The sequence below is a fragment of the Salvia splendens genome, chromosome 12, assembly GCF_004379255.2.
Source record: "Salvia splendens isolate huo1 chromosome 12, SspV2, whole genome shotgun sequence".
In the NCBI taxonomy this organism is placed as follows: Eukaryota; Viridiplantae; Streptophyta; class Magnoliopsida; order Lamiales; family Lamiaceae; genus Salvia; species Salvia splendens.
In genome coordinates this window covers 20,357,593-20,429,681 of record NC_056043.1, presented here as the reverse complement: position 1 = coordinate 20,429,681, position 72,089 = coordinate 20,357,593, and the positions used below count along the sequence as shown (strand labels likewise).

Below are 72,089 nucleotides of genomic sequence, written 5' to 3'. Positions count from 1 at the left end.
CATATTTTTAGAATGGAAATGTTAAGTGAAGAAAAAAAATTTTATTACTCTTTGCATATTTTAAGAATGGAAATGTTAAGGAAGTGATAAATAAATAATTTATTAGTAAGGGTTTCGAATTAGATAGATAAAGAGAATGATAACTTCATTAGATGACATTGGCCCCTAATATTATGAAATTTTTCGCGGGTGGGAAATAAAAAATTCAGGTAAAGTTCGTGATATTATTTGTCAAGTTGAAAGTTCGGGGGAAAAAATCCAATTTTTGAAAGTTCCATGATATTAGGGGCCAATATCCCTTTATAAATTAAGATAGGTTTGGCAACTATTGTGAAGTGATAAACTAATTTTGATGGACGGAGAAAAATGAAAAAATTAGATTATTTTTCGTGAATAGATGGAGTATTAATTTTATAAAAAAATATGAGTGTAATATGAATGTGAGACGGGCCGAAATGACAAAATGTGACTTTTATTGTGGGATGGATGAAGTATATAATAAGTTATTTAAATGAGTTTTAACATAAAAAACAACAACTTTATTTCAACTTTGTATCAGAGTTATACTTTTATCAAAAAATCAATTTAACATAATATTTTGAAATTTATGTTAAATTAATTTTAACGACAAATAATAAAGATCGTTGTGACAATAATTGTTCGACGCTAACCAACGACAACTATCGATGTGGCTTTAACGACAAATAATAAATACAACTGTCAACTAACGACAATGACCGATGTTACATATAATATTGTTCTAAGGGCCAATAGACGACAAAGAATGATATAAGTCACATAATTATTCTATCACAAAATAATAAATTCACATTTAATTTCAAAAGCTACTCGTATTTATTTGAATATTTGACAAATGTCAACTAATAACAAAGATCGTAGTTATAATTATTGTGCGACGACAGAATGACAATAAATATATTTGTAAATTACGAAAATAAAAGTTTTACCATAAAAATACAAGCCAGCTTCAACTAGTAGTGGTAAATATTACAAAAATACATGGTGTTGTAAGTGATTTTTTAACATTGTCACTATGATTGCCAACACATGTGCAACATCTTGTCAAAGAAGGGTCAAAACTAAGACAATTTGAGCACGAAAATATTGTCAAATGTCTAAAAAGTGGAGAAATTAAAAGTGGAAGAGGTTTAAATCCAGAGATAAGTTTAAAGCGACCGAGTGATACTCGATGGGGTTCACACTTCGCTACTTTGCTTCGTTTAAAAAGTATGTGGCCGTCGATAATTTAAGGTTTGAACATATGTGTATGAAGATGGTTCTAATCCGCAGAACAGAGGTATATCAAAAAAATTGAGTATGAGGATTCATAGTTATGACTTTGTTTTTATTTTACACCTGATGATAAAGTTATTTGGGTCGACAAATGATTTGTTAACAATTCTACAGCTAAGGGATCTAAATATCATTCAAGCTATATCTTTGATTGATACAACAAAAAATACTTTTCAGGACTTGAGAGAGAATGGATGGAATCAATTCTTGGGACAGGTCAAAGAGTTTTGTGTGGCTAATTTCATTGACATCATTAATATGAATGATACTTTCAAGTCTCATGTGCGTATGAAGCGGGACACACGTGTACTAATTACCATCATTACAAAGTAGAACTGAGATTAGTATAGCATGAAGACAATAAAAATACACAAAAGTGTTGTTCAAGTAATGAATATACATCTCAAGGTAACATCTATCTCACTTAATGAATAAAAGACAATAGTTGGGCTGCAGATTTAAATGCTTCTTTATCACTATTGAGTTATGACGATGGAAGTAGAATTGATATTAGTATAGCATGAATATTTATTGTTCACTATTTTTGCTGGAAAGGATCGATCATATTTGAATCAAATTTGGCGTCCCAATTTCCTTTGGCGTGTTTGATGCCATGGATTTGGAAATAGAGCCTCTACCAACATCGCTTTAGCCCGAATAAGAAAAGTAAAAAGGAAAAAAATGAAAGAAAAAAAATCTACTTAAATTTAATTTAATGAAACACCATCATCATTTTGTCCATCACCAAGAGATGTCCTTTGTACACCTGACCAAAATTTAACCAAATTTAATGATTTATGAGTATTATCTCTTAAAATATAAGTTTCTATACTAACTAATTAGTATAAGTTTCATGAGTTAATAATAATGCGGGATACCATGTCATAGTTCCTACATACACAATTTTATGAAAATAAACATAATAACTATGCTAAGAATGAGGGATCTCATATCATAGTTCCTACACAAATAATTTTATGAAAATAAACATAATAACTATGCTAAGAATGAGGAATTAAACTACAAAGTATGCCTTTCATTTAGAAGGACATCGTTGATGGCAATCAAGAACACATTGCATCTTCAAACTTCATTCAACCATGGCGGAAATTCCTCCATTTCTTCATCAAAGGGAGAGCTCACAATCTCCTCTTGCTTCTCATGCTCAAACCCTCCCCCTCCTTTGCCGCCTCCTAAAGGTGTCTCCTCGCAGAAGCTTTCTTCTGCGGCGGAGGCAGCCAACAAGAGATACAGTAAGGCGAGCAGGGATTCATGATCTGCATTTAAGGATTGAGAGCTTAGATTCTTGGAAAATTGAGGCGCCTCGGCTGGATTTGAGGCGGTTTCATGGCAGCGCGGTGGAGATTGAGGGCCGCGGGCCTCGGCCATGTTGAGGTGCTTCTGTTGGTAAGTCCTTCTTGAGAAAAATGTTGATGCAGGCCCTTGATATATAAGGGCTTCACATAATCATTTCTCACATTTTCTGAGTTCGCTCTCTTCATGATCGCTTTCTTCATTATGGATGGCTATAATCATTGTTGAGAATGTAATTAATTATATTGAGCGAGTGTAATTTTTTTACATTAATATCGCATACTATCAGTTGGTTTTAAATGATATCTTTACCTTCTCCATCTTATGCGATTCATTACGCTCGGGAAGCTGGACTAGCCACATGCCTTGTGATCGTTGTGCGATTATGAAGTTGCTTTGATTGTCGATGTTCGAGTACACTTCCACCTTTGTGTCTCTCTTGAGATTCCTTGTCCTTCTTACAACATCTTCCTGTAACAAAAAAATATAAGTACCAAAAATGTGACAAAAAAATCTTATATATGCAACTGTGTTTATGTAGAAGCTAACCATTGCCATAAAAATGAAAATTAATTGAATATCATGTGAAAATTATTAAATAACTAGATCTAAATTTGCTATTTCAAATATAAACATTATTACTATAAAGATAGGTACGTGACCTGAAATTTATAATGGCGCATGGATCAAGTTTACAAACTACTATAATGGTCTTAATCACCATTCTATACAAATTTATTAAAAATAATACTTGTATAATAAGAATATATACATTAACTCGAGATTAATCATTCATATCAATTGATTAATAACTCAAAAGGCAAAGTAAATTAAAAATTATAGTAAAACCCTAAACACAAGAAATTAAAATTGACGGAAAACAATAGAATTAAAGAATTAAGAGTTGGGAATGAAAATGAGACACAAAAAGTGGAACACATCAAATTCCATGTTTTCTTTTTGATAGGAAAGAAGCTCGATTTTTAGATCTCTCTGCTTACATAAAGAGACTATGCCGATTCGATGTTCTTAAGGGGACTTAGGATCTCATATCATAACAAACATCAAAATAAGGATCCCAAAATATACAACATGAGAGAGAGAGAGAGAGAGATATGCATACGTATTTAGATGTCAATTGCTTGAATAAAGTGAACTGTTTGAGAGAGATTGAGATGAGTGAAATGTGTGTAGTTTCAGACTGTAATTTATAGAGACTTTAGCAACCCTAAGAATCTTTTTTGCAATTAATGCTCAAAATCTGGTATAAAATATTTATTTTTTCTTATTGTTTTACTTGTGACTCAAAACCATGAATTTGATATTCATATAATAAAAAGTTAAAAGCCATTCTCTCTCATAAGCAAAGTCAAATGATTTCATCCCAGAATTTGGAATTTAATGTTAAATTTATTATTTAGTGAAAGTGAAATTAATTATGATTTGGGTTTTTATTAAACTTATGTTTTTAATGGTGAAACTCTTATTATGTATCATACAACATTCTTTTGTTGTATGTCAGTTTTCATAGCGTAGTTATCACGACGATCTTTGTTGTTAGTTTATCGTTAAAAACAAACTTTTAACTTATCTTATATTCGTTATTTGGTAAAATAATAGTACTGATTTAAATTAAAATAAGCTTGTATTTTTATGGTAAAACTTTTATTTATGTAATCGACAACTATATTTGTCGTTTGGCGGTCGTTGCAGAATAATTATCTCATTGTCGTTTGGTGGTCGTTGCACAATAACTATCACATGTTTCCTTCAAATTTTCAACTCGCACAGGTATCATTAATTTGTTGTGTTATATTGGATAGTACTTTTTTTTATTGTATTCTCATTATTTTCACTCAATTTCATCTCGCGCACTATAATCATTAATTTCAAAAGTTGTAACTAAAATTTATTTTTTCAAGTCATTTTTATTTTTAGATTTTGCCTCTTTTCTTCCTCATCATTAATTGCAAAAAATTGTAATTGTAATTGTAATTGTAATTTAATTTTTTTTGCCATTTTTATTTTGGGATTTTGATTCTTTTCTCCCACATATCATTAATTGCAAAAGGTTGTACCTGTAATTTAATTTTTCATACCATTTTAATTTTGAGATTTTGGCTCTTTTTTTCCGCATATCATTAATTGTTAAAATTTATAAATGTAATTTAATTTTTTATATCATTTTTATTTTGGGATTTTGGCTCTTTATATGAGTATATCTACACATGAGATAAGAACTAATTCGTTCTACATAGAGAAATTAATGTATGATGATTCATCTATAGTAAAATATTATGGAGTAGTAATTTTTTTTAATGAAAATATGAAATTGCTAAGTGAAGAAAAAAAAATTATGACTCTTTGCATATTTTAAGAATGGAAATGTTAAGTGGAGAAAAACAATTTATGACTCTTTGCATATTTTAAGAATGGAAATGTTAAGTGAAGAAAGAAAAATTTATGACTCTTTGCATATTTTAAGAATGGAAATGTTAAGTGAAGATAAAAAAATTTATGACTCTTTGCATATTTTAAGAATGGAAATGATAAACAAGTGATAAATAAATAATTTATTAGTAAGAGTTTCGAATTAGATAGATAAAAAGAAATTAAATAAATTAGATATAATTGATCATTTTCACAATTTATAAAAAGAAAAGAAATTAAAATACTATCAATTGAGTTTAACTTATTTTGGTTTTCATTTGTTTTGCCAATTCAATTTATATTCTGTTTAATTTCAGACACTTATAAACTATTTAGTTTTTATATTCATTTAAAATTACAAGTCTAGAATCTCTTAGACGACATTGCCCCTAGTATCATGAAATTTTCAAAAAGTTTGGTTTTTCCCACGAACTTTTAACTAGACAAATAATATCACAAACTTTACCCGAGTTTGTTATTTTCCGGCAGCGAAAAAATTCCTAAAAATTAATATCATGATACATATTTTTTTCATAATTTTCTTGACAACAACTTTGAGAGCTTCAAGTTCTTCAATCTTTTGAAGATAGTTTTTTTTAAGCATACCCTCCAAAATTGTTATTCAATCCATTAATATAGTCGGAATTTTTTTGCGGGGGGAAATAAAAAAACTCAAGTTAAGATCGTGATATTATTTGTCAAGTTGAAAGTTCGTGAGAAAAAACCCAACTTTTTGAAAGTTCCATGATATTAGGGGCCACTATCCCTTTATTAATTAAGATAGGTTTGGCAACTATTGTGAGTGATAAACTAATTTTGATGGACGGAGCAAAATGAAAAAATTAGATTATTTTTCGTACATAGATGGAGTATTAATTTTATAAAGAAATATGAGTGTAATATGAATGTGGGACGGACCGAAATGGTAAAATGTGACTCTTTTTGTGGACGGATGAAGTATACAATAAGTTATTTAAATGAATTTTAACATTAAAAAAACAAGGTTATTTCAACTTTATACCGTAGTAATACTTTTATCAAAAAAATCAATTTAACATATTTTTTTGAAATTTATGTTAAATTAATTTTAGACAATAATTGTTCGACGCCAACCAACGACAAATATTGTTGTGACTTTAACGACAAATTATAAATACAACTGTCAACTAACGACAATGATCGATGTTACATATAATATTGTTCTAACGGCCAATAGACGACAAAGAACGATGTAAGTCACAAAATTATTCTATCACCAAATAATAAATTCACATATAATTTCAAAAGCTACTGGTATTTATTAAATATTTGACAAATGCCAACTAACGACAAAGATTGTAGTGATAACTATTGTGCAACAACAAAACAAAAAGACAACAAATATAATTGTAAATTACGAAAATAAAAGTTTTACCATAAAAACATTAGATTAATGGATAGTTCTTAATTTAAATTGGTATTATTATTTTAGCTAATAATGAATATAACATTATATTAATGGATAGTTTTTAATGATAAACTAACGATAAGATCATCGTGACAATTACATTGCAACAACCGCCATACGACAAAGATCGTTACAAGCTAGTACATAATAGAAGTTTCACCATTAAAAAAATCAAGCTTAGTTTATATCTGGTCATAATTAATTACACTCTCACCAAGTAATAATTTAACATTAAGTTTCAAAATTTAGGATAAAAAGTAAGATCTCTATTTCTATTTGCATATCTAATCAATTGACTTGCTTCGGAGAGAGGATGGCTTTTTTCATCCGAACTTGCAATACATGGTTTTGAGTCACAAGTATTTCCCATCATAAAAAGAACCAGCTGACACAATATACTCCCTCTGATTCCTAATAAAAGTTCCATTTTTTACCGGCACGGATTTTAAGAAAATATGGTACTCCCTCCGTCCCTCTGTAGCTGAGTCGTATTCTTTTTTGCGTTATCCAACTGTAGCTGAGTCAGTTCCTTTTTTGGCAAAAAGTACTTTACTCTCTCTTCATCTCTCTACCTTTTTCCTTTCTACTTTATTCTCCTTTTACTTAACTCATTTAAAACAATTTTTCTTAAATCTCGTGCCGAAAAGAAATACCTCTGCTACTGAGGGACAGAGGGAGTAATTTTTTGTGGCACGGATAAAGTAATTGGAATTATGAAATTTTGTCATAGCCAATATCATCTTGGCTAGAGATGTCAGACGGAGTTTGCATATCTATTTCTATTTGCATATCTAATCAATTGACTTGCTTCGAAGAGAGGATGGCTTTTTCATCCGAACATGCAATACATGGTTTTGAGTCACAAGTATTTTCCATCATATAAAGAACCAGCTGAAACAATACACTCCCTCTGATTCCTAGTAAAAGTCCCATTTTTACCAGCACGGATTTTAAGAAATATAGTATTTTTTTATGGGACGGATGGTGTAATTGGAATTATGAAATTTTATCAAAGCCAATATCATACTGGCTAGAGATGTCAAATGGGTCTGGCCGATCCAGCCCGGCCCACAAATGATGGTGCGGGCTTAGACTAGGCTCAGTAGATTAATCGGGCTCCAATTGGACCTTTTTACAAACTCAGCCCAGGCTCACTCAATGCCCTACCCATGCCCGGCAGAATATAACTTATGCACTTAATTTTGTACTATTAGTTCGTTCAATAGAGTTATCTATGCATATACTTATATGAAGCTTACGTGTGTATATATATTACGTGTATATATTGACTAAAGTCCCAAAATGGTCCTTAACATATGACGTTTTTTTTATTTTGGTCTAAAACATTATCTTTTGAATTATTCGGTCCCTCACATTTGAAATCGGACCACATCTGGTCCATTTTGGATGGAACCGTCAAAAATTTAATTACCGGGTCACAAATCCGTCACTAATTGGTCACTAATTGGGAGAAACTGATCCGTCACAAATCCGTCACAAATCCGTCACTGATCCGTCACAAATCCATCAGTAATCCGTCACTAATCCGAGCCTTGAGTTTAAACTATATTACACTAATCGCGTGTTTGGTTAAATGCTTTTAAACTATATTTCGGTAATCGACTACTCCGACGCTCCGAGCTTCGACGCTACGGCACTGAGGCTATCGGAGGGTTGAAAAACGTAGGTGATTAAGTAATTGACGCCGCTCCGCCGCTGCGATGAGGTAGGGCATCAGCAGAAAATGGGGAAAACGACGACGTCGCCGACATCGAGCTGCGTGGGGATTGAATTAGGGTTTACGACCTCCACGGATTGGTAAGTGGTGAGATTCTGATAGCTGATTGTGGAGACTAAGTAGAAAGTGCCGCCGCTTCTGATGGTGAAGTTTTGGGGGGAATAGGAGATGGTGATGGAGGTGTTGACGGTGTTGCAGGAGCATTTGATGGGGACGAAGAGTGTCTGGTCAGGGAGGAGGCGCGAGGCGGGGGAGAAGATGTTGCTAGGGCTCGCTATCGGGGCTGCTGAGGGAGAAGACGAAGGTGTCGCACGGGGCGGCGAATTGGTTGGCGGTGCAGTTTTAGCCGATGGTGCTGGGAAGCTGGGCTTGTACCTTGTGTTGGTGGGTATTGTACCATAGGAGGAGGAGCAATGGAGGAGATGGTGAAATTTGATTTTCGTTGTTAATGAAAATGGGAAGTGATTAGGATTTGTTTTTCTGTTATATGTAAAAAGATGCTTAATTGGTTATTTTTGAGTGACAGATTTGTGACGGATCAGTTTCTCCCAATTAGTGACAGATTAGTGACGAATTTGTGACCCGGTAATTAAACCGTCAAAAATTTGACGGTTTCGTCCAAAATAGACCAAATGTGGTCCGATTTCAAATGTGAGGGACCGAATAATTCAAAAGATAATGTTTTAGACTAAAATAAAAAAAAACGCTATATGTTAAGGACCATTTTGGGACTTTAGTCGTATACATTTATCATGTACATAAGTGAAGATATTATTCATACATAATAGACTAAAGGCCCATTTTGGTCTTTAACATATTGCTATTTTTTTATTTTGGTCCAAAACATTATCTTTTGAATTATTCGGTCCCTCATAAATAAAAACGGATCACATCTGGTCCATTTTGGACGGTTCCGTCAAAAATTTGAGGGTCAACGAATTTAACCTATTTTGAATGAATTAACAAGTTATAATTAATTTATTTAATTTACCAGAAAATAAAATATACTATTATTCAACAACAAAAAAATATTATTCTCGTTGTTTTTCTTCATCTCAAACTGAAATTAGTGAAGCATCCCTCCTCCCTCAAGTCAGCGCTCCTCATCTACCCTTTTCTGTCAATTTTGCCGATCGTCGTTCTCTGCCCTCATACCGACTCTAACGGGGCACTAACCGTGGCCGGCGTGTGAGCCAAAACTCTCTCTGTTTCACCACAACCGCTACTTCGCCTCTCTTCTCGTCTGGTCCATCGCCGGCGTGCGGCGGTGAGGCGCCTCCCTCCCCTTTTCCCAGTTGCCCTCACTCTATCCCTCTCTCTCAACCTCACCGCAACGCCTCTCAGACAACCTAGTCGAAACCACCCCCGTCTTCGGTGAGCGGCGGCACGCAATGTTGGTCTCATTCCTCATCGCGAATCGGAGATGAAGCTTGACTGTGGCAATTCAGCCAACACCGTCGTGTCCTTCGTGCTTCAGCCGTGGGGTGCTGTCTACCGTCAGTCCCTAACTCCTCGCTGGTTCTCTCGCCATAGCCGCTGCTATTCGAACAGCCGGCTCGCATCTTGGTACGACAACCCCCAAACTTCGATTAAAGGTTCGTTCTTAGCGACGGGGGGATCCCCAAACTTGCGTGCTGACTTGAGGGAGGATGAATTTTTGGAATACCCTATTTTCAATTTGAGTGAGAGAGCAGTGATGGGAATGAGAATTTTTTGGTAAATAATATATTTAAATTTTTGGTAAATTAATTCATTTTAATTAATCCAGTCAAACATGCATAATAAAATATATTTATTAACTTAATCCGGTCAAAATAGGTTTAAAATTCGTTGACCGTCAAATTTTTGACGTAACCGTCCAAAATGGACCAAATGTGACCCGTTTTTATTTGTGAGAGACCGAATAATTCAAAAGATAATGTTTTGGACAAAAATAAAAAAATTGCAATATGTTAAGGACCAAAATTGGTCTTTAGTCTACATAATAACATATCCAATAACCAGAGAATTGATCTGGTGAGCAACAAATTTGAGCGACTCTTGTGAGAGCGCCTGCTCCACGTCAGACTCTTCCTTATTTTCTCTTTCATCATCTCCTTCCTTCTCCACCAACTCTTTCTCAATTAACAGTTTCGATGTTACTTACTCCCACCCTTTTTTCTTCAATTGACAAATCCTGCACCACAGTTCCGATTCTCCTTCATATATTTTCCTTCTTTCTCCGTTGATTCTCCTTCAGATAGTTTCCTTGAACTGTTTATCCTTTTTCTGTTTCCCACCGATTCAACGATTTTCTCACAATAGCTCCGTGTTTGTGCACTGCAATTTTTCTCACTATCTGATTTTTTGGTTCTTGCTTTCTAATATCTGGAATTAAACTTCCCCAGCATCGCTAATTCTTGTGGTATATTTGGGGCATAATTATCAATCACTTATTCAAGTTTTCCATTATTTGTGGACATATTCAAAATAATAATCTCTATATGCCGATTCTAGTTTCTCAGCAACCATGACAAGAAAAATATTCAAAATTAGGGATTCGAGAAATTTGGGCGATGAGCATACCAATATATAGAAAAAAATTAGGATATTCAATGTGCGAGGAATTATAATAATTCGATGGGAAGAAGAAAAAGAAGAAGTTGATGCCGAAAAAATCAAATCTATATTCTCGTTGAGATTATACTTTTGAGAAGAGGAACTGATAGTAAATTTTTGAAGAGATAAAAGAAATGGGTGAGAACGACTGAGATTTACAACGGAACTGTGGTGCAGGATTTGTCAATTGAAGAAAAAAATGGTGAGAGTAACGTCGGAAGAGTCAAAACTGTTAATTGAAAAAGAATAAGTGAAGAAGGAAGGAGATGGTGAAAGAGAAAATAAGGAAAAGTCTGACGTGGAGCCGGCGCTCACAAGAGTCGCTCAAATTTGTTGCTCAGCAGATCAAATCATCAATTCTTCCAATAACTATATCCCCTAATTAATTTATTATTAGATGCATCATTATGGAGTATTATATTTGTATATTTATTTTCTATAATTACATAGATTAGTTATTGACTTTTTTTAAAAAATAGGGCATCCTAGAATTGATTGTATTATAATAATTTTGATTTGCATAATTATAGAGATTAGTTATCAATGATTTATCTCTATCAAATATAGTTCTATAAATATAATGATTGATTAGTTATTTATATGTATATAATATATGTATATGAGTATGAATTGATTGGATATATATATATAGGTACATTATAATGATAACCCTAATTTCCGTAATAACCCTATAACTAAATCTGGACCACACATTTTTAAAATCACGTGGTCTAGATTCAAACTTAGATTTACTTCATAAAAAAAAGCGCGGGGGTAAATATGTCATTTCGCTCATAATAAAATTTACGTATCCAAATTTTGCTCATTTAATTTCTGAATTTCGCTCATTTTATCAACTCAGAGTATCATTCTATCCGGCAAAACTATCATTCTATGCAATAAACCTAACATATATCATTTTATCATTTTATCAACTCAGAGTATCATTCTATCCGGCAAAACTATCATTCTATGCAATAAACCTAACATATATCATTTTATCATTTTATCAGTTAGTCAAAAGTATCATTTTATCAACTCAGAGTATCATTCTATCCGGTAAAACTATCATTCTATGCAATAAACCTAACATATATAATTTTATCAGTCAGTCAAAAGTATCATTTTATCAACTCAGAGTATCATTCTATCCGGCAAAACTATAATTCTATGCAATAAACCTATCATTTTATCATTTTATCAGTCAGTCAAAGGTATCATTTTATCAACTCAGAGTATCATTCTATCCGGCAAAACTATCATTCTATGCAATAAACTAACATATATCATTTTATCGTTTTATCAGTCCGTCAAAAGTATCATTTTATCAACTCAGAGTATCATTCTATCCGGCAAAGCTATCATTCTATGCAATAAACCTAATATAATCGGCACAATACATAATATACAAACCTACAAAGCAGTAAACGTATCATTTTATCAACTCAGAGTATCATTTTTATAAGGTTACTGTCATTTTATCCGCTTAGATTATCATTTTATCAGGTAAAAGTATCATTTTATTAAACAAAAATGTCATATTATACACCAAAAATACCTATCATTCTATCGGCTGAAAGTATCATTCTACCCGGCAAAACTATCATTCTATCGGCTGAAAGTATCATTCTATCCGGCAAAACTATCATTTTATGCAGTAAACCTAACATTTATAAGCAAAAAGTATCATTTTATCAACTCAGAGTATCATTCTATCCGGAAAAACTATCATTCTATGCAATAAACCTAACATATATCATTTTATCATTTTATCAGTCAGTCAAAAGTATCATTTTATCAACTCAGAGTATCATTCTATCCGACAAAACTATCATTCTATGCAATAAACCTATCATTTTATCAGTCAGTCAAAAGTATCATTTTATCAACTCAGTGTATCATTCTATCCGGCAAAACTATCATTCTATGCAATAAACCTATCATTTTATCAGTCAGTCAAAAGTCTCATTTTTTCAGCTCAGAGTATCATTCTATCCGCCAAAACTATCATTCTATGCAATAAACATATCATTTTATCATTTTACGTGATATTTGGTGAAATTCAGAAATTAAATGAGGGAAATGACAGTTTTACTCCCGCGTTTTTTTTATGAAGTAAATCTAAGTTTGAATCTCAAAACTATCATTCTATGCAATAAACCTATCATTTTATCATTTTACGTGATATTTGGCGAAATTCAGAAATTAAATGAGGGAAATGACAGTTTTACCCCCACGCTTTTTTTTATGAAGTAAATATAAGTTTGAATCTCAACCGCATGATTAGAAATATGTGTGGTCCAGATTTGGTTATAGGGTTATTACGATATTTAGGGGTTATCATATGATCACGACTCTATATATATATATATATATATTATATATATATATATGGTTGTGATCAATTGAGATTTTTTAGCTTAATTGAGAATTGAGATGCATTATAAGCCACTCATTTTTATTAAATGAGTGGTCCAGAATTTGCCACATGGAAAATATTTTTACATTAATTAATTGTGAAAGGGCATATTTGTAATTTCATCATATATTTTATTTAATAAATATTTTTTTTATTTTTTTTAAAAAAATTATTTTTTTTTTCGATTTTTTATTTTTTTTATTTTTTTTATTTTTTTTATTTTTTATTTTTGTCAACTACATATACAATTCATGTCAACTACACACATGTAATGTCAACTACATATACAATTCATGTCAACTACACACATGTAATGTCAACTACATATACAATTCATGTCAACTACACACATATAATGTCAACTACATATACAATTCATGTCAACTACACATATATAATGTCAATTATAAGCTGTTGACATTTGATGTGCAGAGCTATTGACATTTGATGTGCAGACTACACATCGTAGTTGACATAATGTCTCAGTAGTTGACATCGCGCGAAAATTTAAAAAAAATTTAAAAAAAATTAAAAAAAATTAAAAAAAATTAAAAAAATTTAAAAAATTAAAAAAATTAAATTTTTTTTAGTTGTTGACATTTTAATACGAGTTGTTGACATTTGATATTCTGGCTATTGAAATGAAATGACGATAATACCCCTTAGTTGACATAATCTACTTGCAGTTGACATTTCAAAATGAGTGGCTGAAAATGCATCTCAATTCTCAATTAAGCTAAAAAATCTCAACCTAACAAGACCCTATATATATATATATATATATATATATATATGTATATTTTCATGATAATCATAGATTTTATTAATGAAATTATGTAAAATAATCAACTAATTCAATTACTCAACCTAAATCAAAACTTATAACAAATTTATTTCCATTTTGATTTGCATGATAATAAATATTAATTGTTAATTGATTTGGATAATTATAGATATTAGTTTTTTTTTATAGATTTATCTCCATTAAAAATAGTTTCATAATTATAGTATTATGATTCCTAAATTTGTGGGATTATATATTTATGCTTGTGTAATCTATAAATATAATACACAAAATTTGTGGGAATATATAAAACTTCATGTATTCAAAATCTTGATTCCTTATTTTGTGGGAATATGTATTTATACATCATTAGTATTATACTCCCTCCGTCCCAGAAAATTTATCACATTTAATTTTCTACACTCATTTTGAAAAAAATGATAATAAATAATTAAAGTGGGAAGAGGGTAAAATAAGAGAGAGAATAATGTAGATAAGAATCTTCTCTATATTATTCTCTCTCTTACTTTACTTTCTCTGAACTTTAACTATTTATTCATTTTTCTAAAATAAGTGCAGAAAATGAAATGTGACAAATTTTCAGGGACGAATGGAGTACTATTCAAGTAGAGATTAATATTGTTTGATTAGTACAATAAAAATTTTGAACTTGGCCCAGCCCAGCCCAGTCGGCTCGGCCCACTTATCAACTAGGTCCGGACATGGGCCTGAGTCGGGCTGCCTTCGTTTTTATTATTTTATTCACTATTCACTTAAAACATTATTCTTAATCTCCGTGAAATAAAGAAATGTCTCAATTAATCAACGCTATTTTGAGTATCTATTGATTTTACACAAATATGATAATTAAAATAAATAAATAAACTACAATTTAATATTTTATTTTCAAGTCTTAGGGCATCAGCAGTGAGGCGGCGCGCCCTATGGCGCGCCACGTCATCAGTTTTATCCTCATTCCCCCTCACCTGCAGTGGGGCGCCCTAAGGCGCGCCCTATGGCGCGCCACATCATCATTTTATTGTTTTGTTTAATTAATTTAAATGTTTTCAAATAACAAGTAACGAGTAAATAAAAAACGTCTAAATAACAAATGGCAACGCATTAATAAAAAAAAGTTGCACCATTCAACTTACAAAAAAAACAACTAAGTCGGTGCAATTCCCAACTTCCGACGCAACTCATCGATTAACGCCCGGAGATATTCGGCTTCGTCGGGGTCGGTACACTTCTTGAGGGCCTTGTGCGTCTGCAATAACGTCCTCGCCATCGACGTTGTTGCCAACGACTCAAACGCGGTGGCCGTCTGGGTCGGGAGCGTTTTCGGGAACGGAGATGGGTTTGCAGCGATCGAGGATGAGGTCGCGGCCGCCTTCCTCTTGGCCTTCGCAGCCTTGACGCCTGGAGGACGCCGGGAGGACACCGGTGTGCCGAAACTCCCTTCATCCACGTACGTCCGGTTGAGGTCAACCGGGTGATTGCCGCTGCCGCTGCTCGTGTAATCACCAGCTTCGGTGGTCTTCGTCCTCTTCGGCGCACCAGTGTGCAGAATTCCACCTTGGAACTTCTGCTTGTCCCTCAAGAGCGCCCAGATGGCCTCGTGCTTGAAGTCGTCGTACATCGACCGGTACGACAACAGCGCTTTAGCGCGCACGTCGCTTAAGCTCTCGCCGCTCCCCTGTGCCCGCGTGGACTTCTCGAACTCCGCCGCGTACAAGTTCACTTGCTTATTCACTTGATCCCAGTGCTTGCGGAGTTGCTCACGTTTGCGCTTGTACGCGGTCGGCGGCTTGGCCTCATTGTAGAGGTCGGCGATGCGCTCCCAGTACGCGCCCTGCCTCTGGTTGTTCGCGAAAATCGGGTCTTCCGATATATCTACCCAACACCGGGCCAAAATGAGGGTTTCGTCGTCGGTGTAGTTCGTACGACCGGGGGCGTACTCATCGCAATTTCCGGGAGGCGGCAACTTTTGTGCCCGCTGCCGGTTCTGCTTCTTTTTGGCTGGGGCGGAAGCGGTCGCGGCGGGTTCGGGATCGGAAGACGGCTCCATGTCAGACAACCCGTACGATTCCGTACTGAAATCGAGATCGTACTGGGTGTCGGCGTCGAACGAACGATATTCGCCGGGTTCTGTACCCGGCCAACGCGCCTCTCCGCTAAACATAGGACTATTGGGACTTGAATCCATTTCGCAGTAATTATGTAAATGTAATAATAAGTTTCGAAACTGAAATCGTGAAATGAAATTACAAATGAACTATATTTATAAAAAAACGAAACCGCATGCCATCGTCCGCGTCGATCGTCCGCGTAGCCCACAGTGGGCTGGACGATGGTGCGGACGATGGCCTATCGTCCGCGCAGGCTGCAATGGGGCGGACGATGGCGCGGACGATGAGAATCGTCCGCCCTATACTCCGCGCCCTTAGTATAGGGCGTGACGATCGTCCGCGGCCTATGTCACGCACCTGCAATGGGGCGGACGATGCGTGCCATCGGGCGTGCCATCGTCCGCCCCATTGCGGATGAACTTATAAAACTGATAAAAAATCGAAATGAATTAATCATCCCAAGTAAGTTGGATCAATGGTGTCCCAATATATGAAAATTTAATATTCGGCCCAATTTTTGGCAAAAGGGGAAAGGGGGGTTTTTATCGAAGCAGCTATGCTATTAATATGACCGTTGCAAAACTCACAATTGCAACTCCATTTCAAAACTCAATTGTGATTTGAAATGGTGGCTCTCACAAATCCGGCGCCGGAAAACCTAGACATTCCCCAACAGGAACAGATGCAGCAGGAGGAACATGATCGGCGTGGCTCCGAGATTTCCGATTATGAACTCTGCAGAGAGGAACGAATCAGAGAGAATCGGGAGAGAATGCAGAAGCTCGGAATCTTCTCCCTCTCTCAGCAGCTCCACCCTCTCCCGTCAGATCCTACCGCAAAGCTCATCGCCTTCACAATCCGTTGCCTCCCTCCCCTGCCGGCCCCACCCGCCGCTCTTCCAGGTACTTTCTCAACAGCATCTCCAGCCATTTACACTATCCTCAAATTTAAAATTTGGTTTTGTCTTATGTAAACCTAAAAATAGGTATTTTAACTCAAAAAGTAAAAATTGAATTGGTTTTGGAGTACGACTGCAGCTAATTGCTTAATCTATTTACTTGTATAACTGAATGCTGAAATGTGGAATATATAAATTTTTGTGATCTGATTTTTTTTACATAGGCTGCAAAGCTCTACGCCAGTTACTTACTGCGAAATAGACATGGGGAAAAAGAAGAAATCAGTGAAGGAATGGAGAGAGGAGGGGTCGAGGCCTGAAGTTTACAGTGAGGAGCATGACAAATTGCTGGGAAGCACTGAAATGAGCTGGACTCTTTTTGTTGATGGATATGGAAAAGATGGAAAGAGAATTTATGATCCCATCAATGGCAAAACTTGCCATCAATGCAGGTCGCCAACACTTTCCACTGCTGCCTCTTTATTCATTACTTTCTTTAAGTATGATTTGTTGCTGTACTAGTTACTATGGTTCTATTGTTTTTATTTGAGAAATTGTGGCGTCTTGCAACAAGATTGACTTGATGTGATGCGTATTTCTTATTTGGTGATGTGTTTGATTGTTTTTCGGTGTTTGTCAATGCTGAAAGAGCCCCTAATGTGCAGGCAAAAGACTCTTGGTCAGCGTACGCATTGCAGCAGCTGCAACATGGTCCAGGGACAGTTCTGTGGAGATTGCTTGTACATGAGGTGTATATCTTTTATATCTTTTGTATTCCATGGGGTTTAAACGGGTTAATCTTCTTCTTCCTATGTCATTAACCGGTAAAAAACAAATCAGTCGTTGTATGTCACAAAGCTCTTTATTAGTTTTTACGTACAAATGCTTTCTACGTTGCGTCTATTCTAACTTCTAAGTAAAACATATAGTTGCCATAGCGACAAACAGAGTGTTGTGGCAGTGAAACCAGTCATATATCATTACAAGTATAGATTATTTTATCAAGGGCAACCGTTCTATTGCAGGTATGGGGAAAATGTGATCGAAGCAAAAGCAAATCCTGATTGGATCTGCCCAGTTTGTCGTGGAATTTGTAACTGCAGTTTGTGCCGGCAAGGAAAAGGGTGGCCTCCTACCGGGATGATGTACAAGAAGGTAAATGCACAAACTCAAGTCGATTTGTTTCCTATTATACACTTTTCACAAACAGCATTGAAAGCGGCCATTAACTTTTTATCTTTTCAGATTGCAAATCTTGGCTACAAGTCAGTGGCACACTATCTTGTCCAAACACGTCGTGCAGATACAGATAACGAGAGCAATGTTGGCAGCAAGGTTCCAGTTTCTGCCAAGAGATCGCTGCCCTTTACAGACATTGAGGTAACTGGTGAAGAAGGCGATCTTTTAAAACCCGGCCACGAATGTTCAGAACCTTTGCCTGAAGTTGATGCTGCTTTGGCAAAGGATCAAGTTGAACATCAATTGAAGCCTGAAGTTGAAGAAGATTCGGCTGGATGTGACGACGGTAAAGAAACTATACCTGTGGCTGGTACAGCATGCATAAATGGTACAGAGCCATTGAATCATGAGGTAATAGCTGAAGCTCGTGAAAGAGGATGTGATAGTGCCGATGAGATTGAGAAAAAGGAGCCTATTCCGGACATCAAGTGCATCACTGGATCAGAAACGAGTATAAAATCGACCAAGAAACGAGGGCGCTATGAACCAGCACCAGATAGTATTGCTGGGAGGTTGAGAAAGAGGCGCAAAGAGCCACAGTTGGGAGGTGCGATCCGTGCGGACACAACAGCAGAGGCGGGAGGTATTGCTAGTCGATTGAGAAAGCGTCGTACAACGTAGTTACTGACATGACAACGACCTGCTTATGTTGCAGTGGTTTTGGTTTTGAGGTGTCTGTTGTGATGTAGTTTAACTGACAACTACTTTTGTCGTGAATGGTGCATGCAATCTCACCATGTTTTGCTATTTGCTTGTAATTTTGGTGCAAAACTCGCACTTAGGCTATTGCCCACCCAAAATATCGTGATAAGAGATGCTACTATATAGCAATAGCCTTCAATTTCATTTCATCCTCTCTTTTTTATTGTTTGAACGAGAATGACCAAACAAGAGTCTGAAACTCTAGTTTCTCAAATCAAATTTATTTTAAAATTCGAAAGATGTTTTCGAACTAACACGAAAGTCATGCATATAGGCAACAAAACAAATAATAAGTCTACTTTGAAACAAAAGTCATGCTGATGCCCCTTATCTGCACACTTAACAGCTCCTTTGCACATTTATCTACGTAGAACATGATGAATTTATACTTAAACCAATGCAATCGGATACCAATCCGTTTGTCTATGCCAACGTTGAGAAACGAATTTGGGTCTCATTAGAATTAGTGTACACCAGGACTGTAGGACTATATGTCATCGAGCGGGTTGGCCTGTCATGTGATCGTGAAAGATGGCCACCTTCTCAGCAAGAGAAGTTAAGATATGGTAGAGAACTAAAGAACTTAGTACCTCTGGTCTTTGAAGAACAACCCTCGTGCTTTACTATGATGGAATGACAACATTTCAAAGTACTTCCTCCGTCCCATAGAAAAGAGTCATTTAGGGTTGGCAAGAGTTTTAATGCGCAATTGGTAAAGTAATGGATGGTGGGTCCCATCAATGATAAAGTAAAAGCAAAGGAGAAAAATGTTGCCATAAACTATTTCTATGGGACGGAGGGAGCATGTATATATGTATATTTTGGCAAGTGTCCCCGGAGTATACTGAGCCCTACATATATTTACTAAATGTGCATGTATCCATAAATGTACACGTTGTTGGGCTGAGATGGAAGAGTGATGAGTAGAGCTTTGGTGATTTACCTTGTAAAAAAATGAACTCTCGCTGGTGCATGTCTTCATACATGCGACCGTGGTCATTTCCTTTGCGTACTATCCTCCTAATATAGGTTAATTTTCTTTCTAGACCCTAATCGTGGTCCTTAGAGCATTGTTATCCTTAGTAAAGTGCAGTTATGACAGTAAGAACCCGTTTGGTTTGTGTGATATGTCATGATAGTGCTTTTTATCTTAGCAAAAACAGTGTATATCTGACTATTTGGTTTGTGAGTTGGAGCTCGTTGGAAGGTCTTTGAAAGAGGTCGAAAACACGAATAGAATGCGGATCAAGTTATGTGGAATGATAACCGAACCGATTGAATCAGTTAGCAAATGTCGTTGCCACTTAATCAATGCAATCTAGCTCTCGCCCTTTCCGCCTTGCCAAAGTAATTTATAACTCCCAATTTTGCACAACTTTAACAGTAAAGCGGCAAGTTCGGGGTCGATCCCACAGAGAAGTTGGTGTGTCGAGTGTGTGAGTAGTGAACAGGGGGGTTGGCTGCTGCCACGCTTTAACTTGGGAGTTTTTAACTACTAGTTTTAATCTAGACAGAATTAAACTAGCTAGCTTAATCAATGGAAATTTAACTACTGGATCAAGTGAATTGCAGGTAATAACAGAAAAGTAAATGCGCGGATTAAAAGCGAAAATAACTTTGATTAAACTAAAAGCTGAGTACAACGTGAAATTTAAACTAAGCTAACACTTTGGAATCTAAGAAAGCGGTAAAAACTGAGAAAAATCTCAGCGGGAAACTTAAGATAACGCTAACAGAAGTGAGTATTCTGCAGCGCTCCCTTTCGGTCGCCCTTTAAACTAAGCTATCTAACTAAGCTAGAGAACTAAACTAAACTAAGTTAGAGAGCTGAACTAAACTATGCTAGAGAGCTAAACTAAGCTAAGCTAAACTAGACAGAAAGTAAAGTCTCGGATGCCTTCTTGTGGTGGCACACCCTCTATTTATAAGCTCGATTCGGCCGCCAGCTGGATAACGATCTTGACAAGGAATATTCGCTCATTCTGAGAGTGAGAGACTCATTGATTGCTACGTGTTGTTCTTCTAGAATGAAGACGCTTTTTGGTAACTGATTCGTGACTCAGCTCCGTCCTTGCGTCTCATATTCCAGCACGTGTCCCCTTCTAGAACGTCGTCCTTGATAACAGAATGGTGCGCTATATCCAGCCCATTTCCTCATGTGTTCTTCTTCTAGAAGCCAGCGGTCCCCACCTAACTGCTTGATCGCTCCCCCTTGATCAATTCCACCGATTCTTGGCCTTTTATCGCCTTTTGTACTTGCTTGATCAGTTCGGCCTTGCTGCCTTGGTTAAGTGGTATTTCTGCACATTTAACACTTGGTTTGCGCGATAAACCGATCAAGTAGCATGTATTTCACCCTTAAACTGATGCATGATACGAGCCTTATCAAACTGCTCACACTTAAAACATACTTGTCCTCAAGTATAAAGAAAAATAAAAGAAAAAGATAAGGCAGATTTCAGGCATGGTTTACTTATTTCACTAGTAAAGGAAAACGAAAAGAAAAACAAAACTTTAAGATAAAAACACGTATTCACATGTATGCATTAGACCGAATAATTTTCCAACAATCATACCCGAGGTCGAGGTCAATCCATTTGTCAGTAGCTTGTGTTCCTTCTCTTTCGCCTTTGCTTGATCAAGGTGTCAGCTTGTCAAGATTACTCAATTTAAAAACCACTGTTGGATTCACTCAGTCACTCCTTTCTCACCAGAGATGTTAGGATTGTTCACTCGGTGTTGCCACAAATTTAATACTTTGAATCGGACTACACAAGATAGTTCCTTAAGGTCTTTGTTTTGGGTTGTAACGGGGCTCAAGGGTAGTAACGTGTTAGGTTAGGGTCCTAGGGGTTCTAAGTTTAAATATAAAATCTTTAAAGAAAAATCACATGAGTCGAAAGGCCAAAGATTTGACTAAACTTGCTGGATTAGAATTGGGATATTTATTTCTTGGTGCTCCCTCTTGGTCAGATTTCGACCTTTAGCCTTATAACCTTCGGCTTATTATTATTTTTACTTTTGATTTCCTGGGTCAGGTTACAACTATTTCCTGCCCTTCCTCTCTCTTTTTTTTTCTCTTTTTTTTATGATCAACCTGATTGTCTAACTTGATTAACCCGGCTACCCTTTATTCCGACCATTCTTATTGCTATCCCCCTTTTGTTTCCCTTGACAAACTTCATTTCTTTGACCATCTTTCCTCATGTGATATGAAACTTTGAATTTGGTTTTAATGCTTCAAATAAAGGGAAAGAGTGTATGGGCTTTCCTCTGTTCTCTCATACTCCACATGAAATAGAGCTCAGCTAGAGTGAGGATCGCCAGTGTGTTTGCTTGTCCGAGGATATTGGAGGCCAGGTAAACCTGGGCTAGGCGGAGGGGCAGGATCAGCAATAAGATGTCCTCTGGATTCAGAAGTTCTGAAAGTAGGGGCGCGTCCTCCGCATATTGTCTTCCAGACGACTTGCTGATCGAATTCTGGTTTCCTCTGCGGGAGACCGATATCTCGCCCAACCCAGACCCCGCCAGGCACCTGTTGTTCCGTGTAGAGGCCCATCCAGATAGAGAAGTCGTTTAGCCTCATTAGTTGTTCCTGGCCAAAGACCCTGAAGGAAACACTCTCTTCGTTCAGGTCAGAACTTCCGGTAAAGCGGAAGGATGTGAAAAACTCCTTGGCTAGGTCCTCAGGCACAGGGGCCTCATCGACCTCTAGCAACCATTCAAAACCGATGCTGGCAATGTAGGCTAAAAACTTCTCCTTCATTTCTATCTTCTCCAGGGATGGCTGGTGCAGCATCTTTCCCGCCTTTAACTTCTTCTGGGATGTCACCCTTTGGTGCACCTCCTTTTGCATCCTAGGATCATCGAATTCCATCATCTGTTGGCGAAGAGATGGGGTCAACACCACATGCTGAGGAGAGTAGGCGATGGAAGGAGAGGTTTCAGGCTCTCCTTGTTGTCTCCTGGTCGTTCTGATCCAACGCAATTCCTCTCTAGTAAAATTGTTGCCCTCATCTCCTGGTTGCGGGCGCAGAAGCATCTGCAATGGTGACCTCTGTGTCAGTGGGGAGGCTTCTCTTGGGAGTAGGGAGAATACTCTCCTTCCCCTTCCTCTTTCTTTCTCTCTTTTCCCTCGCCCTCGGTAGCTTCTTCCTCCTCTCCAGCCTCCTAAATCTGAGGCTCTTCTGGTTCCTCTTCATCCACCAGCCTCCGTACTGTGCATGGCCTCTGCACCACCGTTCCCTCATCACCTCGTGTTTTCAGGTTTTCAGCTACCTCCAGGAGCCGATTCATTGTCATACGCCGCGTCTGACGATGTAGAGCTTCCTCTTCCTCCGTCTCCCCATAGTCGAACAATGGGCGGAATTCCTCTTCCTCTTCATTGTTGATGCCGTCGCCCTCAGTCGAATGCGGCGTATGGAGTGAAGTGGAGCCGCCACCGCCTGCTGGCGACGGAATTGCGAACGGCTGCCCATAATCCTCCCCCAACCCTTCTTCATCAGCAGTGTCTGCGCTACATTGCATTGGTTGGGTTGGGGACGAAGGTTTAGGTGATGTAGGAGAGCTAGGTGGAATCTTTGGTTTAGGGGACAAGGTAGGATTTTTAGACCGATATATCCCAAGTCTAGCTTTGAGTTCGGCGTATGCTGCTGCATCATCCAACTCGCGAGGTATACTCAGGAGGACTTTATTGAGGTGCTAGAGGGTCTCTTCATCTATTTCGGGATTTGGAGTAGCGGTGCTGGTTTGTGGTGGTGCGGTGTTTGACGTACACAATTTAGGATTTTCTTGACGAACTTGGGATGAAGTTTCCTGGTCGCCACCGTCAGCTCCGGCGTTGGGGGATGATGAAGGAGTAGAAATTTGCTTGATTAACATCTTTGTTGGTAATAGTGACGAGTGCTGGTGGAGAAAGCAAAGTTTCAAAACTTGAAGTGGTATGGGAAGAGTAAAAAGGAATGCACTGTAGTCGCTTTTGGTTGAACGTGAAATTAGGCTCTGGGATCTGCCTATTGTACTGATGCTACGACTGTTGGGATTTCTCACTGTCGAGATCCCTGCGACTGTTCACGTACGAGCGTGCCTTTTCAGAGTGCCAGCTGGCTTAGTTTCTCTGATACGCTTTTTCCTTCTCCCTGAAACGTCCATTTATTGAGACAGTTGGTGCAGCCTGACACCTCTCCAATGACTGCATATGTCCTATCACCACCTGTCCCTAATTAATTGAATCACTGTGGCCATTCGTTAGTCCTCGTTGCACTGATCAAGTGGTCAATTATATCCAGATGAAAACTCACATAATTCCACTTGATCAGTTCCTTTCCTCCACTTCCGATTTTTTTATTAACTAAGAAAAACTTGACACACTAAAAAAAACTATTTACACTAACAAGGATTTGACCGGGTCTCCTTGGAATGTCACTTGATAAGATTAAGAGATTTAGAATTTGTCGCTTGATCAAGCAAACTATCCATGAATACCCGATAACTCCTTCTACCTGTCAATGGTTGAGATTGGGGAAGGTTAGTGGAATTTCTTCCACCACTCCCACTTTGGTCTTGTCTTTGTAGGGCTCAACACGAGGACCATTCACCTCGAAAAAGAACGAACTGGGGGTGTCTCTTTGGTGCGTGCTCGCCTTGATGGTTTCAGGATTTGCCCATTCTGAATTCCGCTTCCCTGTCATTAGTTTGATTTGACTCTGGAATGGTAGCTTCCTCTGTTTACCGATGAGTTCTTCCTTTCTCGAGGAGAAGCTGGTCACTTCCATTTTTTTCGTGGATGGGTGCATGCATAAATTCGGATTTATTTCCATCGGATTTGCTGATTTCCACTTGACGCCTTCTTCACCCAGCCTCAGTTTTTTTCTTGATTGTACCTCCTATCCATGCAGACTTGGTTCAACTGGACTGTGATACGCCTGGTCGGGCATGTCCTTGAGGGCATTCGACGATTCAGGTAGTTGTCTTGTAAACGAGGATTCCTTCTTCAGCATTCCTTTTAATGGAGAGGCTTGATCAGGTGGTCTCTCGACCCTTCTTGGTTGAGTAATCTCTCTTGCCTCGGCTGGTTGTGACGGCTGGCAAAATTCCATAATTTCCCTTCTAATGGCTTGATCATCCATTGCTCCAGTCACTGTCGTATCAAACCATTCTGCTGCCTCTCTCTTCAGCTGTTTATCTTCAGTGTAACCAGAGTATGACTCTTCGAAGGATTCCTTTTTCGAATACTCCTGTTTCCGAGGGCTGATAGCGTTTACTGTTTGTATTCTCTCTCTGCCCTGTGGCTTTTTTGCCGCTTCATTAATGCCGACCGTAAGTCGCTCTCCTTTAAACTCCAGATTAATTGTCCCATGGCGGACGTCAATGACTGTGTTGGCGGTGGATAGGAAAGGTCTCCCCAAAAGGATCCCAAAAGATTCCTCTGCTCCTGGTTCCGTCATTTTTATAACAAAGAAGTCGGCGGGATACATGAATCTGTTCACCTTGACGATTTCATCTTCCAGAACTCCATCGGGGTAAATGCAAGACCCGTCTGCTAGCTGTATTTCCATATCGGTTTTGACGAGCTTAGCATTCTCCGGCCTCTTGTATATAGAATATGACATAATATTGATGGGAGCCCCAAGGTCGCAAATTGTGTGCTCCATTTGAACGATTCTGATGGAAATTGGGAGCGTAAATACCCCTGGGTCAGTTCTCTTGGAGAGAAGATCACTAGGTTGGGTCATACCGGTCACTTCCTCTGCTTCAAACTTCCTCCTCTTTTCAGCACCCTGTTCACAGATGTTTGACTCTTCTTTCGCTATGACTTGATCAAGGGCTCTGGATTCAAGGCTTTTATTAAGACTTGTCTTGGATGATGGAAAACTTGCAGTTGAGCTCTGATAAACTCCTTCTGATTTCAGAGAGACTGTGTTGACATTCTCTCGCCCTGCTGGAGGTTGCACTGTAGCTGGAATCTTTCCTTCATTACCTCTTAGCTCGCCCAGTGACATGGCAACCTGAGATAACTGCTTTGTAAGCATTTCTAATGCAGCTCTCTGTTCTCTCTGGGCTTCCTGCATTTTTCGCACAACATTATGGGACTGGTGTGGAATCATATCCCCTAGACCTTCATTTTGCTGCCTGTTATACCTCTGATTAAATCGGCCTCCTCCATGGCCTTGCTGGTAGTAGCCAGTCGATCCATACTGTTCTGGCTGATTCTGGGGAAATGATTTTGTTGGTTTCCTTGGAAGTACTGTTGGTTCCCTTGGGATTGCTGGTTTCCCCTGTGGTACTGCAGGACATAACTCACCATTTGATTACTTGGTTGCCTACCCTGGTTGCTATACTGAGGGGCTTGGTGTTGGTACCCCCATTCTCCTTCCTGTTGTCGACTTGACCAGTTAGGCTGTCCTCTACTTGACCAGTTCCCTTGAGGTCCACTTGACCAACCTTTCTGGCCTCCTTGCATTCTATTGCCTCCAGTGTTTGGTCTATCCAAGATTCGAGCTGCCCAGTTGGACTGCCCGTCAGAGGGCTGTACCTGTTGTGGTTGGCTTTGATTCTGATCAGTCCATCTGAAGTAGGGGTGGTCCCTCCACGGAGCATCTCTCTGCTTCCCCTGGATCCAGTTGCCATTTGTGATCCAGTGGACTACGGCTTTTACTTGCTCTATCTCAGGGGGAAACTCGCAGTAATAGTAATGATGCTCTTCTGGCGGTGGCGGCTGCGGCACATACTGTGCCTCCTTCGGTGCAGGCGGTGGTGGCGGTCTCGTTTTTTCTACTGCTTCCAGCAGTTTCTTCTCCATCTGCTCAAATCGAGCCTCCAGCTTTTCATCATTGCGCGCCTCAGCTGCGTGCACTGCTCATCTTTTGTTAGCCCTCGAGATGTTTTGTACGACCGCTTAGCCTCAATCAGCCTCTCCAAAATATTCTTAACTTGGCTAAAAAGGGTTTTTGAGAAATCCCCTTGTGCTGCGAGGTTGAGGTCGTTCTTGCTGTCCACCGTGAGTCCGCCATAGAAGATCGAGTAGATCTCCTTCTCTCCCAGCTTGTGGTTAGGGCATGTTTGAAGCAGCCCTTGGAACCTATCCCAGTACTGGCCGAGGGGCTCGTCATACTCCTGTCTGGCTTCTGTAATTTCCCTTTTCAGGGCACTTATTTTCAATGCTGGAAAGAAACGATCGAGGAATATCATGCGGAATTCGGCCCAAGTCCTGATGGATCCTTCTGGCAGCCTAGACAACCAGACACCCGCGTCCCCCTTCAAAACGAAGGGAATAGCCTTAAGCCTTTAATCTTCGGATGTGGATCCAGCTGGCACGGGCTGAATATCATAGTATCGGCAGAATTCCTCCAGAAAAGCATACGGGCACTCCTTCGAAAGGCCGTAGAAGTGGGACAAAACGGCCAGTACTCCTGATTTGATTGCGATGCTCCGCATCCCAGGAGTAGCGGCTATGGCATGTGTGGGCTCTCTCTCATCATGAGCGTGTAGAGAGTCGATTCCCGAGTCGTCAGCGACAACGGCCATCTCTGCTTCCGTTCGTTCTGGTGGTGGTGGTTGTGTTTTCTGCTTGGTGGCTGCTGCTGCTTCTAATGCGGCTCTGCGACGAGTGATGACAACGCCGGCTTCCTGGACTCTCCACTGAGTGTTAGTTCTTTTGTATATCAAGGGATGATTCCAGTAATCGCCTTGGTGGTACCTTCTCATCAACAGTAGGAAAAACAAACAAAAGAGAAACAAAATTATATACACCTACGCACTACGCACAAACATAAAGTAACACCATGCTTCCCCATCAACGGCGCCATTTTGGAAGGTCTTGGAAAGAGGTCGAAAACACGAATAGAATGCGGATCAAGTTATATGGAATGATAACCGAACCGATTGGATCAGTTAGCAAATGTCGTTGCCACTTAATCAATGCAATCTAGCTATCGCCCTTTCCGCCTTGCCAAAGTAATTTATAACTCCCAATTTTGCAGAACTTTAACAGTAAAGCGGCAAGTTCGGGGTCGATCCCACAGAGAAGTTGGTGTGTCGAGTGTGTGAGTAGTGAACAGGGGGGTTGGCTGCTGCCACGCTTTAACTTGGGAGTTTTTAACTACTAGTTTTAATCTAGACAGAATTAAACTAGCTAGCTTAATCAATGGAAATTTAACTACTGGATCAAGTGAATTGCAGGTAATAACAGAAAAGTAAATGCGCGGATTAAAAGCGAAAATAACTTTGATTAAACTAAAAGCTGAGTACAATGTGAAATTTAAACTAAGCGAACACTTTGAAATCTAAGAAAGTGGTAAAAACTGAGAAAAATCTCAGCGGGAAACTTAAGATAACGCTAACAGAAATGAGTATTCTGCAGCGCTCCCTTTCGGTCGCACTTTAAACTAAGCTATCTAACTAAGCTAGAGAACTGAACTAAACTAAGCTAGAGAGCTGAACTAAACTAAGCTAGAGAGCTAAACTAAGCTAAGCTAAACTAGACGGAAAGTAAAGTGTCGGATGCCTTCTTATGGTGGCACACCCTCTATTTATAAGCTCGATTCGGCCGCCAGCTGGATAACGATCTTGACAGGGAATATTCGCTCATTCTGAGAGTGAGCGACTCATTGATTGCTACGTGTTGTTCTTCTAGAATGACGACGCTTTTTGGTAACAGATTCGTGACTCAGCTCCGTCCTTGCGTCTCATATTCCAGCACATGTCCCCTTCTAGAACGTCGTCCTTGATAACAGAATGGGCCGCTATATCCAGCTCAATTCCTCACGTGTTCTTCTTCTAGAAGCCAGCGGTCCCCACCTAACTGCTTGATCGCTCCCCCTTGATCAACTCCCCCGATTCTTGGCCTTTTATCGCCTTTTGTACCTGCTTGATCAGTTCGGTCTTGCTGCCTTGGTTAAGTGGTATTTCTGCACATTTAACACTTGGTTTGCGCGATAAACCGATCAAGTAACATGTATTTCACCCTTAAACCGATGCATGAAATGAGCCTTATCACTCGTGTAACTTTTCAAGGCTCGTCTCGAACCGCGCTATTTCACTATTTTTTTGGGTTACCCATATTACAATTGGCCAAATTTCCTCCAATAAAACACTATTTGAGTAAGTTTCCAATTGATGCCCTTCTAATTTGGGTGAGAACACATAATTATGTGTTTCATTCTACACTATTTGCTCCCTTTCTCTATCCCTCTACAACTCCTATTTCAAATATGAGGGAGACTCACTCCAGATTTAAGTTCATCGATTTGAGCATCAATTTGGGTGGTGGCGTGGTCACCATGGCCGCCAATGCACCTCCCCCCTTTCACTACGTCTTTTTTCAACTCCTGTTTCAGATCTGAGGGGTACTTGCTCCAAATTCAAGGTTGTCGATTTGGGCTTCGATTTAGATGGTGGTGCGACCGCATGGCCATCGTTACCTCCTTGGCCGCCGATTGGAATCATGCCATCGGTTTGGGGCTGTGGTGGTAGAACATCAATCTGAGCCTAGATTTTATACAAAGCTCCTCTTTTGAATAATGAAATAGCGAAGTTCACTGTGTTTAATTGGGGATATTTTCTACTCCCTTCGTCCGTCCTTCCTCCATCCTCCATTAAAAGTCTCATTCTTTGGCAACACGGGTTTAAGAAATGTTAAGAAAAATGAGTGGAAAAGAGTTAGTGGAATAGAGTCTCATTTGTATATATTAGTTTTAAATGAAATGTGAATGGAATGAGTTAGTGCAAGGTGGGATCCTATTACTATTTATAGTAAAAGTGAATCGGGACTCCTATTCGCGGACGAAGGGAGTACTAGTTTATCATTTTAGGAAAAAAAGTATCGATCTTGATTGTTGGTGGAACTAGCTCCATAAGAGCATTAGCAATGGGGCGCCACGTCAGCAGTTTTATCCTCCTACCTCCCCACCTGCAGTGGGGCACCCTAAGGTGCGCCCTATGGCGCACCACATCATGATTTTATTGTTTTGTTTAATTAATTTAACTGTTTTCAAATAACATAACGAGTAAATAAAAAACGGTCTAAATAACAAACGGCGAAGTTTTAATAAAAAAAAGTTACATCATTGAACTAAAAAAAATACTAAGTCTGACCAATTCACAACTTCCGACGCAGCTCATCGAGTAACGCCCGGAGATATTCGGCTTCGTCGGGGTCAGTACACTTCTTGAGGGCCCTGTGCATCTGCAACATCGTCCTTGCCATCGACGCTGTTGCTAACGACTCAAACGCGGTGGCCGTCTGGGTCGGGAGCTCTACCGGGACCGGAGCTTGGATTGCAGCGGTCGACGATGAGGTCGCGGTCGCCTTCCCCTTGTCCTTCGCAGCCTTGACGTCGGGAGGACGCCGGAAGGACACCGCTGTGCCGGAACTCCCTTCATCCACGTACGTCCGGTTGAGGTTAACCGGGTGACTGCCGCTGCCGCTGCTCGTGTAGTCACCAACTTCGGTGACCTTCGTCCTCTTCGGCGCACCAGTATGCAGAATTCCACCTTGGAACTTCTGTTTCTCCCTCAAGAGCGCCCAGATGGCCTCGTGCTTGAAATCGCAGAACATCGACCGGTACGACAACATCGCTTTAGTGCGCACGTCGCTCGCGCTCTCGCCGCTCACCTGTGACCGCGTGAACTTCCCGAACTCCGCCGCGTACAAGTTCACTTGCTTCTTGACTTGATCCCAGTGCTTGCGGAGTTGCTCACGCTTGCGCTTGTACGCGGTCGGCGGCTTGAGCGAATTGTAGAGGTCCACGATGCGTTCCCAGTACGCGATCTGTCGCTGGTTGTTCGCGAATATCGGATCTTCCGATATATCTACCCAACACCGGGCTAAAGTGAGAGTTTCGTCGTCGTTGTAGTTCGTACGGCCGGGGGCGTACTCATCGCAATCACCGGGAGGCAGCAACTTCTGCGCCCGCTGCCGGTTCCGTTTCTTTCTGGCTGGGGCGGAAGCGGTCGCGGCGAGGTCGGGATCGGCCGCTGCGGTTGGGCGGTGCGGAGACGGCTCCATGTCAGACAACCCATACGATTCCGTACTGAAATCGGGATCGTAATGGGTGTTGGTGTCGAACGAACGATAATCGCCGGGTTCTGTACCCGGCCAATGCGCCCCTGCGCTAAACGTAGGACTATTGGGGCTTGAATCCATTTCGTAGTAATTATGTAAATGTAAGTTTCGAAAATGAAATCGCGTGAAATGAAATGTTACAAATGAACGGTATTTATAAAAAAAACGAAACCGCGTGCCATCGTCCACGGTCGATCGTCCGCGACCTCCACAATGGGGCGGACGATGGCGCGGACGATGGCCATCGTCCGCGCTATCCTCCGCGACCGAAGTATAGGGCGCGACTATCGTCCGCGCCCTATGGCGCGCACCCGCAATGGGTGCGGACGATGGATGGCGCGGACGATGCGCGCCATCGGGCGTGCCATCGTCCGCCCATTGCGGATGCTCTAATAGTTTATTTGATTTTGATTTTTAATTTGGCTGACTTTGCTGTTAATGAATGACTAAAGTAAGAGATTGAAAATTTACTATAATTCGCCTAGTAATCTACATAAATCAGAATTGATGACTAATCTTAATTAAGAAATTGAAAATTACACATAATTTGCCTTATGATTACAAATCAGGATGACTAATCTAATTTGAGAAATTGACAACTGCATGTGTTTTGCACAATAATTTGCAAATCAAGTAGTTAATTACTAAATTAAATTTTATAATAATTAATCACATTTTTATTCTTAAAAAAACATAGAAATGTAAAAATAAAGGATAATTTTGTCTTTTCAACTACTATTAAACACATGTCTCGTATGCAAACAACATCATAAAAACCTTACTTTCTATACTATCTTACATTATCATTACTTCGGCCCGAAAACTATATCTCATCATAACTATCTTGTAATATCTTATCTGTAAAACCAAAACGGGTCCTAAGAGTATCAAAAGAAGTTGAGAAAGATGCGAGGAGAAGGTTTGAACTCAGGACTCTGCCTAGACAAACCGCACAACCACTGGGCTACCGATGAACTTTAGGGAAATATGTCTATTAAAGAACAACGTTTTGGGGACTGTACCCCCTTTGTTCCCATGTGTATCCGCCGCTGCGTCCAGGGGCCAACAAACTTGGGAGAAGAGTGGGGCTTAAGCCCTTACCCAAAATGTAAATTTTACTTCTAAATTCTTCTAAATTTTTGAAAAAATATCCATAACCCTTACTAAATATGTTAGAGTTTGTATACTAGAAATCACCTTTCGAGTGATTGAATACTGTAAAAACTCTTATTTTATTTTCCAATGGATCCAACAAATTATTTTTGTCAGAATGTTATTAAGTTTTACATTTAATAGATGTTTATGACATGTTTAAATGTATAAGTAACTTAATAAAGTCCAAGTCTTTGTTTTAGTAGACCGGTTGTGGGCGTCGTCCACTTTAAGGTAACACGGTCAGTTCTGAACAAAGAAAAAAAAGGATTCACAACTCAGATAAGCCTAGACTACCTATCGTGAAAGGTTGCAATGTCAGTCCGCGTATTTCTAAGCCTTACTGAAATAAGATGACATTGGTGTGGTAGAGCACTGAATTGGATCTAACAGCGAGACAAGTCTTTATGCTATCTACTACAAGACGAGGTCTTGATAATTATTTATTTCTTAATCAATGTACGTTAGCATTGAGCATACGGTATTGATTATGCACTACTTTGACTTACCAAATGGTGCGAGTTTTTTGCAACCCAATAATCCTGGTATATTGGGTAGTGGTGATTAATATCTAGCAGTGCTAGGATTGCTATTATATTGAATCGTGCGCGAGGTGAGTCTCGTATGATAACGTCCTCAAGAGGAGCTCGAAACAAGGTTTTATTATTCGGAACCTACCTAATTAGAGTTTGATTACTCTATGAATAATAAATAAGCGTTTCTTGCTTAGTCCACTCTTGGAATTAATAAGATGTTAATTAATTAAGTTCATAGCAGACACTAATTAATTAAGTTCATAGCATACACAAATTATTCCTGAAACAAGGAAAGTTAGTACAACTTTCCAGGATTCTGAATCCTAACTTTTCTTAGTTATTCTTTTTCCCAGTTTTAGGATTCTTACATATTTAATGCAATATAGTATAGTTTCATCATCATCATCATCATCATCATCATCATCATCATCATCATCATCATCATCATCATCACCATCATCACCATCATCATCATCATCATCATTTATTACAATGTTTTAAAAATAATTTAAAAGTATAAACCATACTTAATTTCAGGATAATAAATAACTATAATTCAAATTATCATAATTATAACTATATTATTAATATTTATATTTAATTTTTATTTTTATTATCATAATAATAATAATAATTCATTAAATAATTAAATATAATTATAATTATATAATAATATAATAATTATTGCTTTATAAATTAGTAATTAACAATAAAATTGTAGTAAAATTTTAAATTATGAAATTTATTCAATTAAAAATTTAGTAAATATAATAATAATAATAATAATAATCTTATTTATTATTATATATTATGATGTATAATCCATATTTAAACTATACATCGTAATAATAAATAAAATAATATAATTATTATCATTTGTAATTAATAATTTATTAAATAATATGTATTATTATTTTTTATAAATAAAAAATGATAAGTATATTTTTAGTTTAGTGTTTAAATCAAATATAAACTTTAAAATCTTGATATTTTCCAAACACGGAAAAGTAAAGTTATTAGGAATCATATTCCCGGGATTCATTTTCCCAGGAATCATTTCCTTGCCAACTTTACTTTCCCGTCAACCAAACATGGTCTAAGAGTAAACTAGATTCTTTCCATTAGGATGATCAACCGCTTAAACTGAGTTATGTAGCATATTTATATGATTTATTTTATATAGAAAGAGTAAATTAGGGAATCAAAATCAGTCTTTAAAAATCTCAAAATAAAAAAAACCCATAAAATTAAAATTTTATATACTTTTTTATTTAACTTATTTTTCACATATCATATATTACCTTCGTCCTACAATTTTTAAGAAAATGATATTTATTGAATTAATTGAAGAGAATAAAGTATGAGAGAAGAAAAAGTAAGAGAAATGTAGAGTGGATAAAGTAAGAAATAGAAGAATAAAGTAAGAGATGGAAAATGTGTTGCTTTTGCCAAAAAGAAATCAATCACTTATAGTGGGACAACCTAAAATGAAAAGTTAATCACTTATGGTGGGACGGAGGTAGTATCAAATTAAAGGTAATTTTATGAGGATTCTAACAAAATCTTAATTGCATATGTTCCGACAAAAAAAATTACAATAAATTGTAATTTGTATATTACTAAAACGACTTACAAATTAATGCTCTACATTGCATTGCTATGATGCCCTAAAGTCAAAGTACATAATGCGGAAAAAATTGTAATATAGTTTTAAGTATATTTTCAAATTTGCAAAGTACAATGTACATAATGGAAATACCCTGAGTTCAATGTACATAAATGGTGAAAAAATTATACTACATCCGTTTCCAAATAGGAACTTTAGAAACGACACTGATTTTAATACAAAATTGGTAAAGTAAAAGAAATGAGATAAAAAAAAATGTAAAATAAGAGAGAGGATGAGAAAAAGTTGTGGAATTAATGTTAGTGGATTGTGAAAATAGAAAGTTTCTATTTTTAGGAAACGACATACGTTTTCAAATTTTCAAGCAGTTGTATAAGACACTAAAAAGATGAAATAAAAACTCAACAATAAACGAGATCTCTTACACATTTACTACTACACAAAACCCCCTCTTTATTTAATTTCCCTCTACAAAACTAAGTTATTAAACCGAAAGAAAAGTTCTTAGTTCAGGATATATATAGAGAGAGAAAATAGTTTAGTTTTCTGCGATTGTTGCACCTGATAATGAAACCGGCGACGACGTCTTGGACAGTCAAGATCAAGAAAATCAACGGTGATTTCCACATCATCGACGGCTGGTCCAAGTTCGTCAACAACAACGACATCCTCGAAATGAAGCTACTTAACATCCACATCGTCGGAAATTCCACTCTCCAAGTCACCATTTTCAGCCACAGTTCCTGCCTCGAACTCCGTAAATTTCTAACGTTTTCAGTGACTAAGACCATCTCTAACTATACACAAAAGATGAGTTCTGGTGTAGAAAACTTCTCCGACCACCACCTAGCTACTTTAATCACATGATGTTATTTTTTATCTTTAAAATAAGCATTCTTAGTAACTGAACAAACACATACAAGTAGCTTTCAGTTCTGGAATTTTACATTTATACTAACACTACCTATCAATCTCTCATGAATTCACACAAAACACCTAAAAAAATGAAAATGGAATCTGTAATCTCTATCAGGGTAGGATCAAAATCTAAATGTGAATTCTGTACAACATGCATGGGAGATATTCTCAATGAGAAAACGAGCTTGCATCCGTGCTATAAATCGAATATTCACTCAGGCAACCATTCGGCCTCTCCTCGTCCCAGTTCAATACCTCTCTTGCATATTTCAGCTCTGCGTCTACACTCACAGGCTCCAGAGCCTTCACCGCCGATGCATACAGCTTTCTGCCTGTCAGGGACGCATACAGCCTTTTGAACTTCACAGCGACATTGTGAAAACCCAACTGCCCCAGGGTTGGATGATTTGCATTGTTGCTGTTGGAGCGGGTGTACTGATCACCGGATGGAAATCATCAAACCACTCACATGTAGTCAGAGGAACTTGCTCGATCTTTTCCTCAAACGAGTCGAATTTGTTTAAGAGGAGAAGGAATTCCATCTGATCAAACGTTGGGTGAGTGACCATGTTCTCAAACAACTTTTTGCTCAACATCATCTTGTTCACTCTCTTTCCATCACCGTCAAGAGCGAACTAATCATAGTGATAAACTCGTATTTTAACTGTTTTATTGGGCGTTAAACGTGATGATAATTGGTGTTAAAATGCATATTACTTGAGTTTACGTCCATATTTCACTATAAAGGTGCTTTGATGAGTTTATCCAGTGTTTGAAGTTAAAATAGGTAAAAAAAGCTCAAAATGAGCCAAGCCATGACTGGGGTCTGCTTCAAACGTTAATCAGCCTATCAATATGGGGTCCAAATACTATTTTGAGAGTACCATTGTCTTCATCATCGAAAGAGCTTCGCGTGGGTACCTCACACGCCCCAATCGGAGTTCGGATGAGAGAGATATGACCGATCTACGAAAGCCGCACGGACTGCCGGGAGCTACCCGGCCGGGTGAATTTTATGTGCAATAATTCCACCCGGCCAGGTGGCAGTCCAGAGACTTCTGCCCGACCGGGTGGATTTTATGTGCAATAATTTCACCCGGCCGGGTCCTTCTGACTGACGATTTTTAGCCTAGACGTGATTTTTCTGAAGGGAAATAAAAAGAGAAAAGCTAGGGCAACGAAAGGGTATTCTGAACCAGCCGCAAAACACACACTCTCTCTAGGAAGCACTCTTGGAAGAAGATTGAAGATTCAAGCTTCAATTCCTCCTCCATTTGTAATCCGTATCATGAATTCCGTTGTTTGCCTTAGTTTTTATTTGTTTTCTACTTTGAACATGAGTAACTAAACACTTTATGTGGAATTCTTGGTGAAGATGCATTGATTCATAGTTTTAATCCAATTGATTTCGTTTTTATCTTGCTCTTGTAATTGTTTGAATTATTCTTGTGCTTTTTCCTATCAATTGCTTGATCACCAATTGGGAGTGTAGGATTTCTTAGAGTAATCGGGAGATGAAATATTTAATCTTGAAAGAGGAATAATTCACACCTTAATTCAATAAAACTCGGGAGAGTTGAGATTATGAGTGGGATCTTTAATCTAATCAAACATTTGGGAGTTAGGTCTAAGATTTAGAAGGGGACTTCACTTATTACACCTAATCTACAGATTTCTCACCTCGGGAAGGGGTTTAATCTACAACTGTGATTGATTCAACAATTCTGGAGACTTTAAATGGTAAATCGGTTTCAATTGGGTTAGGCTATGAGTTGTGCATCGGATCCTTGAATTCTGCATATTTTTCCATCATCTACACAACTTGCTTTATCGCTCTCTTGTTTATTTGTTCTAATTTAATCTCTGCATTTACATGTTTTCAATAGTTGTTAGTTTCAAAACCAAAATTCCTGATTGTCTGGATAGTAGTTGAAGTTTGTTCGTGGTACTTAGGTTTACACTTAATTGTCTCTGTGGGATACGATATACTCTTGCTTGCTATTTGCTACGATAACCCCGTTCACTTGCGGGTATTATTTGGGTAAAATAAAGTTGAGTCAAGTTTTTGGCGCCGTTGCCGGGGACAATTTTGTGTTATATAGCTTGATATCGTGATAATAATCAAGATTACTACTTCAGATTTTACTGCTTTATTTTTCGTTTAATTTCTACTTTTTCAAGTTTCACATCTGTGTTTCTTGTTCAGGTGTATGCACACACGTTCTAAAGGCTTGCCTCTAGAACCTTTCGATTCGGAGATCGAAGCAACAAACCGGAAGAGGAACGCCTATAGGAGACTCACACAGAAAATTCAAGCTTTTTCGCCTAACCGCATAGGAGCATCATCAGTTCAAAGGGACCTTTCACCCATCCGATCACCAGTTCAAGACCATATTCTGTTTGATCCCGTTTCTCCTAGTCTGATGGAGTACGAAGAAGGTAACAACGGTCCACCACCCCCTCCTCCCAATTATGCTGAGCTTCTACGACAGCTGGAGGAGTTGCGTCAACAGGTCAACCGTGGACCACCTGTGCCTGTGCAGAATCAATATGTATACCAAGGCCAGGAAAATCCAACTGTTCATAGCAACATCGCGGCCAATACTTTTGAGCTGAAAAGAGGACTAATTCAGATGGCGGAGAACATTGCTTTTAGGGGCAAATCCACATATGACCCTAACAAGCATATCACTAAGTTCATTCAGATTTGCAACACAACAAAGATGATTGGAGTGACAGATGAGCAGGTTCGACTAAGGTTGTTTCCTTTCTCTTTAGAGGATTCAGCAAAGGATTGGTTGGAAAGTTTGGAACCAGGATCAATTAGAACATGGGATGCTATGGTGGAAAAATTTTTGGAGAAATTCTACCCCCCTAGTGAAGCTATAAAGAGGCAACACGAGATCATTGCCTTTCAGAAACGGTGAACATGGGATGCATGGGGGAGGTTTAAATCTTTGATGAAACGGTGTCCCAACCATGGGTTAACCCCGACAGTTCAAGTCATTACATTTTTCAAGGGATGCGTGCCTGAAGCACAACGGGAGTTGAACTTGAGCTCAGGCGGTAATTTTCTCAAGAAAGGAGTGAATGAAGCCATGGAAGTGATTGAGGAGCTCGCATCTAATGACGAAGGATGGAGCAACGACAGGAGTAAGGTGCATAGGGTGGCTTCTACTACAGATCATGATCCTATGAGCGCCCTATCCGACAAGTTGGATGCGCTGACCATGAAATTCGACTGTATAGCAATGGGGCAACCATCTCGAGAACCCCAAGGAAAAATGGGGGACGTGAACTATGTGAATCAAGGGGACAACAATCAGTACTTCAATAATCACCGCCCCAACTTTCAGGGTGGAGGATATAATCAGTTCGGGAACAAATGGCATCCCAATCTCTCTTATGGAAACCCAAATAATGCTCTGCAACCACCCCCGGGGTTCACAGTTACTGATGGAGTGGTTAATGATCCGAAGAAGATGACCACGGAAGACATACTCAAGTCTTTCATGCTACAGTCCAACAAGCTCATGGAGCAGAACAATCAAAGGATGGAGAAGGTTGAGACAGATGTGCAAAGTATGGCTACTCATCTGAAGAACATCGACACACAGATCAGCCAGATTTCCCAAACTGTGAGTACTATTACTCAATCGGGAAAATTCCCTTCGAACACCATCATAAATCCCAAAGAATGCAAAGCTGTGCATCTAAGGAGTGGCACTGTTTATGAAGCTCCCTCACTGCCTGCGACCACATCTGATACCGTTCTTGAGCCCAAGGCTGCCGTGGCAGAGAAGGAAAAGGAGGCTAAAAAGGAGAATACTGGCACCACTTCTGGAGTAAAGGTGCCATTCCCGCAGGTACTGAATCAGAAGAAGAAGAAAGATGAGCAGTTCACTCGATTTCTGGACATCTTCAGAAAGGTGCATGTGAACATTCCTTTGATCGAGGCACTGCAGCAGATGCCTAAGTACGCTAAGTTTCTGAAGGAGGTGATAGCCCAGAAGACCAGTTGGGGGCAGGTTGACACTATTAATCTAACTGAAAATTGCAGTGCTCTGCTGCAAAGGAAACTGCCTGCCAAGCTGAAGGATCCTGGAAGTTTCACTGTCGACTGCCTCATTGGGGGCTATAAGGTGGAGAATGCTCTCTGCGATCTAGGCGCGAGCATTAATTTAATGCCACTATCAGTGTTCAAGCAACTGAACATCGGTACTTTGAAGCCCACCTCAGCCACACTACAGATGGCAGACAGATCTGTCGCATATCCAGAGGGCATCGTGGAAGACCTACTGATTAAGGTCGGGGAATTTATTTTTCCCGTCGACTTTATGGTCTTGGACATGGAAGAAGACAAGGGAGTCCCCCTACTGCTAGGACGTCCCTTCCTTGCCACTGCTGAGGCAAATATAAACGTGAAAAAGGGAGAGTTGACAATCTTCATGGGAGAAGAAAGTCAAACGTTTTCCCACAAACCGAGAAGCATGGATGGAAGAACTGAGGAGTGCAAGGTGGTGCGTCTGAAGCACCAAGAGACTACTGAAGAAAGAGGATCGAGTGCAGTCAGAAAAGTGAAGCAGAAGGACTTTTATGAGCTTCACATGGAGATGATGGCTTCCACTGACTCGGAGCCAATAGCATGGATCGGTGCAGACCATAGTCGCCCTTCACCGGTGCACGCGGTGATCACTACAGAACCCCCTAGGATGGGGGGTAAAATACCAACTGATGTCAAGGGAAGAAAGATAACTGCTCCAACACTGAAGGAGCCTATCCCGAGATAGCCTGAAAAGTGGTGGCTCACCAAGACGTGGAACGATCTATTTCCTCATGGAGAAGGAGCCAAGCGATCACCTGGAGGCAACTCTGGGATGAAAGGGATCTCGGTTGATATTTGAAGACGACGGGCACACGACGATAAAAAGGTGCGCTGCATGGGAGGCAACCCATGGAAGGTATCTTGTATTGTTTTATGTATTTCTTTTAGTGTGTTTGCTCAGTAGGCATCACCTCTCCACCAACGTTTAAAACTTATTTCTTTGCGTAGCTTTGAATAAGTTTGGGGGGTGATATGGTGGATGGTGAACCTATGAGCATGTTTATTGTTTTCATGTTATTTTTGGGTAGTTTTAAAATTTTTGCTTAGGATTTTAGTTTAGGTTTAATAAACTCCCTTGGATGAAATTGAATGGGGTCGGAGCAATTTGAATTGAATTCAAGCATGTTTATTGGATGAGTTGCTAATGATGCTATATGTTAAAATGTTTGTGAAAACTTGTTGATATGACCAAGCATGCTTGTATGTCCTTATTGTGATTTGCCTAAAGTGAATTGCTGGTTGTATTGTCTTTTGCCATAACCCTGTGAGACTTGAGCCTATATATTTCTAAATGTGTGATTATCGTCATTGTGTTATATGTTTCTAGAACTTGCTCGCGATCTTCCTTGAGTCTACATAGTGAGTATAGATTTAGGAAGTGACGTTAGGCCATCCGTTCTAGCCTTGTCTTTACTTTCACCCTAAAATAAAAATCATAATCCTTTGTTAGCCATATTTGAGCCTAATAGCCTATTATTTGATAACTTGGGGTTGTATATATGCTTGAAAATAAGTTTGGGGGAAAAGAACACTTTTGGATGATAAGAAGAGTTTAAAGATGAAGTATTGACTTGAATATCTTTGGGAAAGTGGATGTATGCTTTTAGTTGTGAAAAAAAATAGTTGTAAAAAAAGAGAGAATAATTTGGTGGTATAAGCTAGGCGAAGCCTAGAGGGGGTATAAGCTAGACAAAGTCTAGAAATGCGTAAGAAACCAAGTTTGGGGGAGAATTGGTAGATGAGAAGAGTCTATAAAGACTACTGAGGAGTTGAGTTGTTTTAAGAACGAAGTTATTATAGTTTCGAAAGGGATTATAAGTCACTTTGTCCAAATTTTCCTCACCTAGCCAAAAAGCCTACATTACAACCTACAAATAAGACCTTTCAGATCCTTGATTTATAGTCACAAAATAGTAGAGGAGAGGTTAGATTTCGAGCAAGCCTATGGTAAACTATGCATGATTGATTGATTTGAGAGCTTGTATTTTACCTATACACTTTGAGAGTGGGAGAATTACACTACATATCTATCTTAGGTTGCATACGTGTTAGTAATTTGAAGCAATGATCAGTTGGTTTACATGTGTGTGAAGTTATTGATGCATGCTATTGTTTATTAACTGAGACAATGATGAGATCCAACTTATGTGTACGAGTTTATATTTGATTGTTGTCTGCTTCTTGTTTGAGGACAAACAAGTGATTAAGTTTGGGGGAGTTGATAAACTTATATTTTAACTGTTTTATTGGGCGTTAAACGTGATGATAATTGGTATTTAAATGCATATTACTTGAGTTTACGTCCATATTTCACTCTAAAGGTGCTTTGATGAGTTTATCCAGTGTTTGAAGTTAAAATAGGTAAAAAAGGGTCAAAATAAGCCAAGCCGTGACTGGGGTCTGCTTCAAACGTTAATCTGCCTATCAATATGGGGTCCGAATACTATTTCACACGCCCCAATCGGAGTTCGGATGAGAGAGATATGACCGATCTACGAAAGCCGCGCGGACTGCCAGGAGCTACCCGGCCGGGTGAATTTTATGTGCAATAATTCCACCCGGCCGGGTGGCAGTCCAGAGACTTCTGCCCGACCGGCTGGATTTTATGTGCAATAATTTCACCCGGCCGGGTCCTTCTGACTGACGATTTTTAGCCTAGACGTGATTTTTCTGAAGGGAAATAAAAAGAGAAAAGCTAGGGCAACGAAAGGGTATTCTGAACCAGCCGCAAAACACACACTCTCTCTAGAAAGCACTCTTGGAAGAAGATTGAAGCTTCAATTCCTCCTCCATTTGTAATCCGTATCATGAATTCCGTTGTTTGCCTTAGTTTTTATTTGTTTTCTACTTTGAACATGAGTAACTAAACACTTTATGTGGAATTCTTGGTGAAGATGCATTGATTCATAGTTTTAATCCAATTGATTTCGTTTTTATCTTGCTCTTGTAATTGTTTGAATTATTCTTGTGCTTTTTCCTATCAATTGCTTGATCACCAATTGGGAGTGTAGGATTTCTTAGAGTAATCGGGAGATGAAATATTTAATCTTGAAAGAGGAATAATTCACACCTTAATTCAATGAAACTCGGGAGAGTTGAGATTATGAGTGAGATCTTTAATCTAATCAAACATTTGGGAGTTAGGTCTAAGATTTAGAAGGGGACTTCACTTATTACACCTAATCTACATATTTCTCACCTCGGGAGGGGGTTTAATCTACAATTGTGATTGATTCAACAATTCTGGAGACTTTAAATGGTAAATCGGTTTCAATTGGGTTAGGCTATGAGTTGTGCATCAGATCCTTGAATTCTGCATATTTCTCCATCATCTACACAACTTGCTTGATCGCTCTCTTGTTTTTTTGTTCTAATTTAATCTCTGCATTTACATATTTTCAGTAGTTGTTAGTTTCAAAACCAAAATTCCTGATTGTCTGGATAGTAGTTGAAGTTTGTTCGTGATACTTAGGTTTACACTTAATTGTCTCTGTGGGATACGATATACTCTTGCTTACTATTTGCTACGATAACCCCGTACACTTGCGGGTATTATTTGGGTTAAATAAAGTTGAGTCACATAGCCACTTAGAGAGACAAAAAATAACGATCCGAACATCTTCAAGCATCTCCAGCCACTTGCAGTTTTCTCCAAAGCCTTTCGCCTGCATCCTGATTAGCTGATATCTGTGATCAATAAATAGAAACCGAATCAATGAATGCACAAATCACAATTATTTCACCTAATCCAATCAATTAAGCCATAGAGAATGAGGCACAAAGTTGCTGGATCCTGAAGGGGCCTCAGGAAATTACACATAATTTTCTTCGTTTTGTATCCAATAAATAGAAACTTAAAAGGCCACAACATAGTGGACTTGAACCCAAGACCTTGACCTCATGCACCCACATAATTTTCTTTTTACATGTGTTCTTACCCATTTCAAAAATAAACAAAATGATGTATTCAAAGATATTCTATAAACAATGAAAGCTAAGAAATTCACTATGTTTAAGGTTCGTGGAGCAGAATTAACCTGAGCAGGGAATCATGCATATCCCCACTGTCCGCATCACCATCATATACTGGCTCAGGAAAAGAAAACTCAACGGATGCCAGCCCATTGGACGAAGTAACATGTTCAGCATAAAGGATATCCAAATCAGACGGTCTGTAATCTGGTTTCACTATTTCAGCAGCCTGAAAATACAATAAAGGTTCAGGCAAACAGTCAATCAAGAGGAAAAAGTTCAAATGGGGATACAGTTAAACACAAATGCAACTTGTTATCTAACAGTGCTACTAAGTTACCATTTACCTACTTTACAGGCGAATTATTCATCTTATTTAAACTTAAAAAGTAAGATCACATTTTCTTTTCTAAGAGTGGCTATCAGTCAGGACTAGGCAAAACAAAATTCACTAACAAATGAAAGTGCAATATTCAAACTCCTTCAGAATGTGAAAATTTGTTCTTCCCTTTCAGCGGCCAACATGCTGTTTACCATCAGAACATCACCACTATAAACACACTTTAATATTTTTTGGAACAAAAAAGTAGAGGAACCCTAAAGAATAATCATAGGTTTAGGCATGGTCCAAAAAGTATAAAAAATTAAGGGTTCATGTTCTTCTAGATACCCTCCATGTCATAATAATCTTTATGCTTCTGTTTTTTATTCTTTTGAAGACATTAAAGTCAATATGCCACCTCATCATCCCTTCCACATTCCACGGGGTAGTTTGTGTTGAGTTATTAAATTCAATTACTTCATGATTAAGAAAAGTGATGAAGTAGGTGCATCACCTACTTATTATATGTGGATGAAAATTTTGTTTCCTCATTAAGTATAAAGTGACAGCAAGGACACGTAGCAGCATATATGTGTAATCTAGTTTGCAAATTACCAACTTGTATTATTATATTATTAAGAATAGGCTAGAATGTAGCTAGAATGATCTAGCTTTGTAATGTCAATCACTAACCGACTTAGGTTAGTCTATAAATAGGCAATCAGTGTGTAGAGCTAAATGTATGGTTGAGTGCGTACACAAAAGAAAGAAAACAGAAGTGAATTGAGAGAAAGAGCTGTAGCTCTAAGTTAGGAAAATTGTGAGAGTTTTTGTAGTGCTGAAGCACTTTTGTAATCCCTTTTGTGAGAAGCCTATTAATATTTATTCTCCATATTTCATCTTTGTTGAGTGTTCCTATATTTTGTGTGTCAAATATCCAACAAATTTGGTATCTAGAGCCACTCGATCCTACCTATGGCGGCAACGTTGAATATGGTTCAACCCCAGATTCCCAAATTAGAGAAACACAATTATGGGAATTGGAGTATTCAGATGCGAGTCTTGTTGCAATCACAAGAGTTGTGGGATATTGTTCAAGACGGCTACACCGAACCTGTCTCCCAAGAAGCCGAAGATGCCATGACGAACAACCAGAAGAACGCCCTCAGAGACGCAAGAAAACGAGACAAGAAGGTGTTGTTCAATATCTATCAAGGTATTGATGAAACCACGTTCGAGAAAGTAAGTGCAGCCACCACGTCAAAACAAGCCTGGGAGATTTTGAAGAATTCTTTTACCGGTGTTGATAAGGCGATACGAGTTCGACTGCAGATCCTACGTGGCGAGTTTGAAAGTTTGGCCATGTCTGAAACGGAGAGCATTTCAGACTATTTCACAAGAACATTAGTTATTGTGAATCAAATGAAAAGGCAAGGAGAGATAATTGAAGATGTTCGTGTCATTGAGAAAATTCTTCGTTCATTGACGTCGAAATTTGAGCACGTCGTTGCGGCAATCGAAGAATCAAATGATCTCAACACTATGTCAATCGACCAGTTGCAAAGCAGCTTGGAAGTCCACGAGCAACGCATGAAGAAAAAGACCACTCCGTCACTTGAGCATATGCTACAAGCGAAGATGTCAATACAAGAAGATAAAAAGTTTGAGCCTGGGACGTCACGTGGCGGATACAACCGAGGTCGAGGCCGAGGACGAGGCTATCGTGGCCGAGGAGGACGCGGCCAAAATTATCATTACGAAGGAGGATGTCACGCCCGCATTTCCTAAGGATAGGAAGTACGGTGGACCGCGACTAGGGGATGAATAAAGAAGCGGGGAAGAAAGGGGAGAACAGGAATATTTGACCCAAAAACATTTATTAAAAAGAAGTTCACTTCAAACATTGTACTAAGAAGACATTACTAAAGTTAATGTAAACAGAGTTAAATAAAAACAATGTATCGGATTACAAAGCAGCGGAAAAGACCAAAAGACAGATGATGCCGGGTATGACGACACGACACCATCCAAAAGACCAAGTAAAACACTCATTTGGCTTTCACTGCTCAACATCCGTCATCCCCATCGCCGCTCAACCTGCACATTAAGAAAACAACATGCAGGGCTGAGTACTTATTGCACTCAGTGGACACACGCCAAAATCATAGTTTGTCATGCCACATCAGTGTAACCTTGGGGTTTTAAGTGTAAGAAAAATAACCCAAGTACACAAAATATATTTCATAAATTCGACTGCGCAGTCATTTTCAGATATTGCCACCCTTATTCCCACCATCATACACTATCTGATCCAACGGTGACAAGGGGCGTGGCCACACCCCAGGTCAACTAGACCGGCCAACTTGCTCTCAGATGGCTCCCAGTCTCGTGTACACTAGCCTGAGGGTTCGCAGCCCAACAGACCCGAATTCGATTAAACATATGTGGTAAACCACTTCAGATAGGTTTCAAATCAAAACAATTGGCAAGACAAACAGTTCACCTCCATAAACATTTCCGGAACAAAGTCCGTATTTAAAGATAACCCACATAAAAGTAGGGTAGAAAAGCCCACCTCGATTGCTTAGCTTTTAAAATAGTTCCCTTCAACCACACTTTCCTCGTAAAAGATCACCCTTTTGAAAGATAAATAAATATCATAATTAGAGTCAGGGTAGACGATGTTTAACGACAATGCATGATTCCTACTTGGATGACTTCAACATCTAGCACGTTACACGTATACACACTTAACAACATGTTATAACAAACACACAAAAAAACACGTCCGAAACACACCACGCACGCACCCGACACGCATACCACGTACCCAAGACGCGCACACGACACAAACACAACACTCAAACTCCCGGAACACCCACACTGCACAAACGGCTCACCTGGCTCGGAACAAGTTCGGGAAAAAGGCTCGGCGTCTCGGCCTGGCTCGGTACCTCGGCCGGCTGTCTCGGCCGCCTGTGTCTCGGCACCTCGGCCGACCATCTCGGCCGCCTGCTCGGCACCTCGGCCGACCATCTCGGCCGTCTGCTCGGCACCTAGTTTACACCCCTTTTCCTCTGACCCCCGATTCACAAACCCTATACGACAAACACACCACGCATTCTACATCCCAAAACACACCCAAACACCTGGGATCATCCCTTCCAGACTCTCCACAAAACTGCCCTAGGCTGAACCCTAAAACTCTCGGCCAACACACACGAAAACTCTCGAACCAAACACTGATTTTCCCGAGCCATCTCTTGGCCAAACACACCCACATACTTCACAAAACACAACACTCAGAAACACACCCAAAGCACAAGAAAACATCTCCCAAAAACATACAATTCGTGAATCTGCGCAGTTTACTTGCAAAAATCATAATAAAATCATACGACATCCAATGCAGCTGAAATTTACACGCCACACCGAAGACACATCCAAGTTCAAACGGTTAAAATTTCGTACCAAAAGGAGATCGTTTTCTCAGTCAAAAAGGGGTCGGAACCCACTGTCAGTTACCATCAAAAACATGCTTCACACAAACACATAATCCCACAACTTATTCAGCATCTAACCCCTCCAAAACGTCCTACATGCATGAATTCGAATTAAACGAGAGTTGAGGCCTTGTGTTACCTTTCCCGGATAGTTCAACGTAGTGAAAAAGCTTTACTTCCTCTTACGACTCCGATTCACGACGAAGGGGGGTATCACCTTGAGGAATCCAAGACGATGATGAGAGGGAGTGAAAGGGGAAAGGTAAACCGAGAGGGAGGAGGGCGAGAGAACTTACCGGTGAGAGAGCAACTTCGCGAAAGAGAGAGATGAGAGATTGAGAGAGACCGAAGAGAGAAAAAGATTGGAAAAAGGGGAATGAATCGGTTAAGAGGGAGTGGGGGAGGTTGAGAGATTTGTGGGGAGAGGGGGAGGGGTTTCGAAAAAGAGAGAGGGAGAGGGAGAGAAAAACCGAGAGAGAGGGGGGGGTTTAATTTATTAATTAAGATATTAATTTGCTTTTCAAATAACCATAAAACTAAATATTCACACCCATAAATAATATAAAACAAATAAAACATACCACACCATATCTTAAACAAGATATTCACAAAAAGCAACCACCCCTTAAATAAAAAAAAAACGGACATTACATTCCTCCCACCTTAAAAAAAATTTCGTCCCGAAATTTCGTCCAAGATCATTCAAACAGCTCCGGAAACTTCTCTCTCATCTTATCTTCTAATTCCCATGTTGCTTCTTCGATTCCATGATTCCTCCACCGTACTTTCACCGAAGCAATTGACTTATTCCTCAATTCTTGCACTCTTCGATCCAAAATGGCCTCGGGCTTCTCCTCATAGCTTAGATCGGGGTTTAGGATCATCATCTCCTCCTGGTGAACTATGTGTGTGGGGTCAAACACGTACTTCCTCAATTGTGACACATGGAAGACGTTGTGCACATTCCCAAAGCTTGGTGGTAAGGCCAATCTGTATGCTACCACGCCGACTCTATCCAAAATCTCATACGGTCCGATAAATCGAGGTCTCAGCTTTCCTTTCACACCAAAACGAGTTATTCCCTTAGAAGGGGAAACTTTCAGAAAGACCTTTTCTCCGACCTCGAATTGTAAATCGGTCCTTCGAACATCCGCGTATGACTTTTGTCGATCCTGTGCCTCCTTGATCCTCCCACGGATTTGTCGGACAATCTCTATCATCTCTTCTACAGAGTCTGGTCCGAGAATTCTTCTCTCACCCACTTCATCCCAATAAAGTGGCGATCTACACTTCCTTCCATACAATGCCTCGTATGGAGCCATCTTGATCGTCGCCTGGTAACTATTATTGTACGCGAACTCTACCAATGGCAGCACTTCTTCCCAACCCCAGCCTCGATCAAGCACCACGGCTCGTAGCATGTCCTCCAGGGCTTGTATCGTTCTCTCCGACTGCCCGTCGGTTTGCGGGTGGAACGCTGTACTGAAACTCAACTTAGTCCCCAACTCGCGCTGCAGGCTTGTCCAAAATCTAGAAGTGAATTTAGCATCACGATCAGATGTGATTGTCGCTGGAACTCCATGCAAGCGTATAATTTCCCGTACATATACCTTAGCCAACTGATCGGATCCATAAGTGGCACGAACCGGCACAAAATGGGCAGATTTGGTGAGGCGATCTATAATCACCCAAATCACCGTGTTCCCTCGCTGGGATTTTGGCAGTCCTACCACAAAATCCATTGCAATATGTTCCCACTTCCATTCCGGAATCTCGAGGGGTTGCAATTTCCCATAGGGCCGTTGGTGTAGCGCCTTTACTTGTTGACATGCCAGGCATCTCTCCACAAATGCCGCAACATGCTTTTTCATACCGTTCCACCAAAACTGTCTTTTCAAGTCTTGATACATTTTGGTGCTCCCTGGATGAGCAGCGTATGGGGTTTCATGTGCTTCTCTCATGATTTCCATCCTCAGGCCTTCATCCTTAGGCACACACAACCTTCCCTTGTAGGTGAGACCGTTATCCGCTGCCTCACGGAAACTTCCGGGTTCACCCGTCCTCACTTCTGAGCGAATCTTTTCTAGTAACGTATCTCGCCGTTGAGCTTCTACAATTCTGGCTCTTAAGTCGGGTTCCATTACCAACGTGGCTACTATTCCTTCCACAGTCTCGGGTATTCTCACTACTTCCAACCGCATCTTACTGAACTCTTGGATTAAACTCTCCTCGATAGTAAGAAAGGTGGCCAGCTGAGATTGAGACTTCCTACTAAGAGCATCGGCCACTACGTTTGCTTTTCCCGGATGGTAATTTATACCACAATCGTAGTCCTTTACCAACTCGAGCCACCTACGTTGGCGCATGTTCAACTCCTTTTGCTCAAAGAAGTACTTTAGGCTCTTATGGTCCGTGTATATCTCACAACGGACTCCATAGAGATGGTGTCTCCAGATCTTCAAAGCATGTACCACGGCTGCCAATTCCAAGTCATGCGTCGGATAATTCAGCTCATGGGGCTTCAATTGTCTCGATGCATATGCAATCACTTTCCCTTTCTGCATAAGCACACATCCAAGTCCCACCTTCGACGCATCCGTATACACCACATAGTCAGTCTCTGGCTCTGGCACGGCTAGGATTGGTGCGGTGGTCAATTTCTCCTTCAACAACTAAAAGCTCGCCTCACATTCTGGTGTCCAAATCATCTTGACTCCCTTTTTCAGTTGTTGCGTCATTGGCCTTGCTATCTTCGAGAATCCCTCGATGAATCTTCGATAATAGCCCGCCAGTCCTAAAAAGCTTCGGATTTCGTTTTGTGTAGAAGGTGACTTCCACTCCTGCACCGCTTCCACCTTGGCCGGGTCCACACGAATTCCATCTGAGGTTACTACATGTCCCAGAAAATTCACTTCCTTGAGCCAAAACTCGCATTTACTGAACTTGGCATATAGTTTCTCGTCCCTTAGAGTTGCTAGGACGGTTCTCAAGTGCTCTTTGTGCTCCTCCTCGTTCTTTGAGTAAACAAGCACATCATCGATGAAAACTAGGACAAACCGATCCAGAAATGGATGGAACACGCGGTTCATAAGGTCCATGAACACTGCCGGGGCGTTCGTCAGTCCAAAAGGCATCACGACGAACTCATAATGACCATATCTTGTTCGAAAAGCTGTCTTGGGTACATCTTCTCGCCGAACCCTCAGCTGATGGTACCCAGACCTCAAATCCATCTTAGAGAAGACTCCTGCCCCTCGAAGTTGGTCAAACAAGTCGTCTATCCTTGGTAGTGGATACTTGTTCTTCAGCGTCAGTTTGTTTAGCTCCCGATAGTCGATGCACATTCTCATCGTTCCATCCTTCTTCTTGACAAACAACACTGGTGCTCCCCATGGCGACACGCTAGGTCTAATGAATCCCAATTCCAGTAGCTCTTGTAGTTGCACCTTAAGCTCCTCCAACTCTTTTGGCGCCATCCTATAAGGTGCTTTGGATATTGGTGCCGATCCGGGCTCCAGATCGGTCGTGAATTCTACCTGCCTGTCGGGTGGGGGTCCCGGCAATGCATCGGGGAAAACATCGGGGTATTCACTCACTATCTCCACATCTTCTATCTTCCTGTCTTCCTTCTCCTCCCCATTCAAATAAACAAGGTACGCTGGACATCCCTTCCTCATCATTGTAGTGGCTTGCAGCGCAGAGACAATGGACTTGCGTCGGCTCAATGGGATTCCGTGAAACTTCGTCGGCTCCTTTCCGGGGGTTTCAAACGAGATTTCCCTTTCTCTACAATGAAGGGTAACGTGGTTCTCCGCTAACCAATCCATACCCAAGATTATGTCTACGCTACCCATCGTCATTATTTGCAAATTATGAGCCACTAAACTGAGTTCACCTATTCCAAAGTTCACACATGCACAAGATCGGGATATATCTATAGTCCCGCCTACCGGTGAGGTCACACTCATAGTGGGTTCGGTCTTAACAGTAGGTAATTCCAAAGTATCCACACAAGACGTTGATATAAAGGAATGCGACGCACCCGTATCAAACAAGACAACTATAGGCATATTGAGAAGTGTGCCCATACCTGCCAAGTTTCCTTGCCCAAAGGTTTCTTTCCCGTTTGCCGGCTGCTTCCCCTTCAAGGCGTAGGCCCTTGCTTGCGATGGTAATCCTTGGCGGCGTTGTTGCGGTGGAGGTGCAGGTAGTGCCTGAGATTGTGGACGGAAGCCTAGCTGGTTCTGTCTCGTTCCCGTTCCCATGTTCTTATTTGGGCAGCTTCGGAAGTAATGGCCACTTCCACCACAGTTGAAGCACCTAGGGTCTCGACACTCCCCGGCGTGGTACTTGAAGCACCTTCCACATTGAGGGTTCCTCGGCGGAAAGTTTGCCCTCGGTTGGAAAGTATTCTGTCTCCCGCCATTGTAGGGTGGGTTCCTCATGTGTTGTGGCCTCTTACCACCATACTGAGCCTGGTCACCATCCCACCTCATCTTCTCTTGGTGGCCTGACTGAGCTTGCAGGGGTGTCGCGTTTGTTGTTGCCACAACTCTTGGCTTAGGGAGTGCATCTTCCACGTCCAGTGCACAAGTCAAGATCTCCGAGTAGGAGAGTTCTCCTCGACAGGCCAATGCGGCCTTTATCTCATCTCTGAGCCCGGCCCGGAACTTCACCGCCCATTTCTCATCGGTGTCCATCAACTCGGGCGCATATCGTGCCATCTGCGCGAGGGCTCGGTCATACTCAGTTACAGTCATTCGGCCTTGGCTCAACGTGTGGAATTCTACCACCTTGGCCCGTCTGTACGTCTTTGGAACATACTTGTTATCGATCTCTACTTTAAACTCCTCCCATGTTAGCGCTTCCAGGCGTGCAGGATCCATAGTTCTCTGCCGAGTCTCCCACCAGTAATCGGCAGCACCTGATAATTGAAAGGTAGCGCCAGCAATGCGCTCCCTATCTGTGCACTCCATGACCCTGAAGATACGCTCGAGGCCGCGTATCCACTCTTCCGCTTTTGATGGATCTCCTTGTCCATCGAATTTAGGAGGATTCTGCCTGGAGAACGTAACTATGAATCTTTCTTGTTGAGGCGGGGGTGGAGGTGGTGGTGGCGGTGGTGGTGGAGGTGGTGCCTCCACGTTGGGTCCTTGTCGTGGTTGGCGTGCACGTCTTGGCGGCATTCTGATTCAATATCCAAAAAGTGTTACTACAATTCTCATCCAAAATTACCACTTTCTCAAAATTTTCTTATAAAATCTTCATGTAGTATAAGATGCAACACATAGGATATATATATCAAAAACCAAATTCTCATTAAAAGAAAGGAGGTCAAACGTTGTTCTCAAGAGCAGATCGTACTGAAAACAAAAACTGAAAAGACAACGAACTATTCTAATTCTCGACTACGACTCTATCATCCTCATCCATAGGCCCTTCCTCTGGGTCTTCGTCATCGTCCTCCTCGGGGTTCTCTTGCAGAGCCACCTCGGGATTCCCTTGCGGAGCCTCCTCGGGTTCTTCCCCGTAGTCGCCTTCAAACCCTTGCTCATCCTCGTACATGCTCACATACTTGTCCTGATACACAATCCTCTCTTGCACATCCTGTGGGGGCTGTTCCTCTCGAGAGTCTACCAGTGCACAATACACGGCCTTCCGAAAGCCAGCCATGTCACCCACCATGTCATCGGTAGCGGGCTCATGCCACGTGTACCTCCTCGCCGTTCTTTCGGCCCACTCTTTCCAGCTGTCGGGGAGCAATTCTATTAGCTTCTCAATGCCGTCATGCTCTGTCACTCCGAACTCCTGAGCTGCCCTCCAGAGGGTATCGAAGTGTGCCACGAACTCGATCAACGGTACGTGATCCTTCTTCCGGTACACTCTATAATCTCTGAGCACCCTCTGTGCCCTAAGTCTATCGCGATCACTCCGTCGCGGGGTTCGGAACATACGCGCCATCTATAGAAAAACAGAAACAACCGCCTCGCGTATAAAAACAGAGTGCATAACCGAAGAAGAGAGAGAGATATGTGTATGCAGACGTATCGATGTTCTAACTCCCAACCCACTGGTGTTCAAAGGCCAAACGTTCTTATCTACTATAGGTCCAAGAAGCACTAGTGAAATCCTATCACGTCTAAGTTCAAACATTCAAAAGGCCAACACATTCTCCCATAAAAGCTCACATCAACAATCACGTCATCAAATCATCATACATCAGCTACATGCTTTCAAGTACATTCGACACACAAAAACAGTTCATAACTCAAATAATTCCCAACTTTTCACATCAATTTGTACCCTTTTACATGCATCAACCTTTTCTTAAACTTTACAAAAATCATTTTCAAAACCCAAAATCACAATTTCCTCCACCTCCATATACTTTCCAAAAATTCAAAATTTTCATTACCTCATTTCAGGTTGAGTGCGATGCGTCGGATGTTGAGCCAATGACACTTTTGAAAACTTAGTCAAAACAGAAAAAGACTTTTGGGTCCAGAGCAGAAAGAAAACCTAGGCTCTGATACCACTCTGTCACGCCCGCATTTCCTAAGGATAGGAAGTACGGTGGACCGCGACTAGGGGATGAATAAAGAAGCGGGGAAGAAAGGGGAGAACAGGAATATTTGACCCAAAAACATTTATTAAAAAGAAGTTCACTTCAAACATTGTACTAAGAAGACATTACTAAAGTTAATGTAAATAGAGTTAAATAAAAACAATGTATCGGATTACAAAGCAGCGGAAAAGACCAAAAGACAGATGATGCCGGGTATGACGACACGACACCATCCAAAAGACCAAGTAAAACACTCATTTGGCTTTCACTGCTCAACATCCGTCATCCCCATCGCCGCTCAACCTGCACATTAAGAAAACAACATGCAGGGCTGAGTACTTATTGCACTCAGTGGACACACGCCAAAATCATAGTTTGTCATGCCACATCAGTGTAACCTTGGGGTTTTAAGTGTAAGAAAAATAACCCAAGTACACAAAATATATTTCATAAATTCGACTGCGCAGTCATTTTCAGATATTGCCACCCTTATTCCCACCATCATACACTATCTGATCCAACGGTGACAAGGGGCGTGGCCACACCCCAGGTCAACTAGACCGGCCAACTTGCTCTCAGATGGCTCCCAGTCTCGTGTACACTAGCCTGAGGGTTCGCAGCCCAACAGACCCGAATTCGATTAAACATATGTGGTAAACCACTTCAGATAGGTTTTAAATCAAAACAATTGGCAAGACAAACAGTTCACCTCCATAAACATTTCCGGAACAAAGTCCGTATTTAAAGATAACCCACATAAAAGTAGGGTAGAAAAGCCCACCTCGATTGCTTAGCTTTTAAAATAGTTCCCTTCAACCACACTTTCCTCGTAAAAGATCACCCTTTTGAAAGATAAATAAATATCATAATTAGAGTCAGGGTAGACGATGTTTAACGACAATGCATGATTCCTACTTGGATGACTTCAACATCTAGCACGTTACACGTATACACACTTAACAACATGTTATTACAAACACACAAAAAAACACGTCCGAAACACACCACGCACGCACCCGACACGCATACCACGTACCCAAGACGCGCACACGACACAAACACAACACTCAAACTCCCGGAACACCCACACTGCACAAACGGCTCACCTGGCTCGGAACAAGTTCGGGAAAAAGGCTCGGCGTCTCGGCCTGGCTCGGTACCTCGGCCGGCTGTCTCGGCCGCCTGTGTCTCGGCACCTCGGCCGACCATCTCGGCCGCCTGCTCGGCACCTCGGCCGACCGTCTCGGCCGTCCGGCTCGGCACCTCGGCCGACCATCTCGGCCGTCCGGCTCGGCACCTCGGCCGACCGTCTCGGCCGCCTGTTCGGCACCTCGGCCGACCACCTCGGCCGTCCGGCTCGGCACCTCGGCCGACCACCTCGGCCGCCTGCTCGGCACCTCGGCCGACCATCTCGGCCGTCTGCTCGGCACCTCGGCCGACCATCTCGGCCGTCCGGCTCGGCACCTCGGCCGACCATCTCGGCCGTCTGCTCGGCACCTCGGCCGACCATCTCGGCCGTCCGGCTCGGCACCTCGGCCGACCGTCTCGGCCGCCTGTTCGGCACCTCGGCCGACCATCTCGGCCGCCTGCTCGGCACCTCGGCCGACCATCTCGGCCGTCTGCTCGGCACCTAGTTTACACCCCTTTTCCTCTGACCCCCGATTCACAAACCCTATACGACAAACACACCACGCATTCTACATCCCAAAACACACCCAAACACCTGGGATCATCCCTTCCAGACTCTCCACAAAACTGCCCTAGGCTGAACCCTAAAACTCTCGGCCAACACACACGAAAACTCTCGAACCAAACACTGATTTTCCCGAGCCATCTCTTGGCCAAACACACCCACATACTTCACAAAACACAACACTCAGAAACACACCCAAAGCACAAGAAAACATCTCCCAAAAACATACAATTCGTGAATCTGCGCAGTTTACTTGCAAAAATCATAATAAAATCATACGACATCCAATGCAGCTGAAATTTACACGCCACACCGAAGACACATCCAAGTTCAAACGGTTAAAATTTCGTACCAAAAGGAGATCGTTTGCTCAGTCAAAAAGGGGTCGGAACCCACTGTCAGTTACCATCAAAAACATGCTTCACACAAACACATAATCCCACAACTTATTCAGCATCTAACCCCTCCAAAACGTCCTACATGCATGAATTCGAATTAAACGAGAGTTGAGGCCTTGTGTTACCTTTCCCGGATAGTTCAACGTAGTGAAAAAGCTTTACTTCCTCTTACGACTCCGATTCACGACGAAGGGGGGTATCACCTTGAGGAATCCAAGACGATGATGAGAGGGAGTGAAAGGGGAAAGGTAAACCGAGAGGGAGGAGGGCGAGAGAACTTACCGGTGAGAGAGCAACTTCGCGAAAGAGAGAGATGAGAGATTGAGAGAGACCGAAGAGAGAAAAAGATTGGAAAAAGGGGAATGAATCGGTTAAGAGGGAGTGGGGGAGGTTGAGAGATTTGTGGGGAGAGGGGGAGGGGTTTCGAAAAAGAGAGAGGGAGAGGGAGAGAAAAACCGAGAGAGAGGGGGGGGTTTAATTTATTAATTAAGATATTAATTTGCTTTTCAAATAACCATAAAACTAAATATTCACACCCATAAATAATATAAAACAAATAAAACATACCACACCATATCTTAAACAAGATATTCACAAAAAGCAACCACCCCTTAAATAAAAAAAAAACGGACATTACAGAGGACGTGGCCAGAATTACCAAAATCGAGGAGGACGAGGTCAGAATTATCAAAATGAGGGAGGACGCCAAAATTCCACATATCGAGGCAGAGGTCGGAATTCTTATGGACAACGAGGACGAGGAAGAGGACAATACAGAGGCGGTTATTGTCAAACCTATAATCAACCAGGGTTTGATAAAACAAATGTCGAGTGCTATACTTGTCACGAATTCGGGCATTACAGCTATGAATGTCCAACAGCCGGAAATACCAGGTCCAACCAACAAGTCCATTATGCCGATGGTGGAGACAATAATGAGCAGGTAATTTCAACCTCTCTTTTTACTCATAAAGGACTTGAGGGTGATCAGTGCAGCACGTGGTACTTGGATACTGGAGCTAGTAACCACATGTGCGGGAACAAGGAACTCTTCGTGGAGCTGAAGGAGACATCTTATGGGGATGTTACTTTTGGAGATTCCTTCAAAGTAGCGGTGCAAGGAAAAGGTAATATCTTGATTAAGTTGAAGAATGTAAATCATGGCTTTATATATGACGTCTATTATGTGCCTGCCATGAAGAGCAATATTTTGAGTCTTGGTCAATTGCTGGAGAAAGGATTTGATGTTAATATCAAGAATTCTTGCCTTACTATCAATGATGCTCGTGGTAGTTTGGTTGCCTCTGTGAAGATGTCCAAAAATAGATTATTTGCATTGAACATGAAACATGATATGTTGAAATGTATGAATGCAATTGTTAAAGATGAATCGTGGTTATGGCATTTACGTCTTGGACATCTGAATTTTGGTGGTTTGAAGCTTCTGTCTTCAAAGAATATGGTGAAAGGCTTGCCTCATATTGATCATCCTGAAGAAGTTTGTGAAGGATGCATACTGGGAAAACATCACAGGCCAAGTTTCTCAAAAGAAATGAGATGGAGAGCATCACGCCCGTTGGAGATCGTTCATACAGATGTTTGTGGTCCTCTGAAGCCTATTTCTACTGGAGGTAATCAATACTTTCTAACTTTCATTGATGATTACTCCAGAAAGACTTGGGTGTATTTTTTGAAAAGGAAATCTGAGGTGTTTGATATTTTCAAAGAGTTCAAAATTCTTGTGGAAAGGCAGAGTGGACACTATATTAAAGTTCTCAGATCCGACCAAGGAGGCGAGTTCACATCCGATCTGTTCGAAAAGTTTTGCAAGGATCATGGAATCGTTCACCAACTTACACCTGCATATACTCCTCAACTGAATGGTGTTGCTGAAAGGAAGAATCGAACAATTCTTGATATGGCGAGGAGTATGATCAAAGGGAAGGACTTACCTCGAGAATTCTGGGCTGAAGCTGTCGTAACAGCAGTATATCTCCTGAACCGGTGTCCCACCAAAAGTGTTCGCAACATGACGCCCGAAGAAGCATGGAGCTCGTTCAAGCCCAGTGTTGCGCACCTGAGAGTTTTTTGCTGCATTACCTATGCCAAAATTCCTGAAGCTCGAAGAATCAAGCTTGATGATAAAGGCGAAAAGTGTATCTTCGTGGGATATGGAGATCGAGTAATGGGTTACAAATTGTATAACCCACTCACAAAGAAAGTGATCATAAGCCGCGATGTGGTGTTTGAAGAAGCTCAAACATGGAGCTGGCAGGATAAGAAAGCTGCAAGCCCGTCAGAAATTGTACCTGATCAGCAAGAAGATGCACATGAAGTTGAAGAACCTGATTCACCAACATCATCTCAAGGTCCAGTTGGAAGGCCAAGAAGAATGCGCAATCTGAACGATATATATGAAGCTACCGAAGAAGTTGATGAAGCTGTGGAGGAAAATGTGAATCTTATTTGTTTTTATATGGATGCTGATCCTATTGCTTATACAGATGCTGCACAAGAAATAAAATGGAAGATTGCAATGGATGAAGAAATCAATGCGATCGAGAAAAATGATACTTGGTCGTTGACAACACTGCCAGAAGGCCGAAAAGCAATTGGTGTGAAATGGGTGTTCAAAACAAAGAAAATGCCAATGGTGAAGTGCAAAGGTACAAAGCGAGGTTGGTGGCGAAAGGATACAAGCAGAAGGCCGGAATTGATTATAGTGAAGTCTTCGCTCCTGTTGCTCGTCTTGAGACGATCAGATTATTTATCTCGCTGGCAGTCCAACACAATTGGAAGATCTATCAGCTCGATGTGAAATCGGCTTTTCTAAATGGTTTTCTTGAAGAAGAAATTTACGTGGAGCAACCTGAAGGTTATGTGAAACGAGGAGCTGGAGATAAAGTTTACAGATTGAAGAAAGCTTTATACGGGCTCAAGCAAGCACCTCGTGCATGGAATTCCAGAATCAATGAGTATTTTCTGAAGAATGACTTTGTGAAGTGCCCTTTCGAACATGCTCTATACTTGAAGAAAGATGCTACAGGTAACATGTTATTTGTTTGCCTATATGTTGATGATCTAATCTTTACTGGAAATAGTGAAGCAATGTTTCATAAATTCAAGAAGAGCATGATCAAGGAGTTCGAGATGACGGACATTGGTTTGATGGCACATTTTCTGGGAATTGAGGTAGTGCAAAATGAAGAAGGGATATTTATCTCTCAAAGCTCTTTTGCAAAACAAATCTTGGAGAAATTCAAAATGGAGTCCTGCAATCCTGTTAACACTCCTGTGGCGATCGGTCAAGAATTAAGGAAGCATGATGGTGAAGCTGAGGTGGATCCAACTTACTTCAAAAGCCTCGTTGGAAGTTTACGATATCTAACGTGCACTAGGCCTGATATTCTCTATGGAGTTGGATTAATCAGCAGATACATGGAAACGCCGTCACAGTCTCATTTGAATGCGGCCAAGAGGATTTTGCGCTATATTAAAGGTACGCTGAATGAAGGTATACTTTATCCCTCTAATCAAGAAGTTAAGCTCGTTGGTTATTCGGATAGCGATTGGGGAAGAGACTTGGATGAAAGAAAGAGCACTACCGGTTACTGTTTTTATATTGGAGATGCTGTCTTTACTTGGTCGTCAAAGAAGCAAGCGATAGTGACACTCTCAACATGTGAAGCCGAGTATGTTGCAGCAAGTTCAACGATGTGCCATTGTATTTGGTTGAGAAATTTACTAAGTTTTCTGGGATACGCGCAAAAAGGCCCGACGGAGATACGTGTTGATAATAAGTCTGCAATAGCACTTGCAAAGAATCCAGTGTTCCACGAAAGAAGTAAGCATATTGATACTCGTTATCACTTTATTCGGGAGCACGTGAACCAAAATGATGTGGAATCAGTATACTGCAAGTCACAGGATCAAATTGCAGACATATTTACAAAGCCACTAAAGCAGGATGTCTTCAGGAGATTGAAGTTTTTACTTGGCATGAAGACCTTGAAGAATTGAGCTTAAGGGAGGATGTTGAGTTATTAAACTCAATTACTTCATGATTAAGAAAAGTGATGAAGTAGGTGCATCACCTACTTATTATATGTGGATGAAAATTTTGTTTCCTCATTAAGTATAAAGTGACAGCAAGGACACGTAGCAGCATATATGTGTAATCTAGTTTGCAAATTACCAACTTGTATTATTATATTATTAAGAATAGGCTAGAATGTAGCTAGAATGATCTAGCTTTGTAATGTCGATCACTAACCGACTTAGGTTAGTCCATAAATAGGCAATCAGTGTGTAGAGCTAAATGTATGGTTGAGTGCGTACACAAAAGAAAGAAAACAGAAGTGAATTGAGAGAAAGAGCTGTAGCTCTAAGTTAGGAAAATTGTGAGAGTTTTTGTAGTGCTGAAGCACTTTTGTAATCCCTTTTGTGAGAAGCCTATTAATATTTATTCTCCATATTTCATCTTTGTTGAGTGCTCCTATATTTTGTGTGTCAAATATCCAACAGTTTGAAGCTAGTTCTTTGTACTCAGAAAATCTATAGAGCTTAAAATTCACTTTCAGAAGTCAGAGTACTTGGATTTCTCATGTGAAGGTCTACGACTGTAATTAGACTATTAGTTCAGTACCCTTTACATGAACATCCATAAATAAACACAGCAATCCACATACAAATTTGTAGTTTTTATTTAATATTTATTTGGTGCTCAATATACTTATACAGATCAACATATATGGTGGTAAATAATCTTGCCTGCTCTAGGAAGTAACTTGAAACACTAGGGAGGCTTTCCAATTCATGTCTTCGTTTGCAAGTTTCCTGGAAAGCAGCATTACTACACAACTCCTGAACTAGTGGTGCATATTCCCGACTAGCAGCAGGGAATATTTCTTCCAGAGTTCCCGATGCATTGATTTTAAGTAGCCAATCTGAAAATGATTTCAGTCGGGGACAAATTGAATAAGGAGTCTCTTCACCATTGGCATCATCATGCCCTGCCATAAACCAAAAGATAGGGGGAAAAGATTACATCTACATATAATACATTAGTTGTGACTGAATACATGGAAATGAATCAGTAAAAACTTCAGAATCAGGTCACAAAGAATGTTCTTCGTTATATATGATAATGAAGGTGCTCCTGGTTAGTGAATCTGGGAGACAATATGATACAGATAAGGTTTACATGTGGAAGGGCAAATAAAAATTCAAGGCTATCACAGATTGAAGAGTGACAGCTAATCCTTGAGTAACCTTTTATTGAATATCTGCTTGATTAGTTTAGTTTAATTATGTTTGAGTTGCTTTCTTATTTGATGTTTCAATAGCTTCAGCTATTTAAATATAATGCCATGAAATAGGGTAGTCATTCAATCTGTTAGTTACAAATCAGCATTTTTTGTTGGGAAAGATTCACTCCATAAGCTCATTGTGATATTCATTCGTGTTTGAATCGGATATGCTCGACTCTTCAAAAATATGTATCAGGCATACCAACCTCATAAATGTTTAATGTGTATTAACCGCCGAAAAGGGTTTGGTAATTACTTTTCATAAAATAATCGTGCATGTAGACGAATATAATAGGGAATCTAAGTTCTTGCCCAGGTCATTGTGGTTAGAGAGGAACAGGAGAATCTTTGAGGATTCATCCTCATATTTCTTGTAACTGCTCATTGATTCTCTAATAAATTTGTCTTAATGGAAACAAAAATTGGTGGAAACTGCATATTTGGCTACTAAAATATTTCAATTTAGTTATTATATTTCTAAATATTAATTAGCTATGCTAATCTAAGAGTTACCATAATTTATTAAAGAGAAACCTGGGTTCATATCTGCAAATTTATTCATTTATAGGATTCAAGAAAAGGAAGAGTATATTGCTATATTAATTGGGAGATCCATCATGATATGTTATAATTGTCCATTATCTTGACTGATAATGATTAGGATGTGCTTTCATTTGTTTTCCATTTGCGTTCATTTGTTTCCTTGTTTAGTTTTGAGTCCTATTAATAGCTCTTCAAAGCTAGAATAAAGTATTTTAGGACAATATCAACCGTAGGCGCCTCCTCGGAGGATTGTCTTGGGCCTCTTCGGAGAATTATCTTGGGCCTCTTCATTGGATTGTTCTTCTTTTCATATTAACTCAGTTCTTATTTTCACTTTTTTCTTTGTTTTCGTAATTTTTTTGTCAACTGCCTTTCACTCCATATCATATTGTCTCGTTGTTTTATGTTGGGAAAATGACTTAAAGGTTTTTACAAAATAGGCACAGAGACGATACAAATAGCTAGATTTTACAGCTTTAATATCTTTTTCTATTTCAACTACCAAGAAATTTGGAGAGTTTATAAGCCATGGCACACAGAACTCTAAGAGAGCAAAAAAGGATATTTGAGCTTATTTAGTTTATATACAACCAGTGTTGTTAGGGTGCGGGGCGCCCCGGGGCGATGAGGGGGACCCCGGGTCGCGGGGCGATGATCGGGGCGCCAGAATAGCCGAATGATGATTATATTTGTGTCTCTTTTATAAGTTTGTTGCTTGAATGTTTATCACATCAAATAAATCTACATACATCATTACTCCATATTAGAAAAAAAGAAGATTAGACAAAAAATATAAATTTTTAAACAACATAACATAACTAAATAACTGTATTTTATTATAAAAAATCATCAAAGGTCCAAAAAAAGTTGCAAAATATATAAAATTGTCTGAATGATTAATACAAAACAAACAATGCTAAAAAAGATCTTTTTCTTATTTAAAAAGTCTTAATTATCAAAAATAATTTATTAAACTATAAAATTGTGTCCATTCACTGGCTTAAAAAATCATAACGTATATCACAATGTGATTTATAATTTTATCATTTTAAAAATATATTACTTAAATGATGGCTTTGTAGTCTAATAGTATATAAAAGATTCGATGTATGACAATTTTAAACAAAAATTGACAACTCAAAGTTTAATTAAATATTAAGAATAATTATAAAGAGACATTCCAATAATGAAAATGTGTCAAAAAAAATTTGACAGTATTGTATATAGATAAAGGCATAGTAATATGTAAACTTTACACAATTAATTTTAGTAAGGTTGGAGTTCTTAATTTTAAGTATTTTCCAATTTTCATAATCTTAAAAAGTTTAGCACTGTCAATAATATTTAATTAAATACTCGTTCAATTAATAAAATATTGTCAACATCACATCACGGGGATGATCTAGTTATGATAAATTGTGTAAAGTTTATTGAAATATTTTATTCGATATTAAAAGATAAAAACTATTGTGTAGCACGTGCGAACCACTAATAAAATCATAAAAATCATTAACAATCACCAAAACCATCTTCATCTCAAGTTGCACCACATCTTTATTTAGTAGACCTAAAAAGCTAGCAGCACTGCCACTAATTGATTACTTAAGGCACCTAAAAAGTTGTGCATAAATTGTAAAGTTAAAATAAGAGTTGATCCCTTCATCTTCCTCGTCCCTTCTTCCCTCTTTATTAAATACGAAACAGCCGACGCCCCACCGTCGCTTCAGCTGCCTCAACCGCCCCTGCTCGCCCCACCCGCCCCAGTCTCGCCCCAGCCCGCCCCATGAATATCGTTCGGCCCAGGGTGGCTGGGGCGACTACAGCCGCGCCTTGACCGCCCCACGCCCCAAGCGCGATTTTCACAACACTGTATACAACAGAAATTCAAAATGCAACCTAACAATGATATTTTGACTTACATTTAACAAATGAGGAAACTGAATATCAGATAGAACATACCGAAAAAGAGTTGTGCCACAAGACTGATTTTGCCCCAATTCATTCAAACTTTCTTCTTCAAATCGTTCACGGCCCTCAAGCAGTATCCCAATATAGCTATACACATGGCTCTGGATGATTAACTTAATGTGTTCCTCACATCCTCGGAAAAGGGTATGTCTTCATAAAGAATTCTAGCCTAATTCAACAAAAATAGACTTGTTAAAAATTTTCAATGTTAAATGTTAAATTCTTTTCATCCTAGCATAAACTCATGCATCTAAATTTTGGGCAACATTGATACGGAAATCAATCATGACATAACATAAAATGAAGATTAAAAAGTCACTGATAATTAAATGCTGCCAGATCTTTTCTTTCAACACCATAATCAAGCATTGTCATTCAAATACGCCCTCCGTCCACGAAAAACAGTCCCATTTTGCTATTTTGGGAAGTCCCCAAAAAATAGTCCCATTTCTAAATATGGAAAGTTTCTCCCTCATACTTTACCTACTTTTTCTCTCAATCTCTCTTTACTTTACCTACTTTTTCTACTTCTCTCTTATTTTATCAATTTTTTATTAAAACTTGTGACGTCCATAACTGGAACTATTTTTTGTGGACGGAGGGAGTAGCTACAAATTTTTCCAAAAAGATGGCATTTTGTGCTAAGAACTAGATGGTGTACAGAAAAGAAAACAAAGTTTTCGCATTTTTCTAAGAGTCGTTTTAGCCGAAAAGAAACATACATATACTGTGGGTAAACAGCCATTATAATGAGTCCATAATTCCAAAATAAACTTAAATAAAAGGTACTCCCTCCGTCCCAAGTTACATGAGTCGTATTCCATTTTGGGTTGTCCCAAGCTACTTGAGTCATTTCTTTTTTTGGTTAAAAACAAAACATCTAATACCACCTACTTTATTTTTTCTTTTACTTTACTCTCTCTTCTTTCTCCCACTTTATTCTCTCATCTACTTTATTTAACTCACTAAACACAACTTTCTTAAATCATGTGCCAAAAAGAAACAGCTCAAGTAACATGGGACGTAGGGAGTACCATAAACTAAAATAATTAAGACAAGGGCTTGCATCAATATGTTAGAGACCTGCATTTCCATTATGCTTGTGAAAAGGGGAAGTTTATAAAACATAGGAAACATGAAGCAAAGGCAATAGTGCTAATACTAAATATAAATTCTGTTCACCCAACAATATGCTCGGAGCATGTGCTATAAAGTGGAACAAATGCGGGGCGAATCTTCAAAGCTACCTGCTTAAAAATGGTACTTGTTCATATCCATTATCCAGTCAGGAGAAGCTTCTTAATCGCTCTCTGCTTGAGATAATCTGAGCTAGATATTTGTTCTCCACAAGGATGAGATGATTTAGAGGGAACTGGGAGAGAAAGAACAGCACAAAGCAGCTTTGTTCCAGCCTGAATAGTAGCATTAATAAGGTGGGGGTATGAAGAAGAAAAAATGAGCAATGATTTTATTCCTCCGGATGACGAAATGAAATACAAATTAGATTTAGCAGAACCAAACCTTGCCCCATATAAAGCCTTTTGTATTGTTCTGTCACCCAAAAATGTGGATTTCCAGCACATTGAACTCCTGCTAACTATTATTAAAAAAATGTTGGAAGAGGGCTTTCCAAATATGAGCAATTAAATGCCAACCTTTAACATGCGCAGTTCCACTTTGGTGATCTCACGACCATTTATGTAAACTTGGGTGTTCCCGTTGCTAGCGTTTGCTTTAATAGGACCCCCAACATTCAGATGCGGACTAATAATTTGTAAGGGCTTCTGCCCTTCCTGCAAAATTCAAAACATTACAAACCTAATGAGCAATGGCTGAAAATCAACTTACTAAATTTAGGTTATCACAATTTACAGCTCACCGTTCCCCAAAGACCTCATACTTTGTCATTCCAATAGTTTCCCGGCTTCAGCTTCTTCGGTGGATTAGGACTGCTCTGGAGCATGACAAGCTCATCATGATATAGCGGCACACCATTTACACAGATATACTCACGCGCCACAGATATATTTCTTAGCTTTCATCACCTGCTTAACCTCCAGATCATTAAGCAATCGCTTGAGCATTCTCGAGCATTTTCCCAAAGAGACACGCTTCGATTCACTAATGGGGTACCCAATGCAACTCACACACTTCCTACCCTCCGGCATCGACCCCATTGCTCTAAGCACACAATTAGCACAATACTTAGCATCACAAACCATTCACACCTCCTTCTCCGTGAACCGCCTCCCTTTCATGCACCGATAACACGCTCCTTTCCTGACCTTCCCCCGCAGGATCTTTCCTCATTTCGACCACCTCAGGCTTAGAACGCTTGTACTCCTCGTTAACATCCTCATCGTCCGACTCAATATCACGAAACGTCACCAGCAACGCTCGCCTCCCATCCCCACGGCCAGAATCTCGATTCCCAACCCTAGACGAAAGATAACCCCCGCTCAAAACCGACTCATTCGACTCCCAATCCATTCTATTCAACTCGTTGAATTCCAAGCTCTCCCCTTACAAGCATTCGAAGACCCTAACTCTGAGCTCCCAACCCCACCAACAAACTCATCAACTCCGGGATATTTCTTTTTTTGTTCTACACTAAAACTTAGATTCCGTAAGTGTACTAGATTTTTTTTTTATTCCGAGTTTGGGAGAGACGCATGACCCTTATGCGTCTCCTTTTAATGAGACGCATCACGGACATGCGTCTTTCATAAAGACGCATGAGGGACATGCGTATTTCATAAAGACGCATGAGGGACATGCGTCTTTCTATTTTTCCGAAAAATTTTTAACGACGCACAACCATCATGCGTCTTAGGGAGAGACGCATCTCCCTCATGCATCGCTCATTTTTTTTACAAAATCATTCTTGGTTGTTTCTCTTTTATAGAAACATCCTTGAATGCTTTATGTTCCACTTTCGATATGGGACAAAACTCATTCTTGGTTGCTTCTCTTTTATAGAGACATCCTTGAATGTTTTATGTTCAGCTTTTGATGTGGGACAAAACTCATTTTTGGTTGCTTCTCTTTTATAGAGACATCCTTGAATGTTTTATGTTCCACTTTCGATGTGGGACAAAACTCATTCTTGGTTGCTTCTCTTTTATAGAGACATCCTTGAATGTTTTATGTTACACTTTCGATGTGGGACAAAACTCATTCTTGGTTGCTTCTCTTTTATAGAGACATCCTTGAATATTTTATGTTTCACTCAAAAATGTGGGACAAACTCATTCTTGGTTGTTTCTCTTTTATAGAGACATCCTTGAATATTTTATGTTCCACTCAAAGATGAATTTGAGTTTGATGTAATTGTTGGAGCTAGCCTTACAAGTTAATTACTATAAGACGTTGATGAAGCCTCCAACTGATGTATCCAGCATCAATCTTCTTTCCAAACTTCATCTGAGCTATTCATTTCAAGGCCACAATCACTAATAAATACATCCTCCGCCCGTCATTAGCAGTGCTAGATTACTATTTTAATTTGTCCACGACTAAAAATCGCGGTTTACTCTTACTCAAAATGGTAGGTAGTCATCACATTCCACTAAATTATTTCACTCACCTTTTATTATAAAAACTAGTATCACACCACCTGTGCGATGCACGGACAAAGATATTTTGAAACATTGATTTAAAGTTATAAACTAATTAAATGAAATTAAAATAATATCATTATATGAAAATTATAAACAAAAAATATAGCACTATATAATAAAGAAAAATCAATATTAAAACATAATAAACATGAAACAACTACAAAATATAATGTTTCAATATTAAATTACATGATATAAAACCTATCACAACAACCAATTGAATAAAAGAGTAATTGCTCATAAGTCGTTTTTGATAACTTGTTTATACAGTTGGTTTCATGATTAAACTATCATCACTAAAACTTATAATGAGTTTATATGCTGGTTGTATATTTTCATTTTATTTATTTTTGAAAAGTCAATTTACCTAGAAAAGTATTGCTGATTAGTATCGTATTTAGGAATACAATTAACCTAACTATCAATTTTATTCTAACAGAAAATGAAAGAAAAAGAAGGAAAAGATGTTTGCTAAATGTTCATGTGGTTGTTTTATGTTTTATAGAGACATACAAGAATGAGTTTGTCCCACATCGAAAGTGGAACATAAAACATTCAAGGATGTCTCTATAAAAGAGAAACAACCAAGAATGAGTTTTGTCCCATATCGAAAGTGGAACATAAAACATTCAATGATGTCTCTATAAAAGAGAAACAACCAAGAATGATTTTATCTCACATCGAAGGTGAAACATAAAACATTCAAGGATGTCTCTATAAAAGAGAAACAACCAAGAATGATTTTGTAAAAAAATGAGCGACGCATGAGGGAGATGCGTCTCTCCCTAAGACGCATGATGGTTGTGCGTCGTTAAATTTTTTTCGGAAAAATAGAAAGACGCATGTCCCTCATGCGTCTTTATGAAAGACGCATGTCCGTGATGCGTCTCATTAAAAGGAGACGCATGAGGGTCATGCGTCTCTCCCAAACCCGGAATAAAAAAAACTCCAGTACACTTACGGAATCTAAGTTTTAGTCTAGAAAAAAAAAAAGAAATATATCCATCTACTCCACTCAACACATCACCACGATTGCAACACTCGAAATCACTACTCAATTCACCAGATATATCATTAACATTAAGATTTTCAGTTTCAATTTCACTTTGTAGCGATGCATTATTAGGAGAAACGCTGCTAGCATCAGTGTCTTTATTGTAAGGGCCCTCACTCACCTCATTAATCAAGGCAATCACCGAAGTCGGCGAAACGGAGCTCAATTTCAATTTCAAATCCTTGGTTAGCTTCATGCCGATAGGGTGCATGATACGATCATATCCCACAGATCATATCCCTATTATTTAGTTGCATATTTGTTTCACCATATCTTTCCAATTTATATTTAAATATTTATTTCTTATTCAATAAGTTAGGCTAGTCTTATAAATATGAGTATTTGTTTTCATTCTCATTCATTCAAGAAATAAGATCATTTACGCAATTTACTTTCTTCTTCTCAAATACCCTAATTCTTATCGTTGTTGATCGTCTGGCAAAGGTTCCTGCGACTTCACGGATGAATTCATGCGAGGTTAAGGAGTACGTCCTTAACAAGTGGTGCTTTCATCGCGAGCTCAATCTAGCATGGCGAATCGGGCTGGAATTCACGCAGAGCCGATCGTCGGTTCGGACGCCGGAACCACCCGCGGGTTGGAGGCTTCACTGTCGTCAACCGGTGCGCTGGATACGACGGCCTTGGCCTTTGAACACGTACTAGCGTCGCTGGCCCGTATAGAGGCGCGGCTGGATGCATTTGAGCGGCGGAACTCCGTCGCGCAGCCACCGCCAAGGCCCGATCCGAAGCCTCCCTATTCTAATTGGGCGAGGCAGAGACCAATTTTGACGACGACAACATCAATTTCGTCACAATCTGACCCTGATCCACCGTGTTTGGATTAGCAGCGTGGGAGAGAGAATTCTGGGAGGAGCGCGACAGTCGTTCAACCACCGCCGCTGCCGGAACCAGACCCACCAGATCCGGATTGGCAACGAGGGAGAGAGATTTCTGGGCGGCAGAGCGCGCTCGTGATGTCAGTGACAGCCATTTCGTCCATTCCACAATTAGGTTTTGGCGGTGGTCCCTCATCTCATGGACAGCAACACGCTGCCCTACTTGGAGCGTCACCGTGGGACCGATACGGGGTCAACGCTCGACAGAGTCGCGGCAGGCAGGCGACGACGTAGGACAATCTCACGCATAGACTGGATATTCGACCTGGGAGACACGCGACGGAGTGGGATCTGTACGGCACAGATAACGGGGAAGACGCGCGACAGCGTGGGACAACACGGCGCATAGGATGGACGAGCCTGAGGGGACACGGGGAAGCATCGCCCGATCATTTCTCCAGCAACGTCCGTCGATTCACTTCAGCACCTAGGGATCGTGGGCTCGTATGCCAGAAACGCGATTCACCAGCCGTGTGATCGTTACGGCACTAATGTCGAGGGTTTTTCGGGGCGCCGATTCACGGCCTGGGATAACCCCGCGCAGAGGGAGAATGCTGGTGGAATCCACACTGTGGATTCTAATTATTCCAATCCCTCGAAGCCTAAGGATACTTCTGATTCCAAGGTTATAGCAACGCTAGGACCTCAAATATCCGAGGTGAATGTATCAAGTGGTTTCCCAAAGACTGGTGATAACATTCAAGTTCTTAGTTCCTCTCTAGGGAAGCCATGTTGCGAGGGTATTGTTTCAAGAGGTCCTCATACGAAATGTGCAGTTTTGAATTCTTGCACCGATCCCGAGTCTATGCAGTTGCATAAGGGGGGGTGGAATCGACATTATTCATGGTAAGAAAGATGAGATATCACCAATAGTTTCACCCTTGAAGGATGATTTTTACACAACCGGAGACGACGATATGGGGAAGGCTATAACGAAGGTCCTTGAGAAGAATTTCGAGATAGATGAGGACATGCACTCGCAAGCACTTATGTTCAAGAATCTGTGGCTTGAGGCAGAGGCTAAACTGTGTTCCATCAGTTATGAAGCTCGAATGAGGATTCAGATGGAAGGCATCAAGCTCAACGCTCCGAAAGAGGATGAAGATGTTGCGGATGTGGCATCTGAGCCTTGCATTTTTCCAGATTCCTTTTCAAGTGAAGGAAGACGCTCAACTGTGCGGCGTGCGTTTGATCCAGGAGGAGACGTCTCTCAACAATTTTTGGCTTTCAACTCTCGTCGTGCTTCGTGGTCTCCACCTTGAGGACAATGTGGATTTCAACCGTGGGGGAGTTGATACGATCATATCCCACAGATCATATCCCTATTATTTAGTTGCATATTTGTTTCACCATATCTTTCCAATTTATATTTAGATATTTGTTTCTTATTCAATAAGTTAGGCTAGTCTTATAAATATGAGTATTTGTTTTCATTCTCATTCATTCAAGAAATAAGATCATTTACGCAATTTACTTTCTTCTTCTCAAATACCCTAATTCTTATCGTTGTTGATTGTATGGCAAAGGTTCCCGTGACTTCACGGAGGAATTCGTGCGAGGTTAAGGAGTACGTCCTTAACAGTGCACCACCGGCAGAGACAAGCTGCCGGAAAAGGGGAGCGGGGAGACGACGAAGGCCACCGGAATCCGATCCACATTGATGGGGACGGCGCGCGGCAGCTCGCGGGTGATCGGAGGGCCGTGATATTCCATGGCGAACGAATATTCCACCGCATCTTCCACAGCAGTAGCCATAGATTCTTTCCCCTGAAATCGAGCCCTTGTTTTTTTTTCTTTTCAGAACCCACTTCGCATAGGTGCGAAATATCACAGAAAAACACAATCTTGAACAAAATAAACGCGAGTTTTTTTTAGTAAAGAATCAAAAATTTGGTTGTGTTGTGAGGAGAGGTGGGAAGACAGCAAGTTGAAATACTGTGTTTTCTATTTTCTGTTTAAATTTGTAAGGAAGAATGAGGAAAAATGTAGGAGAAAATACAAAAAGTGTTGGGAAAGGGAGAGTAGAACAAAGGGTGTGGTGTGGGCACTGCATTGTAATTGGGCATTTTTTTGTCTTTAATTTTATTGCAGCAAGATCTGCCTCTAAAAATTTATCATCTTTGATCCGGCCGGAATTTTACAAATATAATAGAAAGTAAATTAAAAAAATTAGTGATACGTAAATCTTACTTTTATATATTTTCTTCGTTTCTCTCTAAACAGAATATTAGAAAGGAAAAAAAATAAGAGAAAATGATATTTCTATTTTCAGAAATGTATCATTTAAAATGTGATATCTTAAAAAGGAAAATGATTCATTTAGGATAGAAAGTAAAAGTATATTAATTCTAAAAAAAATGGTAAATATAAAATGTGACAAAATTTTTAAAGTAAATAAAATTGAAAATAAGTGATAACTTTTTGAGGACAATGAATATCATTTTCTTTTAGAATGTTGATGGACAGAGTATAGAGGCGAAAACTTTGTGAGTGACGACAATGGTAGAGTGGAAATCACCATTTTGTAAACATAAATATAAGAATCTGTTTTTGATATTTTGTTTTTTTTTTCATTAACAAACAGTGAGAGATTAATTTTTTTGAATCTATGTTATAAATAGATACTCCAGTTTTAATCATAGATAGGATTATCCAGTTGTAATGATAGATAGGATTGATATTGTGTGATAAATGGAAAATAATTTTACTTAATATTAGTATTAGATTGATATTGTGTAGTAAATGGAAAATAATTTCACTTAATATTAGTAGTAGTGAGGTTGGATTAGGACTCCCAACTTATAAAAAAAATGTAGGGATGGGCATAAAATC

The 72,089-nt window shown here is 39.9% G+C and overlaps 1 long non-coding RNA gene and 2 pseudogenes across 1 annotated transcript; 1 reads left to right on the top strand and 2 right to left on the bottom strand.

Annotated features, from left to right (window-relative positions):
* Window positions 1–2,190: 2,190 nt before the first annotated feature.
* LOC121759231 lies at window positions 2,191–3,793 on the bottom strand. Its single transcript, XR_006041613.1, has 3 exons — window positions 3,752–3,793; window positions 2,941–3,099; window positions 2,191–2,840 (listed from the first exon to the last, which is right to left on the bottom strand). It is a non-coding gene; the product is annotated as an uncharacterized LOC121759231 (long non-coding RNA).
* A 12,989-nt stretch (window positions 3,794–16,782) lies between these two features.
* Window positions 16,783–19,151, top strand: LOC121759229 (annotated as a pseudogene).
* A 16,326-nt stretch (window positions 19,152–35,477) lies between these two features.
* Window positions 35,478–71,012, bottom strand: LOC121757688 (annotated as a pseudogene).
* Window positions 71,013–72,089: the final 1,077 nt, after the last annotated feature.